Source organism: Lonchura striata, chromosome 12, assembly GCF_050655825.1.
Source record: "Lonchura striata isolate lonStrDom1 chromosome 12, ASM5065582v1, whole genome shotgun sequence".
NCBI lineage: Eukaryota > Metazoa > Chordata > Aves > Passeriformes > Estrildidae > Lonchura > Lonchura striata.
Genome location: NC_140714.1, coordinates 15,778,304 through 15,838,944, shown reverse-complemented (window position 1 = coordinate 15,838,944; position 60,641 = coordinate 15,778,304). Strand labels below are relative to the sequence as shown.

General features: G+C 51.5%; 4 protein-coding genes and 1 long non-coding RNA gene across 5 annotated transcripts; all 5 read left to right on the top strand.

Annotated features, from left to right (window-relative positions):
* Positions 1-9,052: 9,052 nt before the first annotated feature.
* Positions 9,053-13,564, top strand: LOC146766269 (uncharacterized; the record flags this gene model as incomplete). The annotated part of the gene is made up of 1 exon (XM_085590187.1): positions 9,053-13,564. A coding segment is annotated over one exon (777 nt), but the record flags the coding sequence as incomplete, so codon positions are not given.
* A 4,407-nt stretch (positions 13,565-17,971) lies between these two features.
* On the top strand, positions 17,972-24,774 carry LOC146766268 (uncharacterized). Its single transcript, XM_085590664.1, has 8 exons — positions 17,972-18,357; positions 18,443-18,544; positions 18,827-18,951; positions 19,028-19,190; positions 19,277-19,383; positions 19,598-19,711; positions 19,846-19,964; positions 20,117-24,774. The coding sequence occupies exons 1-8, from the start codon at positions 18,037-18,039 to the stop codon at positions 21,037-21,039; spliced, it is 1,974 nt and encodes a 657-aa protein (XP_085446790.1). The 5' UTR covers positions 17,972-18,036; the 3' UTR covers positions 21,040-24,774.
* Positions 24,775-35,683: 10,909 nt separating this feature from the next.
* Positions 35,684-39,473, top strand: LOC146766267 (uncharacterized). Its single transcript, XR_014958184.1, has 2 exons — positions 35,684-39,059; positions 39,278-39,473. It is a non-coding gene; the product is annotated as an uncharacterized LOC146766267 (long non-coding RNA).
* A 905-nt stretch (positions 39,474-40,378) lies between these two features.
* LOC146766266 (uncharacterized) lies at positions 40,379-47,085 on the top strand. The gene is made up of 10 exons (XM_085590185.1): positions 40,379-40,431; positions 40,803-40,949; positions 43,729-43,841; positions 44,174-44,255; positions 44,351-44,452; positions 44,936-45,098; positions 45,185-45,291; positions 45,506-45,619; positions 45,754-45,829; positions 45,934-47,085. Exons 1-10 carry the CDS (start codon positions 40,379-40,381, stop codon positions 47,083-47,085), a joined length of 2,109 nt encoding a protein of 702 aa, XP_085446311.1.
* A 7,353-nt stretch (positions 47,086-54,438) lies between these two features.
* Positions 54,439-58,593, top strand: LOC146766265 (uncharacterized). The gene is made up of 9 exons (XM_085590184.1): positions 54,439-54,512; positions 55,099-55,211; positions 55,544-55,625; positions 55,721-55,822; positions 56,306-56,468; positions 56,555-56,661; positions 56,876-56,989; positions 57,124-57,242; positions 57,395-58,593. The coding sequence occupies exons 1-9, from the start codon at positions 54,439-54,441 to the stop codon at positions 58,591-58,593; spliced, it is 2,073 nt and encodes a 690-aa protein (XP_085446310.1).
* Positions 58,594-60,641: the final 2,048 nt, after the last annotated feature.

Below are 60,641 nucleotides of genomic sequence, written 5' to 3'. Positions count from 1 at the left end.
GAACAGAAGTGAAATGCCTGGTGGGGGGCATAAATGGGGCAGAGAGGTTAAATGACTTATTTGGATGTACTTGGGAAGTCTGTGTCAGAGTACAGTCCAGAGCAGTGTTTGGATTTTGTGTCTATTTCAGGTTACAGATGATTCTATTATCAACCTCCCAGTATGAAGTTTTAGACATAACACCTTGATTCATTCATGTCCTACAGAGAACCCCACAAAAGTAAGGACTTGACAATGTGAAATGTAGTGTAGGAAGGTGAAGGAATGACATCACCAAATTGGAAGGTCATTTTGATGATTCAATGAATTTTTTACATTTTGGGCATTACAAAAACTGGCAGTTCTGATTGTGTCTTACAAGACTTTATTCAGCTTTCAAGTGCATTTATATAACTTTCACCCATTATTGTAAAAAATTGCAAGATATTCTAGCTAGATCACAGGTTCACAGGAAGAATGCTCATACTGAGAGGATGAGGAGGAGAAAAGCTTTGATTTGACACATGGTGATGAGATTTTACTGAAATAGAGTCCTTTGCAGTGCCATATTTGCATATTGCACTGTTCTCTAAATAGAAAGGACTCTTTGGCTTGCAGCAGTTTGTATTTGACTTTGTTGCCTATTCTATATAAGGCATAACTATCTGGAAGAACAAACTTAAATGTTAATGAATTCAACTGCTTTTTCCTATATGTATTAATTTTAGGAGAATTGGAAGGTGTGAGCTGAAAGGAAAGGGAGGTAAGGGAGGAAAATAGATGCTTTGTGTAAACCAGTTGCTTCTAAAAGTAGATTTTTCTCTTCAGGTTAAAGTATTATTTCAGAGGCAGAGTCAATGTGTATAATGCACAGTTTTTCTCCTCTATTGCTTAAAAAAATATCAGTAAATAATCTAAAATCTGATACTGTTGAGGTGGGCAAAGTGAAGTAAATTTAAATTTACAGGACACAAAGCCAAACATTTGTGAGCTGGAGCAGGTTTTGTGAAGAATTGTTGCCAATCCTGTGGTGCTGTGAGGTTGGCCTGGTGCTAACTCTAATAGCCATTGCTTTGTGCTGCATGGGAAAGGTCTTCCAGTGTGGAGATGACCTAAGTAATCTTGGCAGCTTTAAGGTCCCTGTTACTATAGATGTTGAAAATGTGCTTTCCCTCTGCCATCCCAAATGGTTCTGTTTAAACAGTGGGAAGCAGATTTAATGCACTGAGGTAAGCCAGAGTATGGGAAGCTCTCTGCAATCCCATTGTTTTACTTCTGCTCTGTGCTTGTTTTAGCTGTGCTGAGAGCTCTCTACAAGCTCTGCACATCATTTTATCTGTGCTGGGATGCAGGGGTGCTACTGGAACGCTCACTGTGGAAATGGGCACTGTGCAGGAAGCAAGTGGCCTGTGGTGTCTGCTTGTGTGGGCACAAGGACTTGATTTAAAAGTTATCTGAGGCTGTATTGGTGGTACAGACAAAACAGGAGTGGTCTCACTTTAGTTGTTTACACCACACATGTAAAATGTTCATTTCCTCACACTCACTGGCACAAGGCACTGGGCAATGATAAGACTGTTAGTATAAATATTTTTCTTTCAAAGAATTTTAATGCCCTTAAGTAAATTGATTTGAGATACAGGATTAATCTGCAGTCTAAGCACTCAGAAGTTACTTAGATACTCCAATTAAAGGCATTCTCTGACTTCTTTACAAAGGAAATTGCAACCTGGAAGTCTAAGTCTTTTGGTTTTAGTTTGATTTCTGGATGTCCTCTTCTTTGAGCTGCTGAGAACAGGCAGTCATGCCGTAGCTTTGGTTCTAGAGTGTTTTAAAGGGGATTGTTTCATCTCTCACTGTAGCATAAATCTACAGCTGAAAAGAAGCTCTAAGTGATATAATCACACACCTTGATTATATTTTATCTGTTTTATCTGATCTTGCTCCTATTGAAATCACAAAACTGTCTTTGAATTAAAGTGGATTAGAAATTGAAAATAAATTCTGTCTAAAATTCTGGGTGTATATATATATATATACACATCTTAGAGATTGAAAGTTATCCTGTTGGTGTGCTGCTTTTTAGAAGCAATATTGCAATGTTGACAGTGCAGTTTAAATTGAGGTATGCGTTTGTGGCAAGGATAAGTGAGCTCCCACATCTGTGTTTTAAACCTAAAATATTGAAAATAATGTAATCAAAGTTCTGATTTTGTATAGAAGATTTCCTGAGGCTGTCTGTCAGAAACCTATTAAATCTGAAAAAGAAACAAAGCCATACTCTGCTAAGGCTGATGTAAATGATTCAGAAAAATCCAGAATTCCATTGAATCTCTCTCTTATTCATGACTGAGACTAGCACAGACTTTGTGAGCTTTTCCATGTTTCTTTCCTTGTGCCTTTTTTTTTTTCAGCATTTGAAGAGGAGAATGTATTGGAAGACCCTAAAGCTGTTAATGGCTTTTTTTCTCCCCTCTCTTTCTCTGTGCTGTGTTTAAAATCATCCACTGGGGCTATTCCTGCTGGGGCCTTTTCTATTTAAATCTTTAACTTTCCTGATGTGAAGACTCACTTTTCTTAATGAACTGACTTCTTAAATGTATGGATTTGTTTAAAAAAATTCAAGAGGAGCAATCTGAAGTTTTTTAAAAATTCTATTACCTTAATTCCTAGCTACAGTGTGTACTTAATGATGAGACTAGTGGCATTGATGCACATATCTTCTAGTTACCTGACCCATGACCCTTCATGTGTTACTTTTATTCTAGCCTGGAATACATTTTAACCTCCAAAGTGTCTGATATGCTCATTACAGAAAATGGTGCTATTCTTTTAAGTTTCTGTCAATTTTTTTAGGGAGAAGACTCCATTTGCAGGAGTGTCTGTAAATAAAAAATCAATGTTTGTAAACAGTCTTCTATTTGCTCACTTGTGGCTTCTAATTTAAAAGATATTTCTAGCTGAAATCCATCTTACAGTTGGTTGCTCATATTAATTGCAGAAAGCGATTTAAAAAAAAAAATCATATCCTGTTGGGTGACTCCTACTTCATATGGCTCTGACTTGCTGCTCATGACATCTCAAACACACTAAAAGGAGTGTCCACTCTAGTCATAGGCAAAGTTCTCAGAGGTTCTTTGTGCTGACATCTCAGGTTTGTGAAAGTAGGACTGGATGCTGACCTTTCCCAAATTATTAAAACTCTCCACTGTGTTCTTTCTGTTAAAATAAGAAGTTAGTTGACTGGCCATGAACACACCAGCTCTGCTTCCCCTTATTCTTACCTGTCTGGCAAAGGCCTCAAGCTTCGGACTTGTCAGCCTTATCTTCTGTACCCTGATGTGTGTTGACAGCATCCCATATCCCCTGCAGGAAAGGGAAGCTGAATTGGTAATGAATCACTGGTTTTCCTTCACAGTCAGTTATTTAACCCAGGTGTTTCAGGGTGGGGAGAATTCAAGGAGTGTCCAGTGACCTTCACACTCACCCTGGTTTAGTGCTGGCTGAACAGTCTGTGCTTCCAGTGGGCCCTGCCTGGTCACACCCCTGTGGTGACACAGCCACCTGAGTTTGCTGTGTGTGATATTTTTGGACAGTCTTCCTCCTGCAGGTGGAATGTTTTATCTCTGTCAGGAATGTTCCATATGTGTAACTGAATAAGATTTTTTGTTTATCTTTACTCCCATTTCCATTATTTTATTTTCCTCCCTGTGCACATGTGAAGGGATCCCCTCATGTCCTGCTTATCCTGGGCATGGCCCAAAGGATTTTGACAGCACCACAGACACAGCTTTGGGCGCTCGTAGTGCTACAGAAAGTGAAATCACAATCCCGGAGACAGCAGAGCTTACAGCCCACTGAGGGGCAACAAATAGAGCCAAAGGATAGGCCATGTTGAGCTGGGTGAGTTGAAATTAATGTTCAAGGCAAAGCAGCAGGGCAGTCCTGGAAGCAGAAATAAATCTGTGGCTCCCAGCCGCGGCATGGCTGAGCAGCTCCTGCCTCCCCCTGCCTCTGCTCTGGGCCCCACACAACGCCTGCCACAGGAGCCCCTGGGCCCGGCTCTGGGAGGGCGGCTTTGCCCTCACCTGGCTCCCTGGCACCAGGGCCCTCCTGCTTGCTGTCACTCATGGCAGCCGTCAGGGCTGAGTCCCTGTCCAGAAACGCCAAAGTCTCCTCCAGGTGATGGTCCTCTCCCTGTCTGGGAGACAGAAGATTGTGGGGAGTTTTCAGAACAGGCCCAGAGCCACGAGGGCACTAGTCCCTGCTGAGCCCTGCGTGAGCCCTGCTCCTGTCCGCCTTCTCCTCCCGTCGTCGCCTCGAGGAACACCGCAGTCCGCTCTGGCTGTTCCTCCGCTGATTCTGGGCAGGGAGAGGCAGGGGAGCCTGCAGCACAGGCCCAGAGCCCCGAGCTGTGGGGCTCCTCTGGTCCCTGAGCAGCAGCGTCCCTGCCCTGCCTTCTCCTCCCGTTGTCAGGTCGCACTGACACGCGGCCTGAGCCCAGCCTTCCCTTTTGGGGCCAAGGGGAATCTCTTCCCCTGCCTCTGGCTCAGGCTGCTCTGCCAGCAGGTCAGGGAAGATGATACCCCCCAGAGAGAGGCGTGAGCTGTAGAGGAAAGCCTCTGCAGTCTTCCAAAAGGGCACCAAGAAGGAGCCAGCAAACTGCAGCCCTATCAGCATCACTCCATCCCCAGAAAGGTGGCACAACAACTCCTCTTGGACGTCATCTCTAAGCCTGTGGAATAAAAGGAAGGGAGAACTGTGGACAGGCTTAGCAGCTCTTCTGCAGGGCAAACGACTGAGTTTGTAGAAGAAATTAATAAAGTATGAGTTTATCCATGGCAAGGAAGAAAGCAAGGCCCTCAGCATGGAAATTGATAAACAGATCGGGGTAACTTGTAGTTAGAGAGTACATGCCTTATTTAGCAGCATACAGGCCTTCATAATTTGTGGTATACACACTTGCCAATGAATTAATTGATATTAAATGTTTTGTATCGATAAAATACAATAAGCTATTTCTTTCTCCATTGAATATCTTGAGCTTGTTTGATGTAACTAATGACTTAAGATCACACTTTCTTAGGGGTATAAAAACTTGAGAACAACTTGTAATAAAGAAGAAACCATTGTTGTCTCTGCACAGGTCTATGTGTATGTCTCGTGTCCATCTCTACAGTGACAGAAAACCATGCTTGATCTATCTCACAGCCACCACTTCCACACTGACTGACGGGGTTTGTGATGGGAGAGCAGTGGCTGTTGTCAGCCGGGACTTCAGCAAGGCTTTGTCCCGGCCTCCCATATCAGGGTCACGGGGCAGCTCAGGGACAGTGGCGTAGAGAAGTGGACAGTGGAGCTCCAAACTCAGAGAGCTGTGAGCTCAGGGGGCCCTGCTGGGACCAGCCTTGTTTGCCCTATTCCCCAGTGACCTGGCAGAAGGGACAGAGCCCTCGCTCAGCAGGTTTGCTGATGGGACGGAAACGGGAGCAGGAGGTTAAAAAACCACAAGGCTGTGCTGCCCTTCAGTGAGACCTGGGCATGCTTGAGAGTTGAGCAGAGAGGGACCTAGTGAAGTTGCACAGAGGAAAGCCTCTAGAAGAGCTTGAAGGTTTGTAATTACCAGGCAACAGAAGTTCTTTAGTATAGAGGCGTGTATAACGTCATCTTGTGATGTCCATTCAGGGAAACCACTGCACCTCTGTATGTTACAGGAGCAGTTCCTTCTTGGTATGTAAAATAGTCTTTGAGACAAACCGTGAATTCAGAAACTTCCCCTAGCATTATGCTGGATTTTCACAATTTTCTGGACTGCCTGGTGAAGCGTAAGGATTTCAAAAAGAAAGTGAAACTGAACCAATAAATCTTGTTTTAGACATCAGAAGCATTTCCTGTTTGTTCCTTGAAGAAGTTGCCAAACAATGTTACTTTGGAAATCCTTTCAAAGATCTAATGAGAAAAAGCATTGGGCCAAAATGTTCGCCTGTGTTTCTGAAGAGGAACCTTTTGCTTTTTCTGTCAATTCCAGGTTTGTAGCAGGGTTTGGGGTTTTCTGTGTGTATCCTTTGAATGTAAGTTGCTTTTATGCAGGACTTTGAATGATTCGATCATGTACCCAAGAGAACATTTTACTGTGTCCTACTGTCCAGTGCTGAACAGGGTTGAGACAGAGCAGGTGGCTCTGTGACTGTGTGCAACGTGCAGGAGCAGCTGCAGAGCAGCAGCAGAGCAGTGCCCCATGGCTGCCTCGGGGCCTGGCATTTGGCCCTGCACTTGCTGCAGGAGTCCCTGCCTGGGTTTCCTGCTGGCCAAACCTTCGCACCCATCTCAGAACCTGGGTTCCCAAAAGGGCCGCCTCAAGTGGTTGCCAGGGACCTGAGGCCATGGCTGCCCCAATTTTGGCTGCACGATGCTGATGTCAGAGTGGCCATTGTGACCCGTGCAAGCAAGGTCACAAAAGGGAAGGCTGGGCTCAGGCCGCGTGTCAGTGCGACCTGACAACGGGAGGAGAAGGCAGGGCAGGGACGCTGCTGCTCAGGGACCAGAGGAGCCCCACAGCTCGGGGCTCTGGGCCTGTGCTGCAGGCTCCCCTGCCTCTCCCTGCCCAGAATCAGCGGAGGAACAGCCAGAGCGGACTGCGGTGTTCCTCGAGGCGACGACGGGAGGAGAAGGCGGACAGGAGCAGGGCTCACGCAGGGCTCAGCAGGGACTAGTGCCCTCGTGGCTCTGGGCCTGTTCTGCAAACTCCCCACACTCTTCTGTCTCCCAGACAGGGAGAGGACCATCACCTGGAGGAGACTTTGGCGTTTCTGGACAGGGACCCACCGCTGACGGCTGCCATGAGTGACAGCAAGCAGGAGGGCCCTGGTGCCAGGGAGCCAGGTGAGGGCAAAGCCGCCCTCCCACAGCCGGGCCCAGGGGCTCCTGTGGCAGGCGTTGTGTGGGGCCCAGAGCAGAGGCAGGGGGAGGCAGGAGCTGCTCAGCCATGCCGCGGCTGGGAGCCTCCTTCCTGCCCAAGTGGGGCCCAGCTGGGCCAGGGGGCAGCTCTTGGGACACCCGTGCCCGCAATGGCCCCTGCTCTCCAAGGCCTCCAGCCCTGCCCATCAGCCAGGCAGGCAGGCAGGGACAGAGCAGCCCTTGGGGCCGATGCTGCTGCAGCCAAAGAGCCCCGCAGAGGTGCTCATGCCCGCTGCCATTGGCTCTGTGCCCTGCAGTGTGCATGCTGTGTCGCCGTGCAGAGGCTGACCCGGACATCTGCGGTGACAAACTGGAGAAGGGCGGACTCTGTGCCCATGTGTTCTGCCTGGTGAGTGGCTCCGGGAACTCCTTCTACCATTGCAATGGGCAGTTTCTGCCCCTCTCTCCTCATCTGCTCCTCCCCTCTGCTGCAGTTCTTTGCTACTGATCTTTTTTGTCAAGAGAACGACCGTGTTGGACTCATGGGATTTCTTGCTAGAGATATCCGAAATGTAGTACGGCGGGCGGCACAAAAGGTGAGAGCCTGACGCAAGCAGGGAGGTTTGTGCCAGGTGAGGTTTGCCAGAGCTTAGCCCAGACACTTGGAAGGAAAGGCCTGCCCTTCCGGGCGGCAGTGGGACAAAGTCTGGCTGCCAGCAGCTGCACAGAGGCTCTGGCACGGGAGCCCCCCTCCTCCACCAGACGGCTCTGTGGGCTGAGACCCAGCAGCGGCCACATCCTGCGCCCTGCCCGGAGCGCTGGGGCTGCCTGGGGAGGCCCCGAGGCTGCTGCTGATGGGGCTGCTTGGCTCTTTCCAGCGCTGCTGCGTCTGTGGCCAGAGTGGTGCAGCCATCATGTGCTGCAGGCAGAGCTGTGACAGATGGTTCCACCTGCCCTGTGCCAAGGAGGGCGGCTGCGTCACGCAGTATATTCCATATTACAGGTACCTCCTCCCCACTCCTGGTCACCCCTGGCAGAAGATCCAACATTTCTCACTTTGCCCATCCATTTTCCTCCAGCTCCTTCTGCTCTGAGCACCGTCCAGAGCAGGACGTTGAGGCGACTCCGGAGCCGGGCACCGATTGCCCCATCTGCATGGAGTCTGTGGAGGATAGAAAGACCTTCAGAACCCTGGTTTGCCCAGCATGTAAAAGGGCCTGGTTCCACAGGGACTGCATCCAGGTAGGAGCCCTTCCCTCAGCCCCAGGGCACAGCAGGTGCTCAGCAGCACCAGGGCCTTGCTCACCCTGCTTCTATTTGCCCTGCAGGGACAGGCCATGAGCGCTGGTTATCTGTGCCTCCACTGCCCCCTGTGCAGGGACATTGAACAATTTCTTACACAAATGTTCATCCTGGGGATCCGAATCCCCTTCAGGTTGGTGTCCTTCTGCCTGCCTCACAGGACAGGAGGTGCAAGGTTTGTGCTCTGCCAGGCCCTGCCCCAGCAGTCCTGGCGCTGCCCTGTCCCGTGAGTCTGGGCTTCAGCTTCACACACGCCTTGGAAAAGTACGGGAGGAAGAGCAGGGACAACCTGTACCTCCGTGAGGGGATGGCAGCAGAAACTCATCAGCTTTTCCTTTCTCCATCAGACTGCCAACATGGGAGGACGACGATGCCTTTGCGGATCTAGAAGAGAGGCACAGCAGGTGCAATGCCAGGGATTGCCTTTACCCGGGAGGCAGGGACGAGGCAGAGGAAGAGGGGTAAGTTGGGGAGCTGCACCTGAGGCTCTGCAGGGTACCCGTGTCACTTCAAGGGCTCAAAGAGAAAAGAACTAGAAGATCTTGGACGGACAATCACTTTGTCCTCAGTGCCATAAACCCATTTGCTTCCCCAGGCCCTGGGAACTGCTCCTGTGCTCTTCCTGCGCTGCTGCGGGCACCCACAGGCGCTGCTCCGGCCTGAGAAACCGCGTACAGAACTGGGAGTGTGACAGCTGTGCTGGTCTTGGAACGGGTATGAGGCAAAGCACCCGGTGTCCCTGGGCTGGGGGCAGTGCCCAGGCTGGGCCTGGCAGAGCCCGTCTGCTCCTGAAGGGCTGGGGTTTTGCTCTGGCCAGGCTTGCCTTGGGCCTGGGTGCTCTTTGACATTCCTGCTTGCCCTTACAGCTCCCAGGGATGAGCCAGAGCTCAGTGGCCCCAGCCCGACCAGTCAGTCAGGACTGGAGCCTGCTCACAGCTCTGCAGAATCTGAAGCCATCAGCCCCAGCTCCCGTGCCCCGGTGCCATTGGGGCAGGGTCCCCAGGCTTCATCTGCAGTGACCAGCAGCCGCAGCAGCCAGCAATGCACAGCACGGCAGCAGTCTCTGCCATCTCCCTCGCTGGACACCAGCAGCCCCAGCACATCAAGGTCAACGAACAGCAGCACCCCTGAGCTTGAGGACAAAGGCCATTCCAGACATGCTGGGCCCAGCCGCAGGCGCAGCCACTCCCGCCAGCAAGGTCGGGCCCCAGATGGGCCAGTCCGATCGAGGAGTCGCCGTGACAGAGGCAGGAGGACAAGACGAAGGAGTGAGAGGCCCAGGCGAAGGGAGACACCTTCACAGGCATCCCCCAGACGCAGCCGCTCCCGCCAGGAACGTCGGGCCCTAAGTCCACCTGTCCGGTCCAGGAGTCGCCGTGACAGCAGCCGCAGCACAGCACCAAGGATTGAGAGGCCCAGGCAAAGGGAGACTCCATCAGGGGCATCCCGCCGACGCAGCCGCTCCCGCCTGCAGCGCCGGGCCTCGGATCAACCTCTCCGGTCCAGGAGTCGCCAGGACAGGAGCAGGAGGAGAGCAGCAAGTGCTGAGTGGCCCAGGCGCACGGGAACACTGTCAGGGAGCTCCCGCAGGAGCAACCGCTCCCGCCAGAGGCGTCGGGCCTCAAATGGGACCTCCAACAGCAGCACGTAGCCTCATCTTTTCTTTCTAGTCCATCTGTTCGCTGTCGGAAGTGAAGGTGAGAACGGTCAGTACAGGGACCTTGTGATTTGCAGGTCTGTGAGAAAACTGCATTAGATCTTGACATTTCTACTGGCAGGAAAGGAGTCTTGTTCTAAATCCTTTGATTTCTCTCTTCCTTGTATTAAGTGAAAAGTCACTTAAATGATGTGGCTAATGAGAAAGGACTCTTGTTCCGGCCTTTTGACTCCAAGCTGAGATGTTTCCCCACTACTCACTCTTGAGTGAACCTCTCCTTAATGGGCTTGGATATGGTTAGGGAGACATTCAGAGTAAGGTGGCTCCTTGGGAAGCTGTCTTTGGAAAGGACGTGTGCTGTTTTGCTATCCTTGAACAATCTCATTTCAGTAAAGCCAAAAGAAAAGAGAAAGAAGAGAGCGAGACACTGCCTCAAGTGTCTGAAGAAACCAGACTACTGTAAGCAATACAGTAATCTGAAGAAATCAGATTACTGCATTGCTGCTGATTTAAAAGACTTGATTGGAGCTTCAAAGAACAAACCAGAAAAGACTGTGGAAATACCCCGGGACAAAGAGGATGCACAGGACTCTGCCCCAGATGACCATTTTGGACCTTTGCCCAAGAACGACACAGCTCAGGAGTAGAGTGCTTTCAAGTTTTCCTTCTTTGGAGACAGACAGGAGTTAGGCATCAAAAAATGTAACAACAGAACCCTTCTCACAGTGCCATTTCTAAGGAAGAGCTTCTGGCAGGCACTGTAGATCATTGTGGTGTAATGAAGGTCAGGACGCAGGGGATTTTCAGCAGCAGAAGTCAGTAAGTAGGCAGCAGCATTTTGATCTTCATTTCTGCTTGCCAAGGCTGTGGTAGATTAATGAGCGGTAACTCATGCTTGCATCTCAGGAATTCTGGAAGGCATTGGGGTTTTTGCTGAGTGGTGAAAAAGCTTGTTGTCATGCCCTGAATCTCTCAAACAGGGAGAAAGGTGGCACACCAGTCAAATCAAGTTTCAGAGAGCCCAACAAGATTTTAAAGGAAATGTGTGTTAATGGAGAGGGAGGAGCAAAATCCTGGAGTTGACCGCAAAATCCATGAACATTCTGTTTGTTACCGAGTTCTATTCTTGGACCTTTAGAAAAAGGAAACTGAATGACAAATGATCGTTGCAGTGTTCTAAGCTTAGATAAAATGAGGCCTTATGAAAAGAAGATGAAAGAACATTAAATCGACTAACAGGCCTGTAGGAGAGAAAAGAAACCATGTGAAGTTATCCAAAATTTAAAAAAAACCCAACGCAACAACACAAAGCAAGGAGTCCCCCACAGTTGTGCTGAATTCAGAAGGTATTCAGTGTCTTCTGAATGCAACGCAAAATGTTTAAGAATACAGCAGAGATCCCGAGAACAGAGAGGAAAATCCTGGAGCAGAGATGTAGCTCAGAAAATCTGGCAGGAGCAGATTCTGTCCTTCCTACATCTGTCTTCTCCGCGGTAAGTATTTGTCTTGAAAGGAGGAATCCTTCCTGATAAGTGGAGGAATAATCTGGATGTGGCTTTGTTTCCTTTTGGGTGCTGTTATTGCAGAGTCTTGCCGACTTGGAACAGTAAAGCTGGTAAAAGTCACAAGGCAAGAGGATTCACGTTTCCAAGACGGCAGTTCTGAGGGTGATGATGAGCCTGAGACGTGAGACACTGAAACGGACCAAGAAATGCAAGTTCCGTTTCTATTTGCTGTCTACTTGCCTGTAGTAGTTGGATGCTATGGGAATATTAATAGCAGCACTCAGGGAATGGGAAACTGAGATTGCACACCTCTGAGCAATGCAAGTAATCTTGGAAAACCATTTGTGCTGCCCAGAGCCAAAACTCCCAGCAGCCCATGTGATGTGAAGTTGAATATGAAAAGAGAGACGTTGAGCGCAAGAAATTAACGGGCTCATCTTGCTTTGACCAACTCCAAACTGAGTTTGGCCAGAAGCCAAAGACACAGCCAGTTTTCTTTTAAGAAGTGGTTTATTTTCGTAATAGAAGGCTCTATTTGGTTACTAGGGAATAAAGCTTTTCAATGTGTACCATTTCTCTGAAGCACTGCAGTTTTAACTTGAGTTCATGAAATTTGATATAACAATTTTGGATGCTAAAATCCCTTTGTACTTGTCTAGGTTCGTTTCTTTACCACGCACAGAAAGTGCTAGAGTTGTCTTCTTCTTTGAAGATGATGAACGCCTAAGAGGTGCGACAGAATTTCTTCACCCCCTATTGTATTTTTTTAAAACTGTTCCTGGAATTCCATGAGGAGGCAAAAATGTTGCCTGCCTGGGAATGTTTTCTAGTCAAATTTTGGCATCCTTACTTGTGCTCAAAATTGTGGTAGAATCCCGTGAGAAAGTCCTGGTAAAATAAAGGCCAAGCAGATTTCTGGCTTTCTTCTCTTTCAGATAATTGCCTAATAGGAATCTGGACTTTTAGAGCTTACCAAAACATTAGCCACTTGACAGGTTACCTAGACATTTTGGATCCTTTCAGGTATTTATATAATGTTTAACTCTTTCCTGTCTTTCTGGAGTTACCACTAGGAATGTTGAGTGTTCGTGTCGGCCCCATATGTCCCTGTGGTTCTTTGTCCTAATGAAGCTGGGGTTTTCCCTTCTGAATCCAGGGCATTTTGTATGTAGGCGCAAAGAAAACAACAACCAAAGGAAACACGCAGAGTCCCCAAGAGTTGCAGAGGCCAGCAAAACAATTGCTTGTTATGTGTTTTGTAGAATAGTCTTAAGACAGGCTTAAATGATGTGCATTTCTCGAGACTGATTTGATAACACTGCAGGAACACTGCACTTCATACAGTGCCCAGCACTCTTCCAGCCTGTCTGATTTGCAGGGGGTGTTAAAATGGAGAGCTCAGTCCTCAGCAGGCCCCAGTTCTGGGGGAAGATGTGTGATCCTGGTGCTGAGCTTCTAATGAAACAGCGGCTATTTCACTGCAATTTACACTGCAGCATGCTGAGGAAAACTGCTGCTGCCTGTCATTGTCCCGCAGACACCAGGCTGCAGGAGGGAACATTTCTGTTGGGAGACAGCGTCTGGTGGGGGGCAAGAGAACAGGAAGGATGTGAAGAATTGACTCCTGACTTTATTGCTGTGTTGTCCGTGATTATTAGAAGCAGCAGCAAAATTGAAAAGTTGTTAAGCCTAATTAATAGGTTCTTCTTTTTTTTTATTTTTGTGCAGAGGGCCCAAAGTTATTTTGTAGGTCATTAGAGCTCAATGAAGAAAAAGAGGGTTGGGAAGACCGACGTAGATTATTGCTTGAGGTGAGTATGTAACATCTGTTCCCTGGGAACTGTAGGTGAAAGCTGAGCATGGGGAGGAAATGCAGGTATGAATGGGCAGGCAGAATTAATTCAGGACCTCAAGAAGAGCCTGCAACTTTGCAACTCCCCAGGAACAAAAGTGTTTTAGTGTACCGGTGTGTATAACATCATGTTGTGTTGTCCAGTCAGGTAAACCATTACATCTTTGTATGTTACAGGAGCAGCTACTTAACTGTATGTAAAGGATGTATTTAAGAGAAGGAGTGAATTTAGAGACTTCTCCTAATAGTGGATTCAGAAACTTCTCCGAAGAATTTGTTCGATTTTCATTATTTCCCGGAATGCTGAAGGAAGCAGAAGGATACGAAAAAGAAAGTGCAAAGAAACCAATAAACTCTTTAATGAATAGAAAAGGGCCACGTTTGTTCCTTGAAGAAGTGGTCAAACAATGTTACTTTCAAAATCCTTTCAAAGATCTAAGAGGAAAAAAAATTGGCGAACCCTGTTCGGCAGTGTTTCCGAGCTGGGGCTGATGGTCTTGGGTGCTGGAGAGCCACGGGAAGGCTCCAGTCCTGACTGCCCGGCCAGGCTGTGGCCATTGAGCTCTGGCTCATCGCTGGCGGCTCTAAGGGCAAGCAGGAATGACAAAGGTGCCCCAGAGTCGGGCCAGGGCACACCTGGGCACTGGCCCCGGCTCTCCAGGAGCAGACGGGCTCTGCCAAGCCCGACATGGGCACTGGCCCCAGCCCAGGGACACGCGGCTGCTTTGCCCAGAGCCGTGCTCATAGCAGCAGAGCTGTCACACCCCAGCTGGCTGTGGTGGGTGTGAGGCTCCAGCAGTGCCCGTGGGTGCCCTGGGCAGCGCATCAGCAGCAGCACAGGAGCTGGTGGCAGCGCTTGGGGAAGCACAGGGGACAGCCTCTGCACGGCGACACAGCATGCACACTGCAGGGCACAGAGCCAATGGCAGCGGGCATGAGCACCTCTGCGGGGCTCTTTGGCTGCAGCAGCATCGGCCCCAAGGGCTGCTCTGTCCCTGCCTGCCTGCCTGGCTGATGGGCAGGGCTGGAGGCCTTGGAGAGCAGGGGCCGTTGCGGGCACGGGTGTCCCAAGAGCTGCCCCCTGGCCCAGCTGGGCCCCACTTGGGCAGGAAGGAGGCTCCCAGCCGCGGCATGGCTGAGCAGCTCCTGCCTCCCCCTGCCTCTGCTCTGGGCCCCACACAACGCCTGCCACAGGAGCCCCTGGGCCCGGCTCTGGGAGGGCGGCTTTGCCCTCACCTGGCTCCCTGGCACCAGGGCCCTCCTGCTTGCTGTCACTCATGGCAGCCGTCAGCGGTGAGTCCCTGTCCAGAAACGCCAAAGTCTCCTCCAGGTGATGGTCCTCTCCCTGTCTGGGAGACAGAAGAGTGTGGGGAGTTTGCAGAACAGGCCCAGAGCCACGAGGGCACTAGTCCCTGCTGAGCCCTGCGTGAGCCCTGCTCCTGTCCGCCTTCTCCTCCCGTCGTCGCCTCGAGGAACACCGCAGTCCGCTCTGGCTGTTCCTCCGCTGATTCTGGGCAGGGAGAGGCAGGGGAGCCTGCAGCACAGGCCCAGAGCCCCGAGCTGTGGGGCTCCTCTGGTCCCTGAGCAGCAGCGTCCCTGCCCTGCCTTCTCCTCCCGTTGTCAGGTCGCACTGACACGCGGCCTGAGTCCAGCCTTCCCTTTTGGGGCCAAGGGGAATCTTTGCCCCTGCCTCTGGCTCAGGCTGCTCTGCCAGCAGGTCTCAGGGAAGGCGATACCCCCCAGAGAGAGGCGTGAGCTGTGGAGGAAAGCCTCTGCAGTCTTCCAAAAGGGCACCAAGAAGGAGCCAGCAAACTGCAGCCCTATCAGCATCACTCCATCCCCAGAAAGGTGACAGAAAGACTCCTCTTGGATGTCATCTCTAAGCCTGTGGAATAACAGGAAGGGAAAACTGTGGATGGGCTTAGCAGCTGTTCTGCAGGGCAAATGACTGAGTTAGCAGAAGAGAAATTAGCAAAATACAAGTTTTTCCATGGCAAGGAAGAAAGCAAGGCTGTTAGCATGGAAACTGATAAACACATCGGGGTTACTTGTAGTTAGAGGATACGTGCCTTAGTGAGCAGCATGCATGCCTTCATACTTTGCGGTAAACACATTTGCGATGAATTGTTGACATTAAATGCTTTGTACCAATAAAATACAATAAGCTATTGCTCTGTCCATTGAATATCTTGAGCTTTTTTGATCTACCTAATGATTTAAGATCACACTTTCTTAGGGGTATAAAAACTTGAGAACAACTTGTAATAAAGAAGAAGCCATTGTTGTCGCAGCACAGGTGTATGTGTATGGCTTGTGTCCATCTCTACAGCGACAGAAAACCATGCTTGACCAATCTCACAGCCACCTCTGCTGCACTGACTGGCTGGGCTTGTGAGGGGAGAGCAGTGGCTGTTTGTTGGAGCTTATTTTAAGTTGGGGTGGTTTTGTGTGGTGGAAAAATTTTTCTTTTAATTTGTGCTTTTAAAGAAAGGCTTGGAAGTTTTTTGTTGTTTGGTTTTAAGGAAGTTTATTGTAAGTTATTGAAAAGATTGTCTTCTTGGGTAGTTGTGGTTTGCTTAGTAGCTTAGGTAAAGGCACATACATACTTTGATGTCTTTTCTGACTTGTTTTTTTCTTTTCCCCCCCTGCCCAGGGTTGGTGTTATTTTTTTATATGGTACATTATGTGTTAAATGTTTATAGTTTTTCTTTAATGCTTATTACTTATATTAAATGGTGCTTTTTTACTCTAAATTAATTTGTGAGTGTTAACATTACTAAGAATATGGAGGTAAGGAAGAAGAAAGAGGGAGGACAGGATAGGCCTAAATCTCTTTATCTTAAAACTTTTGACTTTTATGTATAAAACTAAAACCCCCCTGTATAAGACTTTAAATCTTCTTGTATAGCACTTAAACATTCTTCTTTTTACTTTGCGACTACTTTTACTATAATACTTAAAATATTTTGTGACTCTTTGTTATTTTTGTAAGGTTGGTAAATTATTCTATGGTTTAAATCTAAGATTACAGCTGTTTTTAGTTGCCTGCTAGGGTCTTAAATGCTTCTGACTTGGACTTGGAACATCTAAAAATGTCTGAGGGGCATTTTGAGTTCTGACAGCTGTTGTCAGCCGGGACTTCAGCAAGGCTTTGTCCCGGCCTCCCGTATCAGGGTCACGGGGCAGCTCAGGGACAGTGGCGTAGAGAAGTGGACAGTGGAGCTCCAAACTCAGAGAGCTGTGAGCTCAGGGGGCCCTGCTGGGACCAGCCTTGTTTGCCCTATTCCCCAGTGACCTGGCAGAAGGGACGGAGCCCTCGCTCAGCAGGTTTGCTGATGGGACGGAAACGGGAGCAGGAGGTTAAAAAACCACAAGGCTGTGCTGCCCTTCAGCGAGACCTGGGCATGCTTGAGAGTTGAGCAGAGAGGGACCTAGTGAAGTTGCACAGAGGAAAGCCTCTAGAAGAGCTTGAAGGTTTGTAATTACCAGGCAACAGAAGTTCTTTAGTATAGAGGCGTGTATAACGTCATCTTGTGATGTCCATTCAAGGAAACCACTGCACCTCTGTATGTTACAGGAGCAGTTCCTTCTTGGTATGTAAAAAAGTCTTTGAGACAAACAGTGAATTCAGAAACTTCCCCTAATATTATGTTGGATTTTCACAATTTTCTGGACTGCCTGGTGAAGCGTAAGAATTTCAAAAAGAAAGTGAAACTGAACCAATAAATCTTGTTTTAGACATCAGAAGCATTTCCTGTTTGTTCCTTGAAGAAGTTGCCAAACAGCAAAACTTTTGAAATCCTGTCAAAGATCTAACAGGAAGAAGTATTGGCGAAAGTGTTAATCTGTGTTTCTGAATAGGAATATACTTTTTGTTTCAATTCAAATTTTGTAGCAGGGTTTGGGGTTTTTTGTGTGTGTCCTTTGAATGTGAGTTGCTTTTATGCAGGACTTTGAATGATTCGATCATGTACCCAAGAGAACATTTTACTGTGTCCTACTGTCCAGTGCTGAACAGGGTTGAGACAGAGCAGGTGGCTCTGTGACTGTGTGCAACGTGCAGGAGCAGCTGCAGAGCAGCAGCAGAGCAGTGCCCCATGGCTGCCTCGGGGCCTGGCATTTGGCCCTGCACTTGCTGCAGGAGTCCCTGCCTGGGTTCCCTGCTGGCCAAACCTTTGCACCCATCTCAGAACCTGGGTTCCCAAGGGGGCCGCCTCAAGTGGTTGCCAGGGACCTGAGGCCATGGCCGCCCCAATTTTGGCTGCACGATGCTGATGTCAGAGTGGCCATTGTGACCCGTGCAAGCAAGGTCACAAAAGGGAAGGCTGGGCTCAGGCCGCGTGTCAGTGCGACCTGACAACGGGAGGAGAAGGCAGGGCAGGGACGCTGCTGCTCAGGGACCAGAGGAGCCCCACAGCTCGGGGCTCTGGGCCTGTGCTGCAGGCTCCCCTGCCTCTCCCTGCCCAGAATCAGCGGAGGAACAGCCAGAGCGGACTGCGGTGTTCCTCGAGGCGACGACGGGAGGAGAAGGCGGACAGGAGCAGGGCTCACGCAGGGCTCAGCAGGGACTAGTGCCCTCGTGGCTCTGGGCCTGTTCTGCAAACTCCCCACACTCTTCTGTCTCCCAGACAGGGAGAGAACCAGCACCTGGAGGAGACTTTGGCGTTTCTGGACAGGGACCCACCGCTGACGGCTGCCATGAGTGACAGCAAGCAGGAGGGCCCTGGTGCCAGGGAGCCAGGTGAGGGCAAAGCCGCCCTCCCAGAGCCGGGCCCAGGGGCTCCTGTGGCAGGCGTTGTGTGGGGCCCAGAGCAGAGGCAGGGGGAGGCAGGAGCTGCTCAGCCATGCCGCGGCTGGGAGCCTCCTTCCTGCCCAAGTGGGGCCCAGCTGGGCCAGGGGGCAGCTCTTGGGACACCCGTGCCCGCAATGGCCCCTGCTCTCCAAGGCCTCCAGCCCTGCCCATCAGCCAGGCAGGCAGGCAGGGACAGAGCAGCCCTTGGGGCCGATGCTGCTGCAGCCAAAGAGCCCCGCAGAGGTGCTCATGCCCGCTGCCATTGGCTCTGTGCCCTGCAGTGTGCATGCTGTGTCGCCGTGCAGAGGCTGACCCGGACATCTGCGGTGACAAACTGGAGAAGGGCGGACTCTGTGCCCATGTGTTCTGCCTGGTGAGTGGCTCCGGGAACTCCTTCTACCATTGCAATGGGCAGTTTCTGCCCCTCTCTCCTCATCTGCTCCTCCCCTCTGCTGCAGTTCTTTGCTACTGATCTTTTTTGTCAAGAGAACGACCGTGTTGGACTCATGGGATTTCTTGCTAGAGATATCCGAAATGTAGTACGGCGGGCGGCACAAAAGGTGAGAGCCTGACGCAAGCAGGGAGGTTTGTGCCAGGTGAGGTTTGCCAGAGCTTAGCCCAGACACTTGGAAGGAAAGGCCTGCCCTTCCGGGCGGCAGTGGGACAAAGTCTGGCTGCCAGCAGCTGCACAGAGGCTCTGGCACGGGAGCCCCCCTCCTCCACCAGACGGCTCTGTGGGCTGAGACCCAGCAGCGGCCACATCCTGCACCCTGCCCGGAGCGCTGGGGCTGCCTGGGGAGGCCCCGAGGCTGCTGCTGATGGGGCTGCTTGGCTCTTTCCAGCGCTGCTGCGTCTGTGGCCAGAGTGGTGCAGCCATCATGTGCTGCAGGCAGAGCTGTGACAGATGGTTCCACCTGCCCTGTGCCAAGGAGGGCGGCTGCGTCACGCAGTATATTCCATATTACAGGTACCTCCTCCCCACTCCTGGTCACCCCTGGCAGAAGATCCAACATTTCTCACTTTGCCCATCCATTTTCCTCCAGCTCCTTCTGCTCTGAGCACTATCCAGAGCAGGATGTTGAGGCGACTCCGGAGCCGGGCACCGATTGCCCCATCTGCATGGAGTCTGTGGAGGATAGAAAGACCTTCAGAACCCTGGTTTGCCCAGCATGTAAAAGGGCCTGGTTCCACAGGGACTGCATCCAGGTAGGAGCCCTTCCCTCAGCCCCAGGGCACAGCAGGTGCTCAGCAGCACCAGGGCCTTGCTCAGCCTGCTTCTATTTGCCCTGCAGGGACAGGCCATGAGCGCTGGTTATCTGTGCCTCCACTGCCCCCTGTGCAGGGACATTGAACAATTTCTTACACAAATGTTCATCCTGGGGATCCGAATCCCCTTCAGGTTGGTGTCCTTCTGCCTGCCTCACAGGACAGGAGGTGCAAGGTTTGTGCTCTGCCAGGCCCTGCCCCAGCAGTCCTGGCGCTGCCCTGTCCCGTGAGTCTGGGCTTCAGCTTCACACACGCCTTGGAAAAGTACGGGAGGAAGAGCAGGGACAACCTGTACCTCCGTGAGGGGATGGCAGCAGAAACTCATCAGCTTTTCCTTTCTCCATCAGACTGCCAACATGGGAGGACGACGATGCCTTTGCGGATCTAGAAGAGAGGCACAGCAGGTGCAATGCCAGGGATTGCCTTTACCCGGGAGGCAGGGACGAGGCAGAGGAAGAGGGGTAAGTTGGGGAGCTGCACCTGAGGCTCTGCAGGGTACCCGTGTCACTTCAAGGGCTCAAAGAGAAAAGAACTAGAAGATCTTGGACGGACAATCACTTTGTCCTCAGTGCCATAAACCCATTTGCTTCCCCAGGCCCTGGGAACTGCTCCTGTGCTCCTCCTGTGCTGCTGAGGGCACCCACAGGCGCTGCTCCGGCCTGAGAAACCGCGTACAGAACTGGGAGTGTGACAGCTGTGCTGGTCTTGAAACGGGTATGAGGCAAAGCACCCGGTGTCCCTGGGCTGGGGGCAGTGCCCAGGCTGGGCCTGGCAGAGCCCGTCTGCTCCTGAAGGGCTGGGGTTTTGCTCTGGCCAGGCTTGCCTTGGGCCTGGGTGCTCTTTGACATTCCTGCTTGCCCTTACAGCTCCCAGGGATGAGCCTGAGCACAGTGGCCCCAGCCCGACCAGTCAGTCAGGACTGGAGCCTGCTCACAGCTCTGCAGAATCTGAAGCCATCAGCCCCAGCTCCCGTGCCCCGGTGCCATTGGGGCAGGGTCCCCAGGCTTCATCTGCAGTGACCAGCAGCCGCAGCAGCCAGCAACGCACAGCACGGCAGCAGTCTCTGCCATCTCCCTCGCTGGACACCAGCAGCCCCAGCACATCAAGGTCAACGAACAGCAGCACCCCTGAGCTTGAGGACAGGGGCCATTCCAGACATGCTGGGCCCAGCCGCAGGCGCACCCGCTCCCGCCAGCAAGGTCGGGCCCCAGATGGGCCAGTCCGATCGAGGAGTCGCCGTGACAGAGGCAGGAGGACAAGACGAAGGAGGGAGAGGCCCAGGCGAAGGGAGACACCTTCACAGGCATCCCCCAGACGCAGCCGCTCCCGCCAGGAACGTCGGGCCCTAAGTCCACCTGTCCGGTCCAGGAGTCGCCGTGACAGCAGCCACAGGACAGCACCAAGGATTGAGAGGCCCAGGCAAAGGGAGACTCCATCAGGGGCATCCCGCCGACGCAGCCGCTCCCGCCTGCAGAGCCGGGCCTCGGATCAAGCTCTCCGGTCCAGGAGTCGCCATGACAGCAGCCACAGGACAACACCAAGGACTGAGAGGCCCAGGCAAAGGGAGACTCCATCAGGGGCATCCCGCAGACGCAGCCGCTCCCGCCTGCAGCGCCGGGCCTCGGATCAACCTCTCCGGTCCAGGAGTCGCCAGGACAGGAGCAGGAGGAGAGCAGCAAGTGCTGAGTGGCCCAGGCGCACGGGAACACTGTCAGGGAGCTCCCGCAGGAGCAACCGCTCCCGCCAGAGGCGTCGGGCCTCAAATGGGACCTCCAACAGCAGCACGTAGCCTCATATTTTCTTTCTAGTCCATCTGTTCGCTGTCGGAAGTGAAGGTGAGAACGGTCAGTACAGGGACCTTGTGATTTGCAGGTCTGTGAGAAAACTGCATTAGATCTTGACATTTCTACTGGCAGGAAAGGAGTCTTGTTCTAAATCCTTTGATTTCTCTCTTCCTTGTATTAAGTGAAAAGTCACTTAAATGATGTGGCTAATGAGAAAGGACTCTTGTTCCGGCCTTTTGACTCCAAGCTGAGATGTTTCCCCACTACTCACTCTTGAGTGAACCTCTCCTTAATGGGCTTGGATATGGTTAGGGAGACATTCAGAGTAAGGTGGCTCCTTGGGAAGCTGTCTTTGGAAAGGACGTGTGCTGTTTTGCTATCCTTGAACAATCTCATTTCAGTAAAGCCAAAAGAAAAGAGAAAGAAGAGAGCGAGACACTGCCTCAAGTGTCTGAAGAAACCAGACTACTGTAAGCAATACAGTAATCTGAAGAAATCAGATTACTGCATTGCTGCTGATTTAAAAGACTTGATTGGAGCTTCAAAGAACAAACCAGAAAAGACTGTGGAAATACCCCGGGACAAAGAGGATGCACAGGACTCTGCCCCAGATGACCATTTTGGACCTTTGCCCAAGAACGACACAGCTCAGGAGTAGAGTGCTTTCAAGTTCTCCTTCTCTGGAGACAAACAAGAGTTAGGCATCAAAAAATGTAACAACAGAACCCTTCTCACAGTGCCATTTCTAAGGAAGAGCTTCTGGCAGGCACTGTAGATCATTGTGGTGTAATGAAGGTCAGGACGCAGGGGATTTTCAGCAGCAGAAGTCAGTAAGTAGGCAGCAGCATTTTGATCTTCATTTCTGCTTGCCAAGGCTGTGGTAGATTAATGAGCGGTAACTCATGCTTGCATCTCAGGAATTCTGGAAGGCATTGGGGTTTTTGCTGAGTGGTGAAAAAGCTTGTTGTCATGCCCTGAATCTCTCAAACAGGGAGAAAGGTGGCACACCAGTCAAATCAAGTTTCAGAGAGCCCAACAAGATTTTAAAGGAAATGTGTGTTAATGGAGAGGGAGGAGCAAAATCCTGGAGTTGACCGCAAAATCCATGAACATTCTGTTTGTTACCGAGTTCTATTCTTGGACCTTTAGAAAAAGGAAACTGAATGACAAATGATCGTTGCAGTGTTCTAAGCTTAGATAAAATGAGGCCTTATGAAAAGAAGATGAAAGAACATTAAATCGACTAACAGGCCTGTAGGAGAGAAAAGAAACCATGTGAAGTTATCCAAAATTTAAAAAAAACCCAACGCAACAACACAAAGCAAGGAGTCCCCCACAGTTGTGCTGAATTCAGAAGGTATTCAGTGTCTTCTGAATGCAACGCAAAATGTTTAAGAATACAGCAGAGATCCCGAGAACAGAGAGGAAAATCCTGGAGCAGAGATGTAGCTCAGAAAATCTGGCAGGAGCAGATTCTGTCCTTCCTACATCTGTCTTCTCCGCGGTAAGTATTTGTCTTGAAAGGAGGAATCCTTCCTGATAAGTGGAGGAATAATCTGGATGTGGCTTTGTTTCCTTTTGGGTGCTGTTATTGCAGAGTCTTGCCGACTTGGAACAGTAAAGCTGGTAAAAGTCACAAGGCAAGAGGATTCACGTTTCCAAGATGGCAGTTCTGAGGGTGATGATGAGCCTGAGACGTGAGACACTGAAACGGACCAAGAAATGCAAGTTCCGTTTCTATTTGCTGTCTACTTGCCTGTAGTAGTTGGATGCTATGGGAATATTAATAGCAGCACTCAGGGAATGGGAAACTGAGATTGCACACCTCTGAGCAATGCAAGTAATCTTGGAAAACCATTTGTGCTGCCCAGAGCCAAAACTCCCAGCAGCCCATGTGATGTGAAGTTGAATATGAAAAGAGAGACGTTGAGCGCAAGAAATTAACGGGCTCATCTTGCTTTGACCAACTCCAAACTGAGTTTGGCCAGAAGCCAAAGACACAGCCAGTTTTCTTTTAAGAAGTGGTTTATTTTCGTAATAGAAGGCTCTATTTGGTTACTAGGGAATAAAGCTTTTCAATGTGTACCATTTCTCTGAAGCACTGCAGTTTTAACTTGAGTTCATGAAATTTGATATAACAATTTTGGATGCTAAAATCCCTTTGTACTTGTCTAGGTTCGTTTCTTTACCACGCACAGAAAGTGCTAGAGTTGTCTTCTTCTTTGAAGATGATGAACGCCTAAGAGGTGCGACAGAATTTCTTCACCCCCTTTTGTATTTTTTTAAAACTGTTCCTGGAATTCCATGAGGAGGCAAAAATGTTGCCTGCCTGGGAATGTTTTCTAGTCAAATTTTGGCATCCTTACTTGTGCTCAAAATTGTGGTAGAATCCCGTGAGAAAGTCCTGGTAAAATAAAGGCCAAGCAGATTTCTGGCTTTCTTCTCTTTCAGATAATTGCCTAATAGGAATCTGGACTTTTAGAGCTTACCAAAACATTAGCCACTTGACAGGTTACCTAGACATTTTGGATCCTTTCAGGTATTTATATAATGTTTAACTCTTTCCTGTCTTTCTGGAGTTACCACTAGGAATGTTGAGTGTTCGTGTCAGCCCCATATGTCCCTGTGGTTCTTTGTCCTAATGAATCTGGGGTTTTCCCTTCTGAATCCAGGGCATTTTGTATGTAGGCGCAAAGAAAACAACAACCAAAGGAAACACGCAGAGTCCCCAAGAGTTGCAGAGGCCAGCAAAACAATTGCTTGTTATGTGTTTTGTAGAATAGTCTTAAGACAGGCTTAAATGATGTGCATTTCTCGAGACTGATTTGATAACACTGCAGGAACACTGCACTTCATACAGTGCCCAGCACTCTTCCAGCCTGTCTGATTTGCAGGGGGTGTTAAAATGGAGAGCTCAGTCCTCAGCAGGCCCCAGTTCTGGGGGAAGATGTGTGATCCTGGTGCTGAGCTTCTAATGAAACAGCGGCTATTTCACTGCAATTTACACTGCAGCATGCTGAGGAAAACTGCTGCTGCCTGTCATTGTCCCGCAGACACCAGGCTGCAGGAGGGAACATTTCTGTTGGGAGACAGCGTCTGGTGGGGGGCAAGAGAACAGGAAGGATGTGAAGAATTGACTCCTGACTTTATTGCTGTGTTGTCCGTGATTATTAGAAGCAGCAGCAAAATTGAAAAGTTGTTAAGCCTAATTAATAGGTTCTTCTTTTTTTTTATTTTTGTGCAGAGGGCCCAAAGTTATTTTGTAGGTCATTAGAGCTCAATGAAGAAAAAGAGGGTTGGGAAGACCGACGTAGATTATTGCTTGAGGTGAGTATGTAACATCTGTTCCCTGGGAACTGTAGGTGAAAGCTGAGCATGGGGAGGAAATGCAGGTATGAATGGGCAGGCAGAATTAATTCAGGACCTCAAGAAGAGCCTGCAACTTTGCAACTCCCCAGGAACAAAAGTGTTTTAGTGTACCGGTGTGTATAACATCATGTTGTGTTGTCCAGTCAGGTAAACCATTACATCTTTGTATGTTACAGGAGCAGCTACTTAACTGTATGTAAAGGATGTATTTAAGAGAAGGAGTGAATTTAGAGACTTCTCCTAATAGTGGATTCAGAAACTTCTCCGAAGAATTTGTTCGATTTTCATTATTTCCCGGAATGCTGAAGGAAGCAGAAGGATACGAAAAAGAAAGTGCAAAGAAACCAATAAACTCTTTAATGAATAGAAAAGGGCCACGTTTGTTCCTTGAAGAAGTGGTCAAACAATGTTACTTTCAAAATCCTTTCAAAGATCTAAGAGGAAAAAAAATTGGCGAACCCTGTTTGGCAGTGTTTCCGAGCTGGGGCTGATGGTCTTGGGTGCTGGGGAGCCACGGGAAGGCTCCAGTCCTGACTGCCCGGCCAGGCTGTGGCCATTGAGCTCTGGCTCATCCCTGGCGGCTCTAAGGGCAAGCAGGAAAGACAAAGGTGCCCCAGAGCCGGGCCAGGGCACACCTGGGCACTGGCCCCGGCTCTCCAGGAGCAGACGGGCTCTGCCAAGCCCGACCTGGGCACTGTCCCCAGCCCAGGGACACGCGGCTGCTTTGCCCGGAGCCGTGCCCATAGCAGCAGAGCTGTCACACCCCAGCTGGCTGTGGTGGGTGTGAGGCTCCAGCAGTGCCCGTGGGTGCCCTGGGCAGCGCATCAGCAGCAGCACAGGAGCTGGTGGCAGCGCTTGGGGAAGCACAGGGGTCAGCCTCTGCACGGCGACACAGCATGCACACTGCAGGGCACAGAGCCAATGGCAGCGGGCATGAGCACCTCTGCGGGGCTCTTTGGCTGCAGCAGCATCGGCCCCAAGGGCTGCTCTGTCCCTGCCTGCCTGCCTGGCTGATGGGCAGGGCTGGAGGCCTTGGAGAGCAGGGGCCGTTGCGGGCACGGGTGTCCCAAGAGCTGCCCCCTGGCCCAGCTGGGCCCCACTTGGGGAGGAAGGAGGCTCCCAGCCGCGGCATGGCTGAGCAGCTCCTGCCTCCCCCTGCCTCTGCTCTGGGCCCCACACAACGCCTGCCACAGGAGCCCCTGGGCCCGGCTCTGGGAGGGCGGCTTTGCCCTCACCTGGCTCCCTGGCACCAGGGCCCTCCTGCTTGCTGTCACTCATGGCAGCCGTCAGCGGTGAGTCCCTGTCCAGAAACGCCAAAGTCTCCTCCAGGTGATGGTCCTCTCCCTGTCTGGGAGACAGAAGAGTGTGGGGAGTTTGCAGAACAGGCCCAGAGCCACGAGGGCACTAGTCCCTGCTGAGCCCTGCGTGAGCCCTGCTCCTGTCCGCCTTCTCCTCCCGTCGTCGCCTCGAGGAACACCGCAGTCCGCTCTGGCTGTTCCTCCGGTGATTCTGGGCAGGGAGAGGCAGGGGAGCCTGCAGCACAGGCCCAGAGCCCCGAGCTGTGGGGCTCCTCTGGTCCCTGAGCAGCAGCGTCCCTGCCCTGCCTTCTCCTCCCGTTGTCAGGTCGCACTGACACGCGGCCTGAGCCCAGCCTTCCCTTTTGGGGCCAAGGGGAATCTCTTCCCCTGCCTCTGGCTCAGGCTGCTCTGCCAGCAGGTCTCAGGGAAGGTGATACCCCCCAGAGAGAGGCGTGAGCTGTGGAGGAAAGCCTCTGCAGTCTTCCAAAAGGGCACCAAGAAGGAGCCAGCAAACTGCAGCCCTATCAGCATCACTCCATCCCCAGAAAGGTGACAGAAAGACTCCTCTTGGATGTCATCTCTAAGCCTGTGGAATAACAGGAAGGGAAAACTGTGGATGGGCTTAGCAGCTGTTCTGCAGGGCAAATGACTGAGTTAGCAGAAGAGAAATTAGCAAAATACAAGTTTTTCCATGGCAAGGAAGAAAGCAAGGCTGTTAGCATGGAAACTGATAAACACATTGGGTTTCCTTGTAGTTAGAGGATACGTGCCTTAGTGAGCAGCATGCATGCCTTCATACTTTGCGGTAAACACATTTGCGATGAATTGTTGACATTAAATGCTTTGTACCAATAAAATACAATAAGCTATTGCTCTGTCCATTGAATATCTTGAGCTTTTTTGATCTACCTAATGATTTAAGATCACACTTTCTTAGGGGTATAAAAACTTGAGAACAACTTGTAATAAAGAAGAAGCCATTGTTGTCGCAGCACAGGTGTATGTGTATGGCTTGTGTCCATCTCTACAGCGACAGAAAACCATGCTTGACCAATCTCACAGCCACCTCTGCTGCACTGACTGGCTGGGCTTGTGAGGGGAGAGCAGTGGCTGCTTGTTGGAGCTTATTTTAGGTTGGGGTGGTTTTGTGTGGTGGAAAAATTTTTCTTTTAATTTGTGCTTTTAAAGAAAGGCTTGGAAGTTTTTTGTTGTTTGGTTTTAAGGAAGTTTATTGTAAGTTATTGAAAAGATTGTCTTCTTGGGTAGTTGTGGTTTGCTTAGTAGCTTAGGTAAAGGCACATACATACTTTGATGTCTTTTCTGACTTGTTTTTTTCTTTTCCCCCCCTGCCCAGGGTTGGTGTTATTTTTTTATATGGTACATTATGTGTTAAATGTTTATAGTTTTTCTTTAATGCTTATTACTTATATTAAATGGTGCTTTTTTACTCTAAATTAATTTGTGAGTGTTAACATTACTAAGAATATGGAGGTAAGGAAGAAGAAAGAGGGAGGACAGGATAGGCCTAAATCTCTTTATCTTAAAACTTTTGACTTTTATGTATAAAACTAAAACCCCCCTGTATAAGACTTTAAATCTTCTTGTATAGCACTTAAACATTCTTCTTTTTACTTTGCGACTACTTTTACTATAATACTTAAAATATTTTGTGACTCTTTGTTATTTTTGTAAGGTTGGTAAATTATTCTATGGTTTAAATCTAAGATTACAGCTGTTTTTAGTTGCCTGCTAGGGTCTTAAATGCTTCTGACTTGGACTTGGAACATCTAAAAATGTCTGAGGGGCATTTTGAGTTCTGACAGCTGTTGTCAGCCGGGACTTCAGCAAGGCTTTGTCCCGGCCTCCCATATCAGGGTCACGGGGCAGCTCAGGGACAGTGGCGTAGAGAAGTGGACAGTGGAGCTCCAAACTCAGAGAGCTGTGAGCTCAGGGGGCCCTGCTGGGACCAGCCTTGTTTGCCCTATTCCCCAGTGACCTGGCAGAAGGGATGGAGCCCTCGCTCAGCAGGTTTGCTGATGGGACGGAAACGGGAGCAGGAGGTTAAAAAACCACAAGGCTGTGCTGCCCTTCAGCGAGACCTGGGCATGCTTGAGAGTTGAGCAGAGAGGGACCTAGTGAAGTTGCACAGAGGAAAGCCTCTAGAAGAGCTTGAAGGTTTGTAATTACCAGGCAACAGAAGTTCTTTAGTATAGAGGCGTGTATAACGTCATCTTGTGATGTCCATTCAGGGAAACCACTGCACCTCTGTATGTTACAGGAGCAGTTCCTTCTTGGTATGTAAAATAGTCTTTGAGACAAACCGTGAATTCAGAAACTTCCCCTAGCATTATGCTGGATTTTCACAATTTTCTGGACTGCCTGGTGAAGCGTAAGAATTTCAAAAAGAAAGTGAAACTGAACCAATAAATCTTGTTTTAGACATCAGAAGCATTTCCTGTTTGTTCCTTGAAGAAGTTGCCAAACAGCAAAACTTTTGAAATCCTGTCAAAGATCTAACAGGAAGAAGTATTGGCGAAAGTGTTAATCTGTGTTTCTGAATAGGAATATACTTTTTGTTTCAATTCAAATTTTGTAGCAGGGTTTGGGGTTTTTTGTGTGTGTCCTTTGAATGTGAGTTGCTTTTATGCAGGACTTTGAATGATTCGATCATGTACCCAAGAGAACATTTTACTGTGTCCTACTGTCCAGTGCTGAACAGGGTTGAGACAGAGCAGGTGGCTCTGTGACTGTGTGCAACGTGCAGGAGCAGCTGCAGAGCAGCAGCAGAGCAGTGCCCCATGGCTGCCTCGGGGCCTGGCATTTGGCCCTGCACTTGCTGCAGGAGTCCCTGCCTGGGTTTCCTGCTGGCCAAACCTTCGCACCCATCTCAGAACCTGGGTTCCCAAGGGGGCCGCCTCAAGTGGTTGCCAGGGACCTGAGGCCATGGCCGCCCCAATTTTGGCTGCACGATGCTGATGTCAGAGTGGCCATTGTGACCCGTGCAAGCAAGGTCACAAAAGGGAAGGCTGGGCTCAGGCCGCGTGTCAGTGCGACCTGACAACGGGAGGAGAAGGCAGGGCAGGGACGCTGCTGCTCAGGGACCAGCGGAGCCCCACAGCTCGGGGCTCTGGGCCTGTGCTGCAGGCTCCCCTGCCTCTCCCTGCCCAGAATCAGCAGAGGAACAGCCAGAGCGGACTGCGGTGTTCCTCGAGGCGACGACGGGAGGAGAAGGCGGACAGGAGCAGGGCTCACGCAGGGCTCAGCAGGGACTAGTGCCCTCGTGGCTCTGGGCCTGTTCTGCAAACTCCCCACACTCTTCTGTCTCCCAGACAGGGAGAGGACCATCACCTGGAGGAGACTTTGGCGTTTCTGGACAGGGACCCACCGCTGGCGGCTGCCATGAGTGACAGCAAGCAGGAGGGCCCTGGTGCCAGGGAGCCAGGTGAGGGCAAAGCCGCCCTCCCAGAGCCGGGCCCAGGGGCTCCTGTGGCAGGCGTTGTGTGGGGCCCAGAGCAGAGGCAGGGGGAGGCAGGAGCTGCTCAGCCATGCCGTGGCTGGGAGCCTCCTTCCTGCCCAAGTGGGGCCCAGCTGGGCCAGGGGGCAGCTCTTGGGACACCCGTGCCCGCAATGGCCCCTGCTCTCCAAGGCCTCCAGCCCTGCCCATCAGCCAGGCAGGCAGGCAGGGACAGAGCAGCCCTTGGGGCCGATGCTGCTGCAGCCAAAGAGCCCCACAGAGATGCTCATGCCCTCTGCCATTGGCTCTGTGCCCTGCAGTGTGCATGCTGTGTCGCCGTGCAGAGGCTGACCCGGACATCTGCGGTGACAAACTGGAGAAGGGCGAGCTCTGTGCCCACAGGTACTGCCTGGTGAGTGGCTCCGGGAACTCCTTCTACCATTGCAATGGGCAGTTTCTGCCCCTCTCTCCTCATCTGCTCCTCCCCTCTGCTGCAGTTGTTTGCCACTCTACTTCTTCGTCAAGAGAACAAGCAACTTGGACTCATGGGATTTCTTCCTCAAGATATCCAAATTGCAGTGCGGCGGGCGGCACAAAAGGTGAGAGCCTGACGCAAGCAGGGAGATTTGTGCCAGGTGAGGTTTGCCAGAGCTTAGCCCAGACACTTGGAAGGAAAGGCCTGCCCTTCCGGGCGGCAGTGGGACAAAGTCTGGCTGCCAGCAGCTGCACAGAGGCTCTGGCACGGGAGCCCCCCTCCTCCACCAGACGGCTCTGTGGGCTGAGACCCAGCAGCGGCCACATCCTGCGCCCTGCCCGGAGCGCTGGGGCTGCCTGGGGAGGCCCCGAGGCTGCTGCTGATGGGGCTGCTTGGCTCTTCCCAGCGCTGCTGCGTCTGTGGCCAGAGCGGGGCAACCATCATGTGCTGCAGGCAGAGCTGTGACAGATGGTTCCACCTGCCCTGTGCCAAGGAGGGCGGCTGCGTAACGCAGTATATTCCATATTACAGGTACCTCCTCCCCACTCCTGGTCACCCCTGGTGGAAGATCCAACATTTCTCACTTTGCCCATTCATTTTCCTGCAGGTCCTTCTGCCCTGTGCACCGTCCAAGGCAGGACGTGGAGGTGACTCCAGAGCCGGGCACCTATTGTCTCATTTGCTTAGAACCAGTGGGGAATAGAAAGACTTTCAGAACCCTTGTGTGCCCAGTGTGCAAAGGGGCCTGGTTCCACAGGGACTGCATCCAGGTAGGAGCCCTTCCCTCAGCCCCAGGGCACAGCAGGTGCTCAGCAGCACCAGGGCCTTGCTCAGCCTGCTTCTGTTTGCCCTGCAGGAACAAGCCACGCGTGCTGGTGTTTCATTCTTCCAGTGCCCCATATGCAGAGACGAGGAGGCATTCGTTGTCGAAATGTTCAGGCTGGGTATCCGAATCCCCTTCAGGTTGGTGTCCTTCTGCCTGCCTCACAGGACAGGAGGTGCAAGGTCTGTGCTGTGCCAGGCCCTACCCCAGCAGTCCTGGCGCTGCCCTGTCCCGTGAGTCTGGGCTTCAGCTTCACACACGCCTTGGAAAAGTACGGGAGGAAGAGCAGGGACAACCTGTACCTCCGTGAGGGGAGGGCAGCAGAAACTCATCAGCTTTTCCTTTCTCCATCAGACTGCCAACATGGGAGGACGACGATGACTTTGTGGATCTAGGAGAGTGGCACAGCATGTGCAATGCCAGGGATTGCCTTTACCCGGGAGGCAGGGACGAGGCAGAGGAAGAGGGGTAAGTTGGGGAGCTGCACCTGAGGCTCTGCAGGGTACCCGTGTCACTTCAAGGGCTCAAAGAGAAAAGAACTAGAAGAACTTGGCCAGACAATCACTTTGTCCTCAGTGCCATAAACCCATTTGCTTCCCCAGGCCCTGGGAACTGCTCGTGTGCTCCTCCTGTGCTGCTGAGGGCACCCACAGGCGCTGCTCCGGCCTGAGAAACAGCGTACAGAGCTGGGAGTGTGACAGCTGTGCTGGTCTTGAAACGGGTATGAGGCAAAGCACCCGGTGTCCCTGGGCTGGGGGCAGTGCCCAGGCTGGGCCTGGCAGAGCCCGTCTGCTCCTGAAGGGCTGGGGTTTTGCTCTGGCCAGGCTTGCCTTGGGCCTGGGTGCTCTTTGACATTCCTGCTTGCCCTTACAGCTCCCAGGGATGAGCCTGAGCACAGTGGCCCCAGCCCGACCAGTCAGTCAGGACTGGAGCCTGATCACAGCTCTGCAGAATCTGAGGCCATCAGCCCCAGCTCCCATGGCCCGGTGCCATCGGGGCAGGATCCCCAGGCTTCATCCGACGAGACCAGCAGTCGCAGCAACCAGCAATGCACAGCACGGCAGCAGTCTCTGCCATCTCCCTCGCTGGACACCAGCAGCCCCAGCACATCAAGGTCAACGAGCAGCAGCACCCCTGAGCTTGAGGACAGGGGCCATTCCAGACATGCTGGGCCCAGCCGCAGGCGCAGCCACTCCCACCAGCAAGGTCGGGCCCCAGATGGGCCAGTCCGATCGAGGAGTCGCCGTCACAGGTGCAGCAGGACAAGACGAAGGAGTGAGAGGCCCAGGCGAAGGGAGACACCTTCACAGGCATCCCCCAGACGCAGCCACTCCCGCCAGGAACGTCGGGCCCTGTAGTAGATAGGGACTGGCATAGAGAAGTTTTCGGGATGTGACGGAAAGAAAGACCCTCATCCCCCTCTCACCATGCAACATGTTATCCATTACCCCAAAGAATGTAACCACACCTAACCCAGTAGTTTTCCACTCCTGACTAACCCTAGAAACCCTGCCAACCCCCCTTGACGTAGCAGCGTCCCCCAAGACTATTTAAACCCATGAGATAAGATAATAAAGGCTTTTGACCGTCCACCACATTGGTGTCCTGCGTGTGTTGTTAGCCCGAGTGGCCCAGGGGAGACTGGGCTGCCGTGCTGTTCCTTGCAACCAGGTCGCCGTTGCCTCCCATGAAGGCTACATATCTGGTGCCGAAGCCGCGGAAAAATTCGCTCGGGTAGCGGGTGTCGCCTGGACAAGAGCAGTGGCCAGACCGGTGAAACTGTGTTCTCGGTGGGGGAGATGTCCCCGGACCCGTGATCGTCATGGACGCCATTGCCAGGGTCGTAAGTGAGGTTCATAAGCAATGGGGAATTGAGTGTAAGCTCAAAGACTTTTATCTTGCTATAGCAAGGCTGCTTGAGCTTGGGGAAATTGAATGCCCTGTGGATGTTTTGCATCTGGAGATATGGGAAAAATGCACAGCCATGCTGGCCGAGGACACGAAATCCTCAGGCAGCAGCAAATGCCTTAAGGCGTGGGGCAAAGTAGAGAAAGCCCTACACAAAGCAATAGAAGAGCAGGAGACATGGAGCGCAGCGCGTATGTGTTTATTGGTTACACCCAAGCTAGGCGTAGGAGCGGCAACGCAAACCACCCCTGAGGATGATCCGCCCGGGAGCGGGGATCCGGGGGGTCCTGGCGAGTCGCCCCCCTCTCCGGGCCAGAGCCCAAAACCCCCTGTAGAACCTTCCCAAAAATCCACGTCTTCCCCATCCGCCCCACCACCGCCGGTCAGTGACCCGCTGCCGGAGGTGCAGCAGCGCGCAGAGTTCTGTTGGTAGGGGCTGGCGAGGGAAGCCAGAAACGCAGAAACCGTGGCTCGGGAGGGGATCCTACCCACGCCACGCCCGTACCCCTTTGAAAATGGCGCCGGCAGCCAAGGGGAGGGGCGGGGCGCGGGCAGTCTCGGCGCGAAGAGCCCAGACGCGCAGAGTTTTGCTAATGCGCGTGTGCGGGAGAAAGAGGAGGAGAGCGGCAGAGGGCTCAGAGCCGATCGGCAGCCGCGCCTGACGCCGCTACTATGTAAGGGAGAAACCCCCCCCTGCAGGAGGCAGGGCGAGCCCGGGGGGCGGCAGCGGCGCCACCCCCGGGGGGAGGAGCGGGGTCGGAGCCGCACAAAATGGCACCGAGCCCCGGAAGTGCGCTGGCATTCGACTTCCGACTCTGAGTCCAGCAGCAGCTCCGGCAGCTCGGAAGAGCTGACGGAAGCCGGCTGGGACTCTGAGACGGAGGGAACGGAGCCAACGCAATTTAAAACAAAACTGAGTAAAGCTTTAAGCCGCACCGAAAAGCAGCCACAATACAAACCAGCCCAGTTTACCGACTGGGGAGAAATAAAAATAGCCTGTGCTGAATGGTGCCCAGCGTCCAACCCAGGGAAAAGGTACTGTGACTACCCGGGGTGGGGACATTGCGGATATTGGGGCTGTGAAACCATTGTTACAGATGCCAGACCATGGGGAGATGGGTGGCAACCACAGGAGCCCGACAAATTCTTACAGTTCACCTGGGCACCCTTTGGCTGCAGAGATCACAATGCACAGCCTAGATATCGGGGATGTGTAAGTTATAACATGACCGTTCTACAGCCAGACCACCCTAGTTGGACTACGGGTAGAACGTGGACAGTGGTCCTCAGAGGACTGAGCAGGTGGGTGAATGTACGAATTATCAGACTCCAACCACCAGCACCTCGACCAGTAGGACCCAATAAAGTTATCAAGAATGTGCTAAAAGGGAAAAACACAACCCACCCCAAAACCTTGCCCCCAAAAGTCACCGACACCCCGGCTGGCCATGCAGATGCCTTCCAGATAAGCCGCACAGCCGAGTCCGATCCAAACCCAATCTTTTGTATGCTAGAAGCTACCTTTCTAACCCTAAACGAAACCAAACCAAACCTGACTAACTCCTGTTGGCTTTGTTATGATGTTAAACCCCCTTTCTACGAAGGCATTGCTTTAGACACCCCCTTCAGTTACTCCACAGCCAGTGCCCCCACCAGTGCAGATGGGACACTCCCCGCAGAGGAATCACCCTGAGTCAAATCACAAGACAGGGCAAATATTTTGGCAATGCAGCCTTAGCAAAACAGAAAGGCAACTTCTGCACTAAAGTTGTCAAGCCCAACAGAAAAACCAATAAGTGGGTAGTCCCATCTGCATCTGGGATGTGGGTTTGCCAGCGATCCGGAGTGAGTCCTTGTGTGTTCCTTGCCAAATTTAATGACTCTATTGACTTCTGTGTCCAAGTTCTGATTGTTCCTAGGGTCCTGTACCACTCAGATGAAGAAGTGTACCACCTTTTCGAAGAACCTGACAGACTCCACAAAAGAGAAATAATCACAGGTATAACTATCGCAATGCTGCTCAGCCGGGGAGCAGCTGGCACAGCCACGGGTGTCTCAGCCACCGCAACCCAACAGCACGGACTCTCTCAGCTGCAAATGACCATCGACGAAGACCTGCAGAGGATCGAGAAATCCATCTCCTATCTAGAGAAATCAGTCTCTTCACTTTCAGAAGTAGTTTTACAGAATAGGCGAAGACTGGACCTCTTGTTCATGCAACAAGGAGGACTGTGTGCAGCTTTAAAAGAGGAATGCAGATCATATGGGAGTCGTTAAAGACTCCATGTCGTTAAAGACTCCATGGCAGAACTCCGAGATAGACTGGTTCAGAGAAAGAGAGACAGGGAAACCCAGCAGAGCTGGTTCGAATCCTGGTTCAATCAATCACCTTGGCTCACCACTTTAATTTCCGCCCTGGTAGGTCCACTGGCAATACTGCTTTTAGCTGTTACCATAGGACCATGCCTGCTGAACAAGCTAGTCTCGTTTGTTCAGGCCCGTCTAGAATGGGCGAACATTCTATTCGTGGGCCAGCAACAAATGCTGTAAACCAAAAACTGCGAACACAGTCAGTTGCAAAAGCCTTCAAAACTCACCTTGCGAGAATTACTCAGGTTTACCAAACCTCTTTTTTCCTTACCAAGTTAAAAGTTTGTACCTCAATCCAGTGCCTATATCTACGACTACCTCATTTTATTTATAAAAAGGAGGGGGGAGATGTAGTAGATAGGGACAGGCGAACGGAAGATTTCAGGATGTGATGGAAAGAAAGACCCTCATCCCCCTCTCACCATGCAACATGTTATCCATTGCCCCAAAGAATGTAACCACACCTAACCCAGTAGTTTTCCACTCCTGACTAACCCTAGAAACCCTGCCAACCCCCCCTGACGTAGCAGAGTCCCCCAAGACTATTTAAACCCAATGAGATAAGATAATAAAGGCTTTTGACCGTCTACCACATCGGTGTCCCGCGTGTGTCGTTAGCCCGAGTGGCCCAGGGGAGACTGGGCTGCCGTGCTGTTCCTTGCAACCAGGTCGCCGTTGCCTCCCATGAAGGCAACAGGGCCCTAAGTCCACCTGTCCGGTCCAGGAGTCGCTGTGACAGCAGCCACAGCACAGCACCAAGGACTGAGAGGCCCAGGCAAAGGGAGACTCCATCAGGGGCATCCCCCAGACGCAGCCGCTCCCGCCTGCAGCGCCGGGCCTCGGATCAACCTCTCCGGTCCAGGAGTCGCCAGGACAGGAGCAGGAGGAGAGCAGCAAGTGCTGAGTGGCCCAGGCGCACGGGAACACTCTCAGGGAGCTCCTGCAGGAGCAATCGCTCCCGCCAGAGGCGTCGGGCCTCAAATGGGACCTCCAACAGCAGCACGTAGCCTCATCTTTTCTTTCTAGTCCATCTCTTCGCTGTCGGAAGTGAAGGTGAGAACGGTCAGTACAGGGACCTTGCGATTTGCAGGTCTGTGAGAAAACTGCATTAGATCTTGAAATTTCTACCGGCAGGAAAGTAGTCTTGTGCTAAATCCCTTGATTTCTGTCTTCCCATGTATTAAGTGAAAAGTCACTTAAATGATGTGGCTAATGAGAAAGGACTCTTGTTCCGGCCTTTTGACTCCAAGCTGAGATGTTTCCCCACTACTCACTCTTGAGTGAACCTCTCCTTAATGGGCTTGGATATGGTTAGGGAGACGTTCAGAGTAAGGTGCTCCTTGGGAAGCTGTCTTTGGAAAGGACGTGTGCTGTTTTGCTATCCTTGAACAATCTCATTTCAGTAAAGCCAAAAGAAAGGAGAAAGAAGAGAGCGAGACACTGCCTCAAGTGTCTGAAGAAACCAGACTACTGTAAGCAATACAGTAATCTGAAGAAATCAGATTACTGTATTGCTGCTGATTTAAAAGACTTGTTTGGAGCTTCAAAGAACAAACCAGAAAAGACTGTGGAAATACCCCGGGACAAAGAGGATGCACAGGACTCTGCCCCAGATGACCATTTTGGACCTTTGCCCAAGAACGACACAGCTCAGGAGTAGAGTGCTTTCAAGTTTTCTTTCTTTGGAGACAGACAGGAGTTAGGCATCACAAAAGGTAACAACAGAACCCTTCTCACAGTGCCATTTCTAAGGAAGAGCTTCTGGCAGGCACTGTAGAGCATTGTGGTGTAACGAAGGTCAGGACGCAGGGGATTTTCAGCAGCAGAAGTCAGTAAGTAGGCAGCAGCATTTTGATCTTCATTTCTGCTTGCCAAGGCTGTGGTAGATTAATGAGCGGTAACTCATGCTTGCATCTCAGGAGTTCTGAAATGCATTGGGGTTTTTGCTGAGTGGTGAAAAAGCTTGTTGTCATGCCCTGAATCTCTCAAACAGGGAGAAAGGTGGCACACCAGTCATATCAAGTTTCAGAGAACCCAACAAGATTTTAAAGGAAATGTGTGTTAATGGAGAGGGAGGAGCAAAATCCTGGAGTTGACCGCAAAATCCATGAACATTCTGTTTGTTACCGAGTTCTATTCTTGGACCTTTAGAAAAAGGAAACTGAATGACAAATGATTGTTGCAGTGTTCTAAGCTTAGATAAAATGAGGCCTTATGAAAAGAAGATGAAAGAACATTAAATCGACTAACAGGCCTGTAGGAGAGAAAAGAAACCATGTGAACTTATCCAAAATTTAAAAAAACCCAACGCAACAACACAAAGCAAGGAGTCCCCCACAGTTGTGCTGAATTCAGAAGGTATTCAGTGTCTTCTGAATGCAACACAAAATGTTTAAGAATACAGCACAGATCCCGAGAACAGAGAGGAAAATCCTGGAGCAGAGATGTAGCTCAGAAAATCTGGCAGGAGCAGATTCTGTCCTTCCTACATCTGTCTTCTCCACGGTAAGTATTTGTCTTGAAAGGAGGAATCCTTCCTGATAAGTGGAGGAATAATCTGGATGTGGCTTTGTTTCCTTTTTGGTGCTGTTATTGCAGAGTCTTGCCGACTTGGAACAGTAAAGCTGGTAAAAGTCACAAGGCAAGAGGATTCTCGATTCCAAGACGGCAGTTCTGAGGGTGATGATGAGCCTGAGACGTGAGACACTGAAACGGACCAAGAAATGCAAGTTCCACTCCTATTTGTTGTCTACTTGCCTGTAGTAGTTGGATGCTATGGGAATATTAATAGCAGCACTCAGGGAATGGGAAACTGAGATTGCACACCTCTGAGCAATGCAAGTAATCTTGGAAAACCATTTGTGCTGCCCAGAGCCAAAACTCCCAGCAGCCCATGTGATGTGAAGTTGAATATGAAAAGAGAGACGTTGAGCGCAAGAAATTAACGGGCTCATCTTGCTTTGACCAACTCCAAACTGAGTTTGGCCAGAAGCCAAAGACACAGCCAGTTTTCTTTTAAGAAGTGGTTTATTTTCGTAATAGAAGGCTCTATTTGGTTACTAGGGAATAAAGCTTTTCAATGTATACCATTTCTCTGAAGCACTGCAGTTTTAACTTGCGTTCATGAAATTTGATATAACAATTTTGGATGCTAAAATCCCTTTGTACTTGTCTAGGTTCGTTTCTTTACCACGCACAGAAAGTGCTAGAGTTGTCTTCTTCTTTGAAGATGATGAACGCCTAAGAGGTGCGACAGAATTTCTTCACCCCCTTTTGTATTTTTTTAAAACTGTTCCTGGAATTTCATGAGGAGGCAAAAATGCTGCCTGCCTGGGAATGTTTTCTAGTCAAATTTTGGCATCCTTACTTGTGCTCAAAATTGTGGTAGAATCCCGTGAGAAAGTCCAGGTAAAATAAAGGCCAAGCAGATTTCTGGCTTTCTTCTCTTTCAGATAATTGCCTAATAGGAATCTGGACTTTTAGAGCTTACCAAAACATTAGCCACTTGACAGGTTACCTAGACATTTTGGATCCTTTCAGGTATTTATATAATGTTTAACTCTTTCCTGTCTTTCTGGAGTTACCACTAGGAATGTTGAGTGTTCGTGTCAGCCCCATATGTCCCTGTGGTTCTTTGTCCTAATGAAGCTGGGGTTTTCCCTTCTGAATCCAGGGCATTTTGTATGTAGGCGCAAAGAAAACAACAACCAAAGGAAACACGCAGAGTCCCCAAGAGTTGCAGAGGCCAGCAAAACAATTGCTTGTTATGTGTTTTGTAGAATAGTCTTAAGACAGGCTTAAATGATGTGCATTTCTCAAGACTGATTTGATAACACTGCAGGAACACTGCACTTCATACAGTGCCCAGCACTCTTCCAGCCTGTCTGATTTGCAGGGGGTGTTAAAATGGAGAGCTCAGTCCTCAGCAGGCCCCAGTTCTGGGGGAAGATGTGTGATCCTGGTGCTGAGCTTCTAATGAAACAGCGGCTATTTCACTGCAATTTACACTGCAGCATGCTGAGGAAAACTGCTGCTGCCTTTCATTGTCCCGCAGACACCAGGCTGCAGGAGGGAACATTTCTGTTGGGAGACAGCGTCTGGTGGGGGGCAAGAGAACAGGAAGGATGTGAAGAATTGACTCCTGACTTTATTGCTGTGTTGTCCGTGATTATTAGAAGCAGCAGCAAAATTGAAAAGTTGTTAAGCCTAATTAATAGGTTCTTCTTTTTTTTTATTTTTGTGCAGAGGGCCCAAAGTTATTTTGTAGGTCATTAGAGCTCAATGAAGAAAAAGAGGGTTGGGAAGACCGACGTAGATTATTGCTTGAGGTGAGTATGTAACATCTGTTCCCTGGGAACTGTAGGTGAAAGCTGAGCATGGGGAGGAAATGCAGGTATGAATGGGCATGCAGAATTAATTCAGGACCTCAAGAAGAGCCTGCAACTTTGCAACTCCCCAGGAACAAAAGTGTTTTAGTGTACCGGTGTGTATAACATCATGTTGTGTTGTCCAGTCAGGTAAACCATTACATCTTTGTATGTTACAGGAGCAGCTACTTAACTGTATGTAAAGGATGTATTTAAGAGAAGGAGTGAATTTAGAGACTTCTCCTAATAGTGGATTCAGAAACTTCTCCGAAGAATTTGTTCGATTTTCATTATTTCCCGGAATGCTGAAGGAAGCAGAAGGATACGAAAATAGAAAGTGCAAGGAAACCAATACACTCTTTAATGAATAGAAAAGGGCCACGTTTGTTCCTTGAAGAAGTGGTCAAACAATGTTACTTTCAAAATCCTTTCAAAGATCTAAGAGGAAAAAAAATTGGCGAACCCTGTTCGGCAGTGTTTCCGAGCTGGGGCTGATGGTCTTGGGTGCTGGAGAGCCACGGGAAGGCTCCAGTCCTGACTGCCCGGCCAGGCTGTGGCCATTGAGCTCTGGCTCATCCCTGGCGGCTCTAAGGGCAAGCAGGAATGTCAAAGGTGCCCCAGAGCCGGGCCAGGGCACACCTGGGCACTGGCCCCGGCTCTCCAGGAGCAGACGGGCTCTGCCAAGCCCGACCTGGGCACTGTCCCCAGCCCAGGGACACGCGGATGCTTTGCCCGGAGCCGTGCCCAGAGCAGCAGAGCTGTCACACCCCAGCTGGCTGTGGTGGGTGTGAGGCTCCAGCAGTGCCCGTGGGTGGGCTGGGCAGCGCATCAGCAGCAGCACAGGAGCTGGTGGCAGCGCTTGGGGAAGCACAGGGGACAGCCTCTGCACGGCGACACAGCATGCACACTGCAGGGCACAGAGCCAATGGCAGCGGGCATGAGCACCTCTGCGGGGCTCTTTGGCTGCAGCAGCATCGGCCCCAAGGGCTGCTCTGTCCCTGCCTGCCTGCCTGGCTGATGGGCAGGGCTGGAGGCCTTGGAGAGCAGGGGCCATTGCGGGCACGGGTGTCCCAAGAGCTGCCCCCTGGCCCAGCTGGGCCCCACTTGGGCAGGAAGGAGGCTCCCAGCCGCGGCATGGCTGAGCAGCTCCTGCCTCCCCCTTCCTCTGCTCTGGGCCCCACACAACGCCTGCCACAGGAGCCCCTGGGCCTGGCTGTGGGAGGGCGGCTTTGCCCTCACCTGGCTCCCTGGCACCAGGGCCCTCCTGCTTGCTGTCACTCATGGCAGCCGTCAGCGGTGGGTCCCTGTCCAGAAACGCCAAAGTCTCCTCCAGGTGCTGGTCCTCTCCCTGTCTGGGAGACAGAAGAGTGTGGGGAGTTTGCAGAACAGGCCCAGAGCCACGAGGGCACTAGTCCCTGCTGAGCCCTGCGTGAGCCCTGCTCCTGTCCGCCTTCTCCTCCCGTCGTCGCCTCAAGGAACACCGCAGTCCGCTCTGGCTGTTCCTCTGCTGATTCTGGGCAGGGAGAGGCAGGGGAGCCTGCAGCACAGGCCCAGAGCCCCGAGCTGTGGGGCTCCTCTGGTCCCTGAGCAGCAGCGTCCCTGCCCTGCCTTCTCCTCCCGTTGTCAGGTCGCACTGACACGCGGCCTGAGCCCAGCCTTCCCTTTTGGGGCCAAGGGGAATCTCTGCCCCTGCCTCTGGCTCAGGCTGCTCTGCCAGCAGGTCTCAGGGAAGGCGATACCCCCCAGAGAGAGGCGTGAGCTGTGGAGGAAAGCCTCTGCAGTCATCCAAAAGGGCACCAAGAAGGAGCCAGCAAACTGCAGGCCTACCAGCATCACTCCATCCCCAGAAAGGTGACAGAAAGACTCCTCTTGGATGTCATCTCTAAGCCTGTGGAATAACAGGAAGGGAAAACTGTGGATGGGCTTAGCAGCTGTTCTGCAGGGCAAATGACTGAGTTAGCAGAAGAGAAATTAGCAAAATACAAGTTTTTCCATGGCAAGGAAGAAAGCAAGGCTGTTAGCATGGAAACTGATAAACACATTGGGGTTACTTGTAGTTAGAGGATACGTGCCTTAGTGAGCAGCATGCATGCCTTCATATTTTGCAGTAAACACATTTGCGATGACTTGTTGACATTAAATGCTTTGTACCAATAAAATACAATAAGCTATTGCTTTGTCCATTGAATATCTTGAGCTTTTTTGATCTACCTAATGATTTAAGATCACACTTTCTTAGGGGCATAAAAACTTGAGAACAACTTGTAATAAAGAAGAAGCCATTGTTGTCGCAGCACAGGTGTATGTGTATGGCTTGTGTCCATCTCTACAGCGACAGAAAACCATGCTTGACCAATCTCACAGCCACCTCTGCTGCACTGACTGGCTGGGCTTGTGAGGGGAGAGCAGTGGCTGTTTGTTGGAGCTTATTTTAGGTTGGAGTGGTTTTGTGTGGTGGAAAAATTTTTCTTTTAATTTGTGCTTTTAAAGAAAGGCTTGGAAGTGTTTTGTTGTTTGGTTTTAAGGAAGTTTATTGTAAGTTATTGAAAAGATTGTCTTCTTGGGTAGTTGTGGTTTGCTTAGTAGCTTAGGTAAAGGCACATACATACTTTGATGTCTTTTCTGACTTGTTTTTTTCTTTTCCCCCCCTGCCCAGGGTTGGTGTTATTTTTTTATATGGTACATTATGTGTTAAATGTTTATAGTTTTTCTTTAATGCTTTTTACTTATATTAAATGGTGCTTTTTTACTCTAAATTAATTTGTGAGTGTTAACATTACTAAGAATATGGAGGTAAGGAAGAAGAAAGAGGGAGGACAGGCCTAAATTTCTTTATCTTAAAACTTTTGACTTTTATGTATAAAACTAAAGCCCCCTTGTATAAGACTTTAAATCTTCTTGTATAGCACTTAAACATTCTTCTTTTTACTTTGCAACTACTTTTACTATAATACTTAAAATTTTTTGTGCCTCTTTGTTCTTTTTGTAAGGTTGGTAAATTATTCTATGGTTTAAATCTAAGATTACAGCTGTTTTTAGTTGCCTGCTAGGGTCTTAAATGCTTCTGACTTGGACTTGGAACATCTAAAAATGTCTGAGGGGCATTTTGAGTTCTGACAGCTGTTGTCAGCCGGGACTTCAGCAAGGCTTTGTCCCGGCCTCCCATATCAGGGTCACGGGGCAGCTCAGGGACAGTGGCGTAGAGAAGTGGACAGTGGAGCTCCAAACTCAGAGAGCTGTGAGCTCAGGGGGCCCTGCTGGGACCAGCCTTGTTTGCCCTATTCCCCAGTGACCTGGCAGAAGGGATGGAGCCCTCGCTCAGCAGGTTTGCTGATGGGACGGAAACGGGAGCAGGAGGTTAAAAAATCACAAGGCTGTGCTGCCCTTCAGTGAGACCTGGGCATGCTTGAGAGTTGAGCAGAGAGGGACCTAGTGAAGTTGCACAGAGGAAAGCCTCTAGAAGAGCTTGAAGGTTTGTAATTACCAGGCAACAGAAGTTCTTTAGTATAGAGGCGTGTATAACGTCATCTTGTGATGTCCATTCAGGGAAACCACTGCACCTCTGTATGTTACAGGAGCAGTTCCTTCTTGGTATGTAAAATAGTCTTTGAGACAAACCGTGAATTCAGAAACTTCCCCTAGCATTATGCTGGATTTTCACAATTTTCTGGACTGCCTGGTGAAGCGTAAGGATTCCAAAAAGAAAGGGAAAGCAAACCAATAAATCTTCTCTTAGACATCAGAAGCGTTTCCTGTTTGTTCCTTGAAGAAGTTGCCAAACAATGTTACTTTGGAAATCCTTTCAAAGATCTAATGGGAAAAAGCATTGGGCCAAAATGTTCGCCTGTGTTTCTGAAGAGGAACCTTTTGCTTTTTCTGTCAATTCCAGGTTTGTAGCAGGGTTTGGGGTTTTCTGTGTGTTTCCATTGAATGTGAGTTGCTTTTACGCGGAACTTTGAATGATTCGATCATGTACCCAAGAGAACATTTTACTGTGTCCTACTGTCCAGTGCTGAACAGGGTTGAGACAGAGCAGGTGGCTCTGTGACTGTGTGCAACGTGCAGGAGCAGCAGCAGAGCAGCAGCAGAGCAGTGCCCCATGGCTGCCTCGGGGCCTGGCATTTGGCCCTGCACTTGCTGCAGGAGTCCCTGCCTGGGTTTCCTGCTGGCCAAACCTTCGCACCCATCTCAGAACCTGGGTTCCCAAAAGGGCCGCCTCAAGTGGTTGCCAGGGACCTGAGGCCATGGCTGCCCCAATTTTGGCTGCACGATGCTGATGTCAGAGTGGCCATTGTGACCCGTGCAAGCAAGGTCACAAAAGGGAAGGCTGGGCTCAGGCCGCGTGTCAGTGCGACCTGACAACGGGAGGAGAAGGCAGGGCAGGGACGCTGCTGCTCAGGGACCAGCGGAGCCCCACAGCTCGGGGCTCTGGGCCTGTGCTGCAGGCTCCCCTGCCTCTCCCTGCCCAGAATCAGCGGAGGAACAGCCAGAGCGGACTGCGGTGTTCCTCGAGGCGACGACGGGAGGAGAAGGCGGACAGGAGCAGGGCTCACGCAGGGCTCAGCAGGGACTAGTGCCCTCGTGGCTCTGGGCCTGTTCTGCAAACTCCCCACACTCTTCTGTCTCCCAGACAGGGAGAGGACCAGCACCTGGAGGAGACTTTGGCGTTTCTGGACAGGGACCCACCGCTGACGGCTGCCATGAGTGACAGCAAGCAGGAGGGCCCTGGTGCCAGGGAGCCAGGTGAGGGCAAAGCCGCCCTCCCAGAGCCGGGCCCAGGGGCTCCTGTGGCAGGCGTTGTGTGGGGCCCAGAGCAGAGGCAGGGGGAGGCAGGAGCTGCTCAGCCATGCCGCGGCTGGGAGCCTCCTTCCTGCCCAAGTGGGGCCCAGCTGGGCCAGGGGGAAGCTCTTGGGACACCCGTGCCCGCAACGGCCCCTGCTCTCCAAGGCCTCCAGCCCTGCCCATCAGCCAGGCAGGCAGGCAGGGACAGAGCAGCCCTTGGGGCCGATGCTGCTGCAGCCAAAGAGCCCCGCAGAGGTTCTCATGCCCTCTGCCATTGGCTCTGTGCCCTGCAGTGTGCATGCTGTGTCGCCGTGCAGAGGCTGACCCGGACATCTGCGGTGACAAACTGGAGAAGGGCGGGCTCTGTGCCCACTGGTACTGCCTGGTGAGTGGCTCCAGGAACTCCTTCTACCATTGCAACGGGCAGTTCCTGCCCCTCTCTCCTCATCTGCTCCTCCCCTCTGCTGCAGTTGTTTGCCACTCTACTTCATCGTCAAGGGAACAAGCATCTTGGACTCATGGGATTTCTTCCTCGAGATATCCAAATTGCAGTGCGGCGGGCAGCACAAAAGGTGAGAGTCCGACGCAAGCAGGGAGATTTGTGCCAGGTGAGGTTTGCCAGAGCTTAGCCCAGACACTTGGAAGGAAAGGCCTGCCCTTCCAGGCGGCAGTGGGACAAAGTCTGGCTGCCAGCAGCTGCACAGAGGCTCTGGCACGGGAGCCCCCCTCCTCCACCAGACGGCTCTGTGGGCTGAGACCCAGCAGCGGCCACATCCTGCACCCTGCCCGGAGCGCTGGGGCTGCCTGGGGAAGCCCCGAGGCTGCTGCTGATGGGGCTGCTTGGCTCTTTCCAGCGCTGCTGCGTCTGTGGCCAGAGCGGGGCAACCATCATGTGCTGCAGGCAGAGCTGTGACAGATGGTTCCACCTGCCCTGTGCCAAGGAGGGCGGCTGCGTCACGCAGTATATTCTATATTACAGGTACCTCCTCCCCACTCCTGGTCACCCCTGGCGGAAGATCCAACATTTCTCACTTTGCCCATTCATTTTCCTGCAGGTCCTTCTGCCCTGTCCACCGCCCAAGGCAGGACGTGGAGGCGACTCCAGAGCCGGGCACCCATTGTCTCATCTGCTTGGAACCAGTGGAGGATAGAAAGACTTTCAGAACCTTGGTGTGCCCAGTGTGCAAAGGGGCCTGGTTCCACAGGGACTGCATCCAGGTAGGAGCCCTTCCCTCAGCCCCAGGGCACAGCAGGTGCTCAGCAGCACCAGGGCCTTGCTCAGCCTGCTTCTGTTTGCCCTGCAGGAACAAGCCACGCGTGCTGGTGTTTTATACTTCCAGTGCCCCATATGCAGAGACGAGGAGGCATTCGTTGTCGAAATGTTCAGGCTGGGGATCCGAATCCCCTTCAGGTTGGTGTCCTTCTGCCTGCCTCACAGGACAGGAGGTGCAAGGTCTGTGCTGTGCCAGGCCCTATCCCAGCAGTCCTGGCGCTGCCCTGTCCCGTGAGTCTGGGCTTCAGCTTCACACACGCCTTGGAAAAGTACGGGAGGAAGAGCAGGGACAACCTGTACCTCTGTGAGGGGATGGCAGCAGAAACTCATCAGCTTTTCCTTTCTCCATCAGACTGCCAACATGGGAGGACGACGATGACTTTGTGGATCTAGGAGAGTGGCACAGCAGGTGCAATGCCAGGGATTGCCTTTACCCGGGAGGCAGGGACGAGGCAGAGGAAGAGGGGTAAGTTGGGGAGCTGCACCTGAGGCTCTGCAGGGTACCCGTGTCACTTCAAGGGCTCAAAGAGAAAAGAACTAGAAGAGCTTGGCCAGACAATCACTTTGTCCTCAGTGCCATAAACCCATTTGCTTCCCCAGGCCCTGGGAACTGCTCGTGTGCTCCTCCTGTGCTGCTGAGGGCACCCACAGGCGCTGCTCCGGCCTGAGAAACAGTGTACAGAGCTGGGAGTGTGACAGCTGTGCTGGTCTTGAAACGGGTATGAGGCAAAGCACCCGGTGTCCCTGGGCTGGGGGCAGTGCCCAGGCTGGGCCTGGCAGAGCCCGTCTGCTCCTGAAGGGCTGGGGTTTTGCTCTGGCCAGGCTTGCCTTGGGCCTGGGTGCTCTTTGACATTCCTGCTTGCCCTTACAGCTCCCAGGGATGAGCCTGAGCACAGTGGCCCCAGCCCGACCAGTCAGTCAGGACTGGAGCCTGCTCACAGCTCTGCAGAATCTGAAGCCATCAGCCCCAGCTCCCATGGCCCGGTGCCATCGGGGCAGGATCCCCAGGCTTCATCCGCAGTGACCAGCAGCCGCAGCAGCCAGCAACGCACAGCACGGCAGCAGTCTCTGCCATCTCCCTCGCTGGACACCAGCAGCCCCAGCACATCAAGGTCAACGAACAGCAGCACCCCTGAGCTTGAGGACAGGGGCCATTCCAGACATGCTGGGCCCAGCCGCAGGCGCACCCGCTCCCGCCAGCAAGGTCGGGCCCCAGATGGGCCAGTCCGATCGAGGAGTCGCTGTCACAGGTGCAGCAGGACAAGACGAAGGAGTGAGAGGCCCAGGCGAAGGGAGACACCTTCACAGGCATTCCCCAGACGCAGCCGCTCCCGCCAGGAACGTCGGGCCCTAAGTCCACCTGTCCGGTCCAGGAGTCGCCGTGACAGCAGCCACAGCACAGCACCAAGGATTGAGAGGCCCAGGCAAAGGGAGACTCCATCAGGGGCATCCCGCAGACGCAGCCGCTCCCGCCTGCAGCGCCGGGCCTCGGATCAAGCTCTCCGGTCCAGGAGTCGTCATGAGAGCAGCCACAGGACAACACCAAGGATTGAGAGGCCCAGGCAAAGGGAGACTCCATCAGGGGCATCCCGCAGACGCAGCCGCTCCCGCCTGCAGCGCCGGGCCTCGGATCAACCTCCCCGGTCCAGGAGTCACCGTGGCAGCAGCCACAGGGCAACACCAAGGACTGAGAGGCCCAGGGAAAGGGAGACTCCATCAGGGGCATCCCGCCGACGCAGCCGCTCCCGCCTGCAGCGCCGGGCCTCGGATCAACCTGTCCGTTCCAGGAGTCGCCAGGACAGGAGCAGGAGGAGAGCAGCAAGTGCTGAGTGGCCCAGGTGCACGGGAACACTGTCAGGGAGCTCCCGCAGGAGCAACCGCTCCCGCCAGAGGCGTCGGGCCTCAAATGGGACCTCCAACAGCAGCACGTAGCCTCATCTTTTCTTTCTAGTCCATCTCTTCGCTGTCGGAAGTGAAGGTGAGAACGGTCAGTACAGGGACCTTGCGATTTGCAGGTCTGTGAGAAAACTGCATTAGATCTTATCATTTCTACTGGCAGGAAAGTAGTCTTGTGCTAAATCCCTTGATTTCTGTCTTCCCATGTATTAAGTGAAAAGTCACTTAAATGATGTGGCTAATGAGAAAGGACTCTTGTTCCGGCCTTTTGACTCCAAGCTGAGATGTTTCCCCACTACTCACTCTTGAGTGAACCTCTCCTTAATGGGCTTGGATATGGTTAGGGAGACGTTCAGAGTAAGGTGCTCCTTGGGAAGCTGTCTTTGGAAAGGACGTGTGCTGTTTTGCTATCCTTGAACAATCTCATTTCAGTAAAGCCAAAAGAAAGGAGAAAGAAGAGAGCGAGACACTGCCTCAAGTGTCTGAAGAAACCAGACCACTGTAAGCAATACAGTAATCTGAAGAAATCAGATTACTGTATTGCTGCTGATTTAAAAGACTTGATTGGAGCTTCAAAGAACAAACCAGAAAAGACTGTGGAAATACCCCGGGACAAAGAGGATGCACAGGACTCTGCCCCAGATGACCATTTTGGACCTTTGCCCAAGAACGACACAGCTCAGGAGTAGAGTGCTTTCAAGTTTTCCTTCTCTGGAGACAAACAAGAGTTAGGCATCACAAAAGGTAACAACAGAACCCTTCTCACAGTGCCATTTCTAAGGAAGAGCTTCTGGCAGGCACTGTAGATCATTGTGGTGTAACGAAGGTCAGGACGCAGGGGATTTTCAGCAGCAGAAGTCAGTAAGTAGGCAGCAGCATTTTGATCTTCATTTCTGCTTGCCAAGGCTGTGGTAGATTAATGAGCGGTAACTCATGCTTGCATCTCAGGAATTCTGGAAGGCATGCTTTGAGAAGGCATTGGGGTTTTTGCTGAGTGGTGAAAAAGCTTGTTGTCATGCCCTGAATCTCTCAAACAGGGAGAAAGGTGGCACACCAGTCATATCAAGTTTCAGAGAACCCAACAAGATTTTAAAGGAAATGTGTGTTAATGGAGAGGGAGGAGCAAAATCCTGGAGTTGACCTCAAAATCCATGAACATTCTGTTTGTTACCGAGTTCTATTCTTGGACCTTTAGAAAAAGGAAACTGAATGACAAATGATCGTTGCAGTGTTCTAAGCTTAGATAAAATGAGGCCTTATGAAAAGAAGATGAAAGAACATTAAATTGACTAACAGGCCTGTAGGAGAGAAAAGAAACCATGTGAACTTATCCAAAATTTAAAAAAAACCCAACGCAACGACACAAAGCAAGGAGTCCTCCACAGTTGTGCTGAATTCAGAAGGTATTCAGTGTCTTCTGAATGCAACGCAAAATGTTTAAGAATACAGCAAAGATCCCGAGAACAGAGAGGAAAATCCTGGAGCAGAGATGTAGCTCAGAAAATCTGGCAGGAGCAGATTCTGTCCTTCCTACATCTGTCTTCTCCACGGTAAGTATTTGTCTTGAAAGGAGGAATCCTTCCTGATAAGTGGAGGAATAATCTGGATGTGGCTTTGTTTCCTTTTTGGTGCTGTTATTGCAGAGTCTTGCTGACTTGGAACAGTAAAGCTGGTAAAAGTCACAAGGCAAGAGGATTCTCGATTCCAAGACGGCAGTTCTGAGGGTGATGATGAGCCTGAGACGTGAGACACTGAAACGGACCAAGAAAAGCAAGTTCCACTTCTATTTGTTGTCTACTTGCCTGTAGTAGTTGGATGCTATGGGAATATTAATAGCAGCACTCAGGGAATGGGAAACTGAGATTGCACACCTCTGAGCAATGCAAGTAATCTTGGAAAACCATTTGTGCTGCCCAGAGCCAAAACTCCCAGCAGCCCATGTGATGTGAAGTTGAATATGAAAAGAGAGACGGTGAGCGCAAGAAATTAACGGGCTCATCTTGCTTTGACCAACTCCAAACTGAGTTTGGCCAGAAGCCAAAGACACAGCCAGTTTTCTTTTAAGAAGTGGTTTATTTTCGTAATAGAAGGCTCTATTTGGTTACTAGGGAATAAAGCTTTTCAATGTATACCATTTCTCCGAAGCACTGCAGTTTTAACTTGCGTTCATGAAATTTGATATAACAATTTTGGATGCTAAAATCCCTTTGTACTTGTCTAGGTTCGTTTCTTTACCACGCACAGAAAGTGCTAGAGTTGTCTTCTTCTTTGAAGATGATGAACGCCTAAGAGGTGCGACAGAATTTCTTCACCCCCTTTTGTATTTTTTTAAAACTGTTCCTGGAATTTCATGAGGAGGCAAAAATGCTGCCTGCCTGGGAATGTTTTCTAGTCAAATTTTGGCATCCTTACTTGTGCTCAAAATTGTGGTAGAATCCCGTGAGAAAGTCCAGGTAAAATAAAGGCCAAGCAGATTTCTGGCTTTCTTCTCTTTCAGATAATTGCCTAATAGGAATCTGGACTTTTAGAGCTTACCAAAACATTAGCCACTTGACAGGTTACCTAGACATTTTGGATCCTTTCAGGTATTTATATAATGTTTAACTTTTTCCTGTCTTTCTGGAGTTACCACTAGGAATGTTGAGTGTTCGTGTCAGCCCCATATGTCCCTGTGGTTCTTTGTCCTAATGAATCTGGGGTTTTCCCTTCTGAATCCAGGGCATTTTGTATGTAGGCGCAAAGAAAACAACAACCAAAGGAAACACGCAGAGTCCCCAAGAGTTGCAGAGGCCAGCAAAACAATTGCTTGTTATGTGTTTTGTAGAATAGTCTTAAGACAGGCTTAAATGATGTGCATTTATCGAGACTGATTTGATAACACTGCAGGAATGCATTGCTGTGTTCATACAGTGCCCAGCACTCTTCCAGCCTGTCTGATTTGCAGGGGGTGTTAAAATGGAGAGCTCAGTCCTCAGCAGGCCCCAGTTCTGGGGGAAGATGTGTGATCCTGAGCTTCTAATGAAACAGCGGCTATTTCACTGCAATTTACACTGCAGCATGCTGAGGAAAACTGCTGCTGCCTTTCATTGTCCCGCAGACACCAGGCTGCAGGAGGGAACATTTCTGTTGGGAGACAGCGTCTGGTGGGGGGCAAGAGAACAGGAAGGATGTGAAGAATTGACTCCTGACTTTATTGCTGTGTTGTCCGTGATTATTAGAAGCAGCAGCAAAATTGAAAAGTTGTTAAGCCTAATTAATAGGTTCTTCTTTTTTTTTATTTTTGTGCAGAGGGCCCAAAGTTATTTTGTAGGTCATTAGAGCTCAATGAAGAAAAAGAGGGTTGGGAAGACCGACGTAGATTATTGCTTGAGGTGAGTATGTAACATCTGTTCCCTGGGAACTGTAGGTGAAAGCTGAGCATGGGGAGGAAATGCAGGTATGAATGGGCAGGCAGAATTAATTCAGGACCTCAAGAAGAGCCTGCAACTTTGCAACTCCCCAGGAACAAAAGTGTTTTAGTGTACCGGTGTGTATAACATCATGTTGTGTTGTCCAGTCAGGTAAACCATTACATCTTTGTATGTTACAGGAGCAGCTACTTAACTGTATGTAAAGGATGTATTTAAGAGAAGGAGTGAATTTAGAGACTTCTCCTAATAGTGGATTCAGAAACTTCTCCGAAGAATTTGTTCGATTTTCATTATTTCCCGGAATGCTGAAGGAAGCAGAAGGATACGAAAAAGAAAGTGCAGGGAAACCAATAAACTCTTTAATGAATAGAAAAGGGCCACGTTTTTTCCTTGAAGAAGTGGTCAAACAATGTTACTTTCAAAATCCTTTCAAAGATCTAAGAGGAAAAAAAATTGGCGAACCCTGTTCGGCAGTGTTTCCGAGCTGGGGCTGATGGTCTTGGGTGCTGGAGAGCCACGGGAAGGCTCCAGTCCTGACTGCCCGGCCAGGCTGTGGCCATTGAGCTCTGGCTCATCCCTGGCGGCTCTAAGGGCAAGCAGGAATGTCAAAGGTGCCCCAGAGCCGGGCCAGGGCACACCTGGGCACTGGCCCCGGCTCTCCAGGAGCAGACGGGCTCTGCCAAGCCCGACCTGGGCACTGTCCCCAGCTCAGGGACACGCGGCTGCTTTGCCCGGAGCCGTGCCCATAGCAGCAGAGCTGTCACACCCCAGCTGGCTGTGGTGGGTGTGAGGCTCCAGCAGTGCCCGTGGGTGGGCTGGGCAGAGAATCAGCAGCAGCACAGGAGCTGGTGGCAGCGCTTGGGGAAGCACAGGGGACAGCCTCTGCACGGCGACACAGCATGCACACTGCAGGGCACAGAGCCAATGGCAGCGGGCATGAGAACCTCTGCGGGGCTCTTTGGCTGCAGCAGCATCGGCCCCAAGGGCTGCTCTGTCCCTGCCTGCCTGCCTGGCTGATGGGCAGGGCTGGAGGCCTTGGAGAGCAGGGGCCGTTGCGGGGAACGGGTGTCCCAAGAGCTGCCCCCTGGCCCAGCTGGGCCCCACTTGGGCAGGAAGGAGGCTCCCAGCCGCGGCATGGCTGAGCAGCTCCTGCCTCCCCCTGCCTCTGCTCTGGGCCCCACACAACGCCTGCCACAGGAGCCCCTGGGCCTGGCTGTGGGAGGGCAGCTTTGCCCTCACCTGGCTCCCTGGCACCAGGGCCCTCCTGCTTGCTGTCACTCATGGCAGCCGTCAGCGGTGGGTCCCTGTCCAGAAACGCCAAAGTCTCCTCCAGGTGCTGGTCCTCTCCCTGTCTGGGAGACAGAAGAGCGTGGGGAGTTTGCAGAACAGGCCCAGAGCCACGAGGGCACTAGTCCCTGCTGAGCCCTGCGTGAGCCCTGCTCCTGTCCGCCTTCTCCTCCCGTCGTCGCCTCAAGGAACACCGCAGTCCGCTCTGGCTGTTCCTCTGCTGATTCTGGGCAGGGAGAGGCAGGGGAGCCTGCAGCACAGGCCCAGAGCCCCGAGCTGTGGGGCTCCGCTGGTCCCTGAGCAGCAGCGTCCCTGCCCTGCCTTCTCCTCCCGTTGTCAGGTCGCACTGACACGCGGCCTGAGCCCAGCCTTCCCTTTTGGGGCCAAGGGGAATCTCTTCCCCTGCCTCTGGCTCAGGCTGCTCTGCCAGCAGGTCAGGGAAGGTGATACCCCCCAGAGAGAGGCGTGAGCTGTAGAGGAAAGCCTCTGCAGTCATCCAAAAGGGCACCAAGAAGGAGCCAGCAAACTGCAGCCCTATCAGCATCACTCCATCCCCAGAAAGGTGACAGAAAGACTCCTCTTGGATGTCATCTCTAAGCCTGTGGAATAACAGGAAGGGAAAACTGTGGATGGGCTTAGCAGCTGTTCTGCAGGGCAAATGACTGAGTTAGCAGAAGAGAAATTAGCAAAATACAAGTTTTTCCATGGCAAGGAAGAAAGCAAGGCTGTTAGCATGGAAACTGATAAACACATCGGGGTTACTTGTAGTTAGAGGATACGTGACTTAGTGAGCAGCATGCATGCCTTCATACTTTGCGGTAAACACATTTGCGATGAATTGTGGACATTAAATGCTTTGTACCAATAAAATACAATAAGCTATTGCTCTGTCCATTGAATATCTTGAGCTTTTTTGATCTACCTAATGATTTAAGATCACACTTTCTTAGGGGTATAAAAACTTGAGAACAACTTGTAATAAAGAAGAAGCCATTGTTGTCGCAGCACAGGTGTATGTGTATGGCTTGTGTCCATCTCTACAGCGACAGAAAACCATGCTTGACCAATCTCACAGCCACCTCTGCTGCACTGACTGGCTGGGCTTGTGAGGGGAGAGTAGTGGCTGTTTGTTGGAGCTTATTTTAAGTTGGGGTGGTTTTGTGTGGTGGAAAAATTTTTCTTTTAATTTGTGCTTTTAAAGAAAGGCTTGGAAGTTTTTTGTTGTTTGGTTTTAAGGTAGTAGTAGTTTATTGTAAGTTATTGAAAAGATTGTCTTCTTGGGTAGTTGTGGTTTGCTTAGTAGCTTAGGTAAAGGCACATACATACTTTGATGTCTTTTCTGACTTGTTTTTTTCTTTTCCCCCCCTGCCCAGGGTTGGTGTTATTTTTTTATATGGTACATTATGTGTTAAATGTTTATAGTTTTTCTTTAATGCTTATTACTTATATTAAATGGTGCTTTTTTACTCTAAATTAATTTGTGAGTGTTAACATTACTAAGAATATGGAGGTAAGGAAGAAGAAAGAGGGAGGACAGGATAGGCCTAAATCTCTTTATCTTTAAACTTTTGACTTTTATGTATAAAACTAAAACCCCCCTGTATAAGACTTTAAAACTTCTTGTATAGCACTTAAACATTCTTCTGTTTACTTTGCAACTACTTTTACTATAATACTTAAAATTTTTTGTGCCTCTTTGTTCTTTTTATAAGGTTGGTAAATTATTCTATGGTTTAAATCTAAGATTACAGCTGTTTTTAGTTGCCTGCTAGGGTCTTAAATGCTTCTGACTTGGACTTGGAACATCTAAAAATGTCTGAGGGGCATTTTGAGTTCTGACAGCTGTTGTCAGCCGGGACTTCAGCAAGGCTTTGTCCCGGCCTCCCATATCAGGGTCACAGGGCAGCTCAGGGACAGTGGCGTAGAGAAGTGGACAGTGGAGCTCCAAACTCAGAGAGCTGTGAGCTCAGGGGGCCCTGCTGGGACCAGCCTTGTTTGCCCTATTCCCCAGTGACCTGGCAGAAGGGACGGAGCCCTCGCTCAGCAGGTTTGCTGATGGGACGGAAACGGGAGCAGGAGGTTAAAAAACCACAAGGCTGTGCTGCCCTTCAGTGAGACCTGGGCATGCTTGAGAGTTGAGCAGAGAGGGACCTAGTGAAGTTGCACAGAGGAAAGCCTCTAGAAGAGCTTGAAGGTTTGTAATTACCAGGCAACAGAAGTTCTTTAGTATAGAGGCGTGTATAACGTCATCTTGTGATGTCCATTCAGGGAAACCACTGCACCTCTGTATGTTACAGGAGCAGTTCCTTCTTGGTATGTAAAATAGTCTTTGAGACAAACCGTGAATTCATAAACTTCCCCTAGCATTATGCTGGATTTTCACAATTTTCTGGACTGCCTGGTGAAGCGTAAGGATTTCAAAAAGAAAGGGAAAGCAAACCAATAAATCTTCTCTTAGACATCAGAAGCGTTTCCTGTTTGTTCCTTGAAGAAGTTGCCAAACAATGTTACTTTGGAAATCCTTTCAAAGATCTAATGGGAAAAAGCATTGGGCCAAAATGTTCGCCTGTGTTTCTGAAGAGGAACCTTTTGCTTTTTCTGTCAATTCCAGGTTTGTAGCAGGGTTTGGGGTTTTCTGTGTGTTTCCATTGAATGTGAGTTGCTTTTACGCGGAACTTTGAATGATTCGATCATGTACCCAAGAGAACATTTTACTGTGTCCTACTGTCCAGTGCTGAACAGGGTTGAGACAGAGCAGGTGGCTCTGTGACTGTGTGCAACGTGCAGGAGCAGCAGCAGAGCAGCAGCAGAGCAGTGCCCCATGGCTGCCTCGGGGCCTGGCATTTGGCCCTGCACTTGCTGCAGGAGTCCCTGCCTGGGTTCCCTGCTGGCCAAACCTTCGCACCCATCTCAGAACCTGGGTTCCCAAAAGGGCCGCCTCAAGTGGTTGCCAGGGACCTGAGGCCATGGCTGCCCCAATTTTGGCTGCACGATGCTGATGTCAGAGTGGCCATTGTGACCCGTGCAAGCAAGGTCACAAAAGGGAAGGCTGGGCTCAGGCCGCGTGTCAGTGCGACCTGACAACGGGAGGAGAAGGCAGGGCAGGGACGCTGCTGCTCAGGGACCAGAGGAGCCCCACAGCTCGGGGCTCTGGGCCTGTGCTGCAGGCTCCCCTGCCTCTCCCTGCCCAGAATCAGCGGAGGAACAGCCAGAGCGGACTGCGGTGTTCCTCGAGGCGACGACGGGAGGAGAAGGCGGACAGGAGCAGGGCTCACGCAGGGCTCAGCAGGGACTAGTGCCCTCGTGGCTCTGGGCCTGTTCTGCAAACTCCCCACACTCTTCTGTCTCCCAGACAGGGAGAGGACCATCACCTGGAGGAGACTTTGGCGTTTCTGGACAGGGACCCACCGCTGACGGCTGCCATGTGCTACAACAAGCCGGAGGGCCCTGGTGCCAGGGAGCCAGGTGAGGGCAAAGCCGCCCTCCCAGAGCCGGGCCCAGGGGCTCCTGTGGCAGGCGTTGTGTGGGGCCCAGAGCAGAGGCAGGGGGAGGCAGGAGCTGCTCAGCCATGCCGCGGCTGGGAGCCTCCTTCCTGCCCAAGTGGGGCCCAGCTGGGCCAGGGGGAAGCTCTTGGGACACCCGTGCCCGCAACGGCCCCTGCTCTCCAAGGCCTCCAGCCCTGCCCATCAGCCAGGCAGGCAGGCAGGGACAGAGCAGCCCTTGGGGCCGATGCTGCTGCAGCCAAAGAGCCCCGCAGAGGTTCTCATGCCCTCTGCCATTGGCTCTGTGCCCTGCAGTGTGCATGCTGTGTCGCCGTGCAGAGGCTGACCCGGACATCTGCGGTGACAAACTGGAGAAGGGCGGGCTCTGTGCCCACTGGTACTGCCTGGTGAGTGGCTCCAGGAACTCCTTCTACCATTGCAATGGGCAGTTCCTGCCCCTCTCTCCTCATCTGCTCCTCCCCTCTGCTGCAGTTGTTTGCCACTCTACTTCATCGTCAAGAGAACAAGCATCTTGGACTCATGGGATTTCTTCCTCGAGATATCCAAATTGCAGTGCGGCGGGCAGCACAAAAGGTGAGAGTCCGATGCAAGCAGGGAGATTTGTGCCAGGTGAGGTTTGCCAGAGCTTAGCCCAGACACTTGGAAGGAAAGGCCTGCCCTTCCAGGCGGCAGTGGGACAAAGTCTGGCTGCCAGCAGCTGCACAGAGGCTCTGGCACGGGAGCCCCCCTCCTCCACCAGACGGCTCTGTGGGCTGAGACCCAGCAGCGGCCACATCCTGCGCCCTGCCCGGAGCGCTGGGGCTGCCTGGGGAAGCCCCGAGGCTGCTGCTGATGGGGCTGCTTGGCTCTTTCCAGCGCTGCTGCGTCTGTGGCCAGAGCGGGGCAACCATCATGTGCTGCAGGCAGAGCTGTGACAGATGGTTCCACCTGCCCTGTGCCAAGGAGGGCGGCTGCGTCACGCAGTATATTCTATATTACAGGTACCTCCTCCCCACTCCTGGTCACCCCTGGCGGAAGATCCAACATTTCTCACTTTGCCCATTCATTTTCCTGCAGGTCCTTCTGCCCTGTGCACCGTCCAAGGCAGGACGTGGAGGCGACTCCAGAGCCGGGCACCCATTGTCTCATCTGCTTGGAACCAGTGGAGGATAGAAAGACTTTCAGAACCTTGGTGTGCCCAGTGTGCAAAGGGGCCTGGTTCCACAGGGACTGCATCCAGGTAGGAGCCCTTCCCTCAGCCCCAGGGCACAGCAGGTGCTCAGCAGCACCAGGGCCTTGCTCAGCCTGCTTCTGTTTGCCCTGCAGGAACAAGCCACGCGTGCTGGTGTTTTATACTTCCAGTGCCCCATATGCAGAGACGAGGAGGCATTCGTTGTCGAAATGTTCATGCTGGGGATCCGAATCCCCTTCAGGTTGGTGTCCTTCTGCCTGCCTCACAGGACAGGAGGTGCAAGGTCTGTGCTCTGCCAGGCCCTATCCCAGCAGTCCTGGCGCTGCCCTGTCCCGTGAGTCTGGGCTTCAGCTTCACACACGCCTTGGAAAAGTACGGGAGGAAGAGCAGGGACAACCTGTACCTCCGTGAGGGGATGGCAGCAGAAACTCATCAGCTTTTCCTTTCTCCATCAGACTGCCAACATGGGAGGACGACGATGACTTTGTGGATCTAGGAGAGTGGCACAGCAGGTGCAATGCCAGGGATTGCCTTTACCCGGGAGGCAGGGACGAGGCAGAGGAAGAGGGGTAAGTTGGGGAGCTGCACCTGAGGCTCTGCAGGGTACCCGTGTCACTTCAAGGGCTCAAAGAGAAAAGAACTAGAAGAGCTTGGCCAGACAATCACTTTGTCCTCAGTGCCATAAACCCATTTGCTTCCCCAGGCCCTGGGAACTGCTCGTGTGCTCCTCCTGTGCTGCTGAGGGCACCCACAGGCGCTGCTCCGGCCTGAGAAACAGTGTACAGAGCTGGGAGTGTGACAGCTGTGCTGGTCTTGAAACGGGTATGAGGCAAAGCACCCGGTGTCCCTGGGCTGGGGGCAGTGCCCAGGCTGGGCCTGGCAGAGCCCGTCTGCTCCTGAAGGGCTGGGGTTTTGCTCTGGCCAGGCTTGCCTTGGGCCTGGGTGCTCTTTGACATTCCTGCTTGCCCTTACAGCTCCCAGGGATGAGCCAGAGCTCAGTGGCCCCAGCCCGACCAGTCAGTCAGGACTGGAGCCTGCTCACAGCTCTGCAGAATCTGAGGCCATCAGCCCCAGCTCCCATGGCCCGGTGCCATCGGGGCAGGATCCCCAGGCTTCATCTGCAGTGACCAGCAGCCGCAGCAGCCAGCAACGCACAGCACGGCAGCAGTCTCTGCCATCTCCCTCGCTGGACACCAGCAGCCCCAGCACATCAAGGTCAACGAACAGCAGCACCCCTGAGCTTGAGGACAGGGGCCATTCCAGACATGCTGGGCCCAGCCGCAGGCGCACCCGCTCCCGCCAGCAAGGTCGGGCCCCAGATGGGCCAGTCCGATCGAGGAGTCGCTGTCACAGGTGCAGCAGGACAAGACGAAGGAGTGAGAGGCCCAGGCGAAGGGAGACACCTTCACAGGCATTCCCCAGACGCAGCCGATCCCGCCAGGAACGTCGGGCCCTAAGTCCACCTGTCCGGTCCAGGAGTCGCCGTGACAGCAGCCACAGCACAGCACCAAGGATTGAGAGGCCCAGGCAAAGGGAGACTCCATCAGGGGCATCCCGCAGACGCAGCCGCTCCCGCCTGCAGCGCCGGGCCTCGGATCAAGCTCTCCGGTCCAGGAGTCGCCATGAGAGCAGCCACAGGACAACACCAAGGACTGAGAGGCCCAGGCAAAGGGAGACTCCATCAGGGGCATCCCCCAGACGCAGCCGCTCCCGCCTGCAGCGCCGGGCCTCGGATCAAGCTCTCCGGTCCAGGAGTCGCCATGAGAGCAGCCACAGGACAACACCAAGGATTGAGAGGCCCAGGCAAAGGGAGACTCCATCAGGGGCATCCCGCAGACGCAGCCGCTCCCGCCTGCAGCGCCGGGCCTCGGATCAAGCTCTCCGGTCCAGGAGTCGCCGTGGCAGCAGCCACAGGACAACACCAAGGACTGAGAGGCCCAGGCAAAGGGAGACTCCATCAGGGGCATCCCGCCGACGCAGCCGCTCCCGCCTGCAGCACCGGGCCTCGGATCAACCTGTCCGTTCCAGGAGTCGCCAGGACAGGAGCAGGAGGAGAGCAGCAAGTGCTGAGTGGCCCAGGCGCACGGGAACACTGTCAGGGAGCTCCCGCAGGAGCAACCGCTCCCGCCAGAGGCGTCGGGCCTCAAATGGGACCTCCAACAGCAGCACGTAGCCTCATCTTTTCTTTCTAGTCCATCTCTTCGCTGTCGGAAGTGAAGGTGAGAACGGTCAGTACAGGGACCTTGCGATTTGCAGGTCTGTGAGAAAACTGCATTAGATCTTATCATTTCTACTGGCAGGAAAGTAGTCTTGTGCTAAATCCCTTGATTTCTGTCTTCCCATGTATTAAGTGAAAAGTCACTTAAATGATGTGGCTAATGAGAAAGGACTCTTGTTCCGGCCTTTTGACTCCAAGCTGAGATGTTTCCCCACTACTCACTCTTGAGTGAACCTCTCCTTAATGGGCTTGGATATGGTTAGGGAGACGTTCAGAGTAAGGTGCTCCTTGGGAAGCTGTCTTTGGAAAGGACGTGTGCTGTTTTGCTATCCTTGAACAATCTCATTTCAGTAAAGCCAAAAGAAAGGAGAAAGAAGAGAGCGAGACACTGCCTCAAGTGTCTGAAGAAACCAGACTACTGTAAGCAATACAGTAATCTGAAGAAATCAGATTACTGTATTGCTGCTGATTTAAAAGACTTGTTTGGAGCTTCAAAGAACAAACCAGAAAAGACTGTGGAAATACCCCGGGACAAAGAGGATGCACAGGACTCTGCCCCAGATGACCATTTTGGACCTTTGCCCAAGAACGACACAGCTCAGGAGTAGAGTGCTTTCAAGTTTTCCTTCTCTGGAGACAAACAAGAGTTAGGCATCACAAAAGGTAACAACAGAACCCTTCTCACAGTGCCATTTCTAAGGAAGAGCTTCTGGCAGGCACTGTAGATCATTGTGGTGTAACGAAGGTCAGGACGCAGGGGATTTTCAGCAGCAGAAGTCAGTAAGTAGGCAGCAGCATTTTGATCTTCATTTCTGCTTGCCAAGGCTGTGGTAGATTAATGAGCGGTAACTCATGCTTGCATCTCAGGAATTCTGGAAGGCATGCTTTGAGAAGGCATTGGGGTTTTTGCTGAGTGGTGAAAAAGCTTGTTGTCATGCCCTGAATCTCTCAAACAGGGAGGAAGGTGGCACACCAGTCATATCAAGTTTCAGAGAACCCAACAAGATTTTAAAGGAAATGTGTGTTAATGGAGAGGGAGGAGCAAAATCCTGGAGTTGACCTCAAAATCCATGAACATTCTCTTTGTTACCGAGTTCTATTCTTGGACCTTTAGAAAAAGGAAACTGAATGACAAATGATCGTTGCAGTGTTCTAAGCTTAGATAAAATGAGGCCTTATGAAAAGAAGATGAAAGAACATTAAATTGACTAACAGGCCTGTAGGAGAGAAAAGAAACCATGTGAACTTATCCAAAATTTAAAAAAAACCCAACGCAACGACACAAAGCAAGGAGTCCTCCACAGTTGTGCTGAATTCAGAAGGTATTCAGTGTCTTCTGAATGCAACGCAAAGTGTTTAAGAATACAGCAGAGATCCCGAGAACAGAGAGGAAAATCCTGGAGCAGAGATGTAGCTCAGAAAATCTGGCAGGAGCAGATTCTGTCCTTCCTACATCTGTCTTCTCCACGGTAAGTATTTGTCTTGAAAGGAGGAATCCTTCCTGATAAGTGGAGGAATAATCTGGATGTGGCTTTGTTTCCTTTTTGGTGCTGTTATTGCAGAGTCTTGCCGACTTGGAACAGTAAAGCTGGTAAAAGTCACAAGGCAAGAGGATTCTCGTTTCCAAGACGGCAGTTCTGAGGGTGATGATGAGCCTGAGACGTGAGACACTGAAACGGACCAAGAAATGCAAGTTCCACTTCTATTTGTTGTCTACTTGCCTGTAGTAGTTGGATGCTATGGGAATATTAATAGCAGCACTCAGGGAATGGGAAACTGAGATTGCACACCTCTGAGCAATGCAAGTAATCTTGGAAAACCATTTGTGCTGCCCAGAGCCAAAACTCCCAGCAGCCCATGTGATGTGAAGTTGAATATGAAAAGAGAGACGTTGAGCGCAAGAAATTAATGGGCTCATCTTGCTTTGACCAACTCCAAACTGAGTTTGGCCAGAAGCCAAAGACACAGCCAGTTTTCTTTTAAGAAGTGGTTTATTTTTGTAA

Excerpts from the sequence above, each read along its gene's own strand:
- LOC146766268 (XM_085590664.1), top strand. The coding sequence starts at position 18,037 with ATGCCGCGGCTGGGAGCCTCCTTCCTGCCCAAGTGGGGCCCAGCTGGG. Across the intron at positions 18,952-19,027 it reads CAGTATATTCCATATTACAG|CTCCTTCTGCTCTGAGCACT; the intron begins GTACCTCCTCCC and ends ATTTTCCTCCAG. Across the intron at positions 19,384-19,597 it reads GGGATCCGAATCCCCTTCAG|ACTGCCAACATGGGAGGACG; the intron begins GTTGGTGTCCTT and ends TTTCTCCATCAG.
- LOC146766266 (XM_085590185.1), top strand. The coding sequence starts at position 40,379 with ATGGCAGCCGTCAGCGGTGGGTCCCTGTCCAGAAACGCCAAAGTCTCC. Across the intron at positions 40,432-40,802 it reads AACGCCAAAGTCTCCTCCAG|GCTGCTCTGCCAGCAGGTCT; the intron begins GTGCTGGTCCTC and ends CCTCTGGCTCAG. Across the intron at positions 45,620-45,753 it reads GACGAGGCAGAGGAAGAGGG|GCCCTGGGAACTGCTCGTGT; the intron begins GTAAGTTGGGGA and ends TTGCTTCCCCAG.
- LOC146766265 (XM_085590184.1), top strand. The coding sequence starts at position 54,439 with ATGTACCCAAGAGAACATTTTACTGTGTCCTACTGTCCAGTGCTGAAC. Across the intron at positions 55,212-55,543 it reads CCCTGGTGCCAGGGAGCCAG|TGTGCATGCTGTGTCGCCGT; the intron begins GTGAGGGCAAAG and ends TGTGCCCTGCAG. Across the intron at positions 55,823-56,305 it reads TGCGGCGGGCAGCACAAAAG|GTCCTTCTGCCCTGTGCACC; the intron begins GTGAGAGTCCGA and ends ATTTTCCTGCAG.